This window comes from Schistocerca cancellata, chromosome 6 (assembly GCF_023864275.1).
Source record: "Schistocerca cancellata isolate TAMUIC-IGC-003103 chromosome 6, iqSchCanc2.1, whole genome shotgun sequence".
Taxonomy (NCBI): domain Eukaryota; kingdom Metazoa; phylum Arthropoda; class Insecta; order Orthoptera; family Acrididae; genus Schistocerca; species Schistocerca cancellata.
In genome coordinates, this window is record NC_064631.1 from 332,172,829 (window position 1) to 332,244,917 (window position 72,089).

Genomic DNA, 72,089 nt, shown 5'->3' on the forward strand with positions numbered 1-72,089 from the left:
TAACCCCGCGGCAAAGTGAAAATTCGTTCTGGAATGTCAAATGTTACGTTACTAGGACCGGAAGCTAATATCTATGGCAGAGAGACAGTACGAATAAAATTACTAAAATTTACGCAACGTAGACAATAAAAAAATTGCAATTCCTGTACCATTGCAAACAAAAATTAAGAAAAACAGCTACTAATACACTCCAGGAAGTGACGCAATGCCTCAAGGAGCCCAGCCTTGGGACGTTTCATGCCCATTCGCATATTTTGAACAATTTTAAACCATTTATACAAGTAGACCACCTAGCCACATGAAGTAGAACCTAGTATGTTGTCCTCGACGGCGAGTGTTCATCAGAGAGAAGGGTATCGTCAGGAGTGCCTCGGGAAGTGTGATACTATCGCTGTTGCTCTCTATAAACATAAATGATTTGGCGTACAGGGTGGGCAGCAGTCTGCGGTTGTTTGCTGATGATGCCGTGGTGTACGGTAAGGTGTCGAAGTTGAGTGACTGTGGGGAGATGCAAGACGACTTAAACAAAATTTCGAGTTGGTTTGGTGTAAATGGCAGCTAGCCCTAACTGTGGAAAAATGTAAGGTAATGCGGATGAGTGGGAAGAACAAACCTGTAACGTTCGGATACAGTATTACTAGTGACCAGTTTGACACAGTCAAGTTATTTAAAATCTGGGCGCAACGTTGCAAAGCAACATGAGGTGGAACGAGCATGTCAGAACTGTAGTAGGGAAGGCAAATCGTCGACTTCGGTTTATTGGGAGAATTTAGGAAAGAGCAGTTCACCCGTATCGGCGACCGCATATAGGACGCTGGTGTGACCTATTCTTGAGTACTGTTCGAATGTTTGGGATCCGTAGCAGGTCGTATTGAAGGAAGACATCGAAGCAATTTAGAGGAGGGCTGCTAGATTTCTTACCGGTAGGTTCGAACAAAAGTGTTACGGAGATGCTTCGGAAATTCAAATGGAAACTCCTGGAAGGAAGGCGGCGTTCTTTTCGGGAAACATTATGAGAAAATTTAGAGAACGAGCATTTGAAGCTGACTGCCGAACGATTCTGCAGCCACCAACATACACAGCCCGTAAGGGCAACTAAGATTAGATACGAGAAATTAGGGCTCATACGGAGGCGTACAGACAGTCGTTTTTCCCTCGCTCTATTTGCAAGTGGAACAGGAGGGGATATGACAAGTGGTACAGGGTGCCCTCCGTCACGCACATTACGGTGGCTTTCGGAGTATCTATGTAGATGTAGATGAAATGAATCAAGTTTTGTAACGAGTAATCAGTGGACAGACGACATTCCTTTGCCTCTCAGTGAGAAATATGTGACAGTGCGATCGCTTAACAGGCAACGACACACCACAGAAAAGCGGAAAGCGGACACTCTTCACTCTATTAATTAATTGCGGTACTTCCCAAAAATCTCTACACAATTTACCTGAAAAACAATGCTGTTTCTTATGGATCAATCAGGTATTCTTAATGCCTCGTATCTCTTTCCAAACGAGTATAACTTCGCAGTGCGGTGAGACTATCTCGATTATCGGCAAGATTAGGCTGAAAGATAAGGTCAGATAGGCTTGACTGATTACTGATAATGACGTGCTTCTGGAAGTCACTACTTTGTTGCAGGCCGAGTGCAATGTGCGCACTTCGGATCAGTTGTTCGTGCAAATTGAATTTGCTTAACGTTTAAAGCCTGTACGTGAAGCAGTTGCTCTTGACGCAGGTACTGTGGGTTCTCATGGACTCTTCTGATCTGTGCAAACTGAAATCTACGTATGTTTTCACTGTTTAGGTAACAGCTTGAATCATTTCTTTCCTGTTGTACATCTCAAATGAACTGATCATCTAAGCAGCATTCCTGCGCGACATTTTCATCAAAATAATTAAAAAACCAAGGTAAACGGATATGAGTTCATTCATCTTCTCTTTTTGAACGTAGTCTCATCTCGCTCATAATGACATCATTAGAAATGCTCATTAGTTACGTCTGAAGCAGATGGTAAGAAACTGACAATGTTATTGCTGAAGAAGCTATGGCGGCGTTTATTCTGTATAGGAATCCTGCGTACTCGGTTCGCTAGGCAAACAATCAAACAACTCCTAAGTACAAATATTTTGATAGCTGTGTCGCAAGCAAAGGGTGACATACGAAATAATCAGTCTTCTTCGGAATACACAATCACAAGTCTGTGCTACGTAGAGATTGCTAATAATAGAGACTACGATGCATCGGCTAACGAAGTGGCTGACGTTGAAGCTGCCAACAGTAGGGCGAAGACGACATAAGCGCCTCGCCCTACTGTTGGCAGCCCACTTCGGTAGCGCTTATGTCGTCTTCACCTTGGGGGCCGCTGGTGTCGCGTTGTCGTCCTGGAAGGAGGTCGGTCAGCGTGCGATTGGCTGACCTTTTCTCACAGCCGTTTGTTCTCTGTCGTTACCGACTGGCGTGCCGTCGCCGGTTTTAAGCCGTAACAGCGTAATCGGTCCCTAGACTTGCACACTACTCAAACTAACTTAAACTAACCTATACTAAGAACAACACACACACCCATGGCCGAGAGAGGGCTCGAACCTCCGGCGGGAGGGGCCGCGCAGTCAGTGACATGGCGCCTCTAACCGCGCGGCCACTTCGCGCGACATTACTTCTTGTGTTGGAGAGACAAAACCGCGAGCGCATATGAATGAACTCTCGAGCGGCCGTGGTAACGTTGATCGACTAGAGCGTTAGTTTCAAAACTAGTAGTGTGCTGTTTTGAACTGAGTGGTCATATTGTGGAGATAGATGCAGTCGTTGTGTTGTGAAGCGACCTTGGAACACCACATGTACCTTTCATTTTGCAGAGTATTATCCGCAAATTATCTCCATGACGTCAACGCGTAAATAATACGTAGCGTCATCAGTCGTCTGTTGTAGAGCTATTAAGACGATGCAGAATCCAGGAATTCTGATCAAATAATTGCTGTGACAAGATTAGGACATACAGATTCTGGTACTTTATTAGCAATACAATTTTCACTGCATACTGCAGAAGTAGGTAGCATAACAGTCAGGTTCCCAGACTCACTTATATTCTATCTGATCAAAAGTATCCGGTCACGTATTGTTGTTGTTGTGGTCTTCAGTCCTGAGACTGGTTTGATGCAGCTCTCCATGCTACTCTATCCTGTGCAAGCTTCTTAATCTCCCAGAACTTACTGCAACCTACATCCTTCTGAATCTGCTTAGTGTATTCATCTCTTGGTCTCCCTCTACGATTTTTACCCTCCACACTGCCCTCCAATGCTAAATTTGTGATCCCCTGATACCTCAGAACATGTCCTACCAACCGGTCCCTTCTTCTTGTCAAGTTGTGCCACAAACTCCTCCCCAATTCTATTCAATACCTCCTCATTAGTTATGTGATCTACCCATCTAATCTTCAGCATTCTTCTGTAGCACCACATTTCGAAAGCTTCTATTCTCTTCTTGTCCAAACTATTTATCGTCCATGTTTCACTTCCATACATGGCTACACTCCATACAAATACTTTCAGAAACGACTTCCTGACACTTAAATCTATACTCAACATTAACAAATTTCTCTTCTTCAGAAACGCTTTCCTTGCCATTGCTAGTCTACATTTTATATCCTCTCTACTTCGACCATCAGCAGTTATTTTGCTCCCCAAATAGCAAAACTCCTTTACTACTTTAAGCGTCTCATTTCCTAGTCTAATTCCCTCAGCATCACCCGACTTAATTCGACTACATTCCATTATCCTCGTTTTGCTTTTGTTGATGTTCATCTTATATCCTCCTTTCAAGACGCTGTCCATTCCGTTCAACTGCTCTTCCAGGTCCTTTGCTGTCTTTGACAGAATTACAATGTCATCGGCGAACCTCAACGTTTTTATTTCTTCTCCATGGGTTTTAATACCTACACCAAATTTTTCTTTTGTTTCCTTTACTGCTTGCTCAATATACAGATTGAATAACATTGGGGAGAGGCTACAACCCTGTCTCACACCCTTCCCAACCACTGCTTCCCTTTCATCTCCCTCGACTCTTATAACTGCCACCTGGTTTCTGTACAAATTGTAAATAGCCATTCGCTCCCTGTATTTTACCCCTGCCACCTTTAGAATGGTCACGTATTAGTGGACATTAATGAGGGGTGTGTCCACCCTTTGGCTTCATGACGGCTTGAACTCCGCTGTGGACTTATTCAGTGAGATGTTTGAACGTTTGAAAGCCCATTCTTCCTCAAGAACTGAAACCAGAAGAGGTAGTGACACAGGACGATGAGGTCTTGAGCGTAATCGACGCCGATGTCCACTTTCTAACTCACCCCAAAAAAGTGTTCCTACTAGCTAGATAGCCGATAGCACTTATGTTCTCAAACGACTCCTTTCGCTAATTTCTTGTGATTTTGTAAAACCAACCTCCAAAACGTCCGATGGTCCGTGTCCGTCAATGTATGAATTCTGCCTAGTCCTGGTTTAGTTACTGTTGCTCCCTCGCTTTTCCACTTCACAGTCACGTCAAGAACAGTCGATTTGGTTATCTTTAGAAGTGCTGAAAAATTCTCTGATGGAATTATGCACAGTAAACATTGTAGGTCACTGACCTCTCCTGACCTACTCATTCTGCTGTTATTGCTTCACTACTGACGACACAATACTCCCCGCTTCCTTTTATACTGTCCAATACAGCTCGTAACATCTAGTGGTGTTCAAATACTTTGGATCAGATATTGTAGTCTGATAGGCTCAATTAGGAGTATGCAGAGTGTTGCTTCTACTGAGTACAAATGTTGATTTCTGTGTCAAAATAACTTTCTCTGTAGATAATTGTCGGCATAGCCTATTTGAAGGAGTCAGGGAGGAGGGGGTGAGGGAGGGGGACGGGAAATGGTGCTAATCCTCAATTTAGTAAATATTAGTCTGATCACTTTATCTGTTGTATTTTTGAATGCACGACATGTAGATAGTTTCGTACGTACCTCTAGTAACCACTGTCTTGCATACAAATTGTTTTCTCTCGTATCTATGATCGTATCTTTGAATTTAACCAAAGATGTAACATGCAATAATCGAATATACTCTTGTGGGTTAGCACAACTTCATTTCTCTGTTCTCCATGCATTCTCTGCATGCTTCACGCACAGAACATATTTGCGTATGAACGCCGTTTCAGCTGATCCATTACTCTATTATCAACATCTCCAAACTGATAAGTCACGCATCAGACACTTGACTGATGAACAACTCTGCAGATCTTTGACTAATAAGCGACACGCCAGCCATCTACTGAACAATCGACTTCGCGCTTCACCAGCCATATATGCAGCTGCACTGACTTCCTAGCAAACAGAGCTCAGTATGTTGCTCTCAGTTATTTTGAGTCGCAGTCAGTAACAGAAGATAACGTCCAGCGTATCCAAGGTAGTTTTCGCGGTATATTATGTAAAATAACTGAGAAACCGGGCGTTTCCCGTGCATATAAATACAAGGGCGTAACTTCATACGCATATAATTTATTTTTGACTAATAAAGGTTCTTTGTACACAACATTTGAAGCAATACGATTGGGGACATGAATGAAGAGCTTGTTTGCTTCACTAACGTGGGAGAGAGCCACAGGGACCTGGCCGTGCAAAAAGCAACTGACTGCAGCACTCATTGTCTGGCCTTGTTTGTTTCTGATCATGGTATAACATAATCTCACTGGGAACTGTACATATTTAAAGCGCATTAGTACATTGTTAGGAATAATGGAGTGCCAAGTGGAGATATCGGAACATTCTCGACATATTCTTCTGTTTGAGTTCAATAGAGTGGTGAGAGCAACGGAGGCAGCTAGAAACGTTTTCGTGGTGAATGGGGTAAAGTCAATGGACAGAGCAACTGACGTAACGAAAAGAAAGGTATCTGTGAGCCCAGTAAAAGCAACAATTCGCCGTACAAAGACTTGCACGCATCTGCGAAAGGTAATGTTACCTTCCTGGAGGAACAGCGACGGTGTGGTGTTCCACGAATTGTTTCCTCGGGGTGTAACCATTACTGCTGACATTTATTGTCAACAACTGAGATGTGATGCAGACGCAGTTCGAGAGCAATGACCGGAAAGACTGTGTGAGATGACGCTAACTCATGATAACGCCCGTCCACGTTCTGCTAGACTGCCAGAAAACACTATACAGGAGTTGTGTCGGGAAGTCATTACGCATCCACCTCGTTCACCTGATCTTGCGTCCTGAGGTTTTCACATTTTCTGCTCTCTGCCGAGAATAACCTTCAAGGAACTTCCTAACCAGTTGAAAATGCCTTCCGAATATGGCTCGATGAGTTCTTCGCCTCAAATCCACGTGATTTCTACAGTCACAGAATCGAAAAGCTACCCCATTATTGGCACACTGTTGTAAATAGTGAAGGCGAGTATAATATTTATCAGTCTCTGTTATGTGTATGTTGCGTTTATTAAAGTTATGAAAAACCGCTACGAGTTTATCCATCATCTCAATAAATATTAACGTAGAGGGTAACTTCAAATGAAGAAATTTTATCAAAATTTCTTATGTTTGTTGACGACCATATTCTAGTTACGTGTAAAGAAGATAACTTACAGAGAGTGCTATATGAATTACATAAAGTAGCACAGCAACATAATTTAAGCGTATCGAAAATGAAAACTATGTCCATGGCGTTCCAAGGCTCACAACCTTTAAGATGTAAATTCATATTAGAAAACGAAACAACTGCGCAACTGGACACATCCAGGGTCTTGGGCCGACACGTCGCATCTTGGTGAAGTGGATATTGGGAAAAAAAAGAAATAGTGAGTCGGTTTGATGCGTGGCACCATTAAAAGAATGTTCACGGGAAAGGTACACAAGAACACAATGATAAAATTATATAAGGTTGTGGCAATTCCCTGTTGATCATATGGAGGTGAAAACTGACTGAACACTAGAATACAAGCAGCCGAGATGAGATTTTTGAGAAAAGTTCAGGGAGTAACAAGAAAAGGCAGATTAAGAAATGAGTGTCTAGAAGAATGTAGGTATTTGTAACTTAAAAGAAAAGACTAAGGAATACAGAAAAGAATAGAGAGAATATATAGATAGAAAGGTAAATGAACACATTGCAAAACAACTCTTACAGCATATCGCGAAGGGAGGAAAGAACGTTGGTAGACCCAAGAGAAGATGGATGGCTCAAGAAAATGCACCGTACCAACTGCTCTGATGCTTGAGGAGTAGGAATGAGAAGAAGATAAAAGTGTATGGTTCTAACTCGTCTGCAGGCTAGAGAGCAGACGAGCCCTCACCACGCCCCCCTCACCTGGCTGGAGACACCTCTCCCACAGCTGAACTCTTGCCGGCCTGACACAGTTGAAAGAGAGTACCGGAACAAATAAATCTTTCTGTGTGGATGGAAAGGAGATCCTTAACGGTAAATGAGAAAGAGAAATGGTTAAAAACATAAACACCAGCAAAACCGAAAACAATAAGATAACGTGAGAGAAGTAATCAGGTTAGTGAATGGGTAGTGCATTGGAGTCTTTCCCAGGGCTCAGCATGCTGCGAGAGACTTCCTTTCCACGATGGTTGAGTATCCATAAAAAACCCTATTCAACTACTGTTTCATCAGCTGCTAGTATCAAGGATAAGGAATCCTTGAGCTCTCACCTTCACCTGAGTGGTACATGAAAGAGTGTTACTAAAAAAATGTAGAACAAGGTGGGACAAAAAAGAAGGCTAGCTAATGATGCGTAAATTTAGGTTAAAATTTAAAAAAAGAAAGGACACAAGGAGCAGCACACATGACTATCGCGTGGAGGGTTCGACTGGGCAAATATGTGAGGGCAGCATCATTTATAGTTACATATAATAATTTTATATCGGGCCATGTATCAATATTTGATAAATAAGAGCACACCCTCAAAGGAAAACAATTTAGCCCCCCCTCCCCCCCCCCTGAAAAATGTAATTAAACAGTTTAAAGAATTAATCTGAAAATAATTGAAATTCAAGCTACAGGCATTGAAATTCCAAATCTGGTTAATAATCGGCAGTGCAGTAAATTAATACCACTACAACCAAGTGGCCTCCTTCGCCCAGAATGGTGACAATAATAATGACAAGAAATTCCCAAAATTGATGCAAGTGGGGACTCAACGTCTGAGGTCATCAGTCCCCTAGAACATAGAACTACTTAAACCTAACCAACCTAAGGACATCACACACATCCATGCCCGAGGCAGGATTGGAACCTGCGAGCGTAGCGGTCGCGCGGTTCCAGACTGAAGCGCCTAGAACCGCTCGGCCACAGCTGTTGCCAAGAAATTTCCACTCAAATGAATCAGATCTTATAAGCTTAAATTTTAATTCCAAATTTGACAAATTTTGACTGTAGGTATATTATGCCCAAAATGGCAACAATAGTAATAATTAGAAAACTTTACTCAAAACAATGAGATCTTAAACAGTTAAAATTTTCATCTCCAAGACAATTAAATTTTGTTATAAGTTTCTTTTGCCCAGAATGAGGATAATAATAATGGTAAGAAAATTATTTTCTTAAATCAAGCTGCTCTAAATAGTTAACTTCATATCTCTTAAGGAATTAACTGTAGGCCTGAGCGAGCACAGTGGTTAGCACACTGGACTCCCATTCTGGAGCACGACGGTTCAAACCCGCGTCCGGCCATCCTGATTTGGGTTTTCCGTGATTCTTCTAAATCGCTACAGGTAAATGCCCGGATGGTTCCTTTGAAAGGACACGGCCGACTTCCTTCCCCATTCTTTCCTAATCCGATGGGACCGATGACCTCGCTGTTTGGTCCCCTCTCTCAAATCTGATAACAGCACTACAGTAAATAGATGTAATCAAAACGGCCGTTGTAGCTGTGCGGTTCTAGGCGCTTCAGTCCGGAACCGCACTGCTGCTACGGTCGCATGTTCGAATCCTGCCTCGGGCATGGGTGTGTGTGATGTCCTTAGGTTAGTCAGGTTTAAGTAGTTCTAAGTCTATGGGACTGATGACCTCAGATGTTAAGTCTCCTGATGCTCAGAGCCATTTTTGATGTAATCTAATCAACGGTTCCAGCCGAAGGTGGAGTAAACAGCTGGGCACCAAGACGAGACACCTCACGGCCCCCTCCTAGTTGGGCTACTGGCAGTGGGAAAACACAAAAGAAGGGCCACATCTATAATGCACTATGGTTGCCAATAAGGGACCAGTAATGGCGATTGTACAACAGCAAAATACTCATAGCTACAAGGACTTTACATCAAGTGTTTTAAGGCAGACAAGGCCGAGAACGGATCGGACACAAGCATCAGTCAGTACGTCCGTGCCACAAGCAAACACACAAACAACCTGGGGCGATCCTTATGATCGAGACACAATAGTGCACACGATACCAACCTGCGTTAGACGAAAACCACTCGAAATCAATTACAGTGAACGCCAAACTAACGAATGTATCCAGCCCAGCGCAGGCCAAAAGATAAGAACTGGCGCTAAATGTAAGTCAATACACTCAACATCAAATTTAAATGCCACGACAAATACTATGGCACATGATTTATAAAAACACATAAACAGCTAAATTTAACATGTGCATGATATGTCTGAAATGAATGACGGGCAAGTGCTCTAAGCCCGCACAGAGCTATAAAATGCTAAATATAAGAAACAGACAAACGAGGTTTTAATAAAGAAATGAATAACTAATTTGAGAATCTCACTCATGTGGGCCACCTAATCGTACAGCTCAATTCGCCTTAAGTATAAGGCGTTGCGAAAGAAACAGCGAATCAAATTAGCCCAAACAGAAGTGGCCAGCGAAACATTAAAGTATTCACTCACACAAAGGGCCACTAGCCCACCGCCATACCCTCACCCCGCGCGTACGCTTTACAGTCAGATGCAGAAATAAGCAACACCCTATGCGCGCAATGTTCAAAGCCTAGCAATAACATATTTGCAACTGTCTCCTCTAAAGTCAATGTTACGCTGCAAGACCCAACAGAGAATTACAGTCCCAGAGCTAAGTACCCCGTCAGAGATCGAACAACAAATTTTGTCTCACTGTACACAACTGAGGGGTTGCAGTACTCAACATGAAGCCCTTACCATCAATCGACTGAATCAGCATCCAGCAACTCCAGGGGTAAGAAATATACGCTGCCAACGAAACACACTAGCCACCCTGTAGAAAACACTGCGCACGGCACACTCACACCGGACCTCCCTGCGGCGCTTTAGTGGTTCTCGTCGCGAACTCTGGCAGAATAAACACCAGACACCGCCCGGAAAAAGGAAGGGTCCGCTGCTCGCCGGTGTGCGTTCTCAACTCTCCTTTGGCTCCGAGACACATATCAGCTGCACCAGAGGGCCAGCAAGCAGAGCTAAAGACCCAACGAAGCACGCAATGGAAAGACAGCAAGATGCGCCGAATAGAAATATCGCACGTGAGTCACAGTCTCAGCATGCCTTGGGTGGTCCCCCAAACCCAGCCATCCAGGCTCATGTACACCTATACTATGCAAGGCACGTTATGGTATGTGGCAGAGGGTACTTCGTGTACCACTGTCACTTCCTTCTATTCTTGTTCAGCTGCGTATAGTTTACGAGGAGAGCTATTACTGGCAAGCCTCCTTATGAGTTCCAATCTCTCAAATTTTACCTTCGTGGTGTTTTAAGAAGAAGATCATCTACATGATGCTTTTGTGCTTACTAAGTGAACTTTTAATGAAATGCACTGCTTTCCTTCTTCATTTTATCTGACAATTCTATCTGGTACTGTCTACTGGTGTAGAAGTACACCTTCCTGACAATCAAGACTGAGGAAGCGATGTGAACTATTCTCTGTTTGTCTGAAGAGTTAATTACATACCTACAAAACAAGAGGAGATCGTTAACGCAGACAAGTATTATAGAGAAAGCGTGCAATGCATTTTTCTTTATTACCTAGAGGTATTCACGATTCTTCCCTTGCTATATTCCTCTATTGTGGTAGTGTAAACTGGTAAGCATACTTCCGCTTACTAATGTGCCCGAAACATAAGAATACAGAAATAATAGCTGCTGATATTTGCTAAGTCCTCTGTCCTTGAGTCGTTTTCTTAGTGATGTTAGATTAGTAGAGCATGATTTGTCAGATACTTTTTATTTGGATTCTGAATGCTGCAGTTTTCTTTCCCAGTTCCTGCCAGCTGTGAGTCATACGTATTTGGAATCGTAAAGCAACCATCCGAAGCAATCTGAAGTGGAATGATTTCATAAAACGAAATGCAAGGGAAAAAAAAGCGATATACATGGATCACAACTTGACATTACTGCTGATAAAATCACGAGAATTCCGCTGCTAGATGTGTGTAGTGGTGTAAGAGGAGTCCAGTGCTCTGCGTGCATGTGCAACACGAGTATCAATGTCCCAGCATCAATCATCCAATAATTTATAACCAACTGTGTAATAGCACATTAGTCTATTCATCTATTTATTTGCAATACGTTGCATTTACCTGCGTCAAGATTCCTGTAGCAACCACCCATCCTCTGCAATTCTTTGTTAGATACAAAATGCTGGATAATATATTTTAGAACTCCAGAGGCAACACGCACTCTTCACTAAGCTAATAGACACGCGATGTTGTTTCGGGAGCGTACTGCATGGAAAAAATATCTGATTATGTTACTAAGTAAACCAGCCATAAGATACCAATTATAATTCATTGCCTACCGCCGTATGTTATATTACTTTAGTAATATTACACGGCTTCTACAGATATAGTTAGAAAACTCATTATACCGTTGATATAATTGTAATTTGTGGCACAAGCTGCTCACTACCAACTGTGGTTTGGCTCCGGGACACAGTCACACATATGACCTACAGCATGTATTGAAGATCACCCCTCTGGTCCTCAATAGGGAGCTGTTGGAGAAGTTGGAAGCAACTGGAATGCGTGTAAACAATGTTGGAATGGAGTCTCCGTAAGAAGACGTCCACAGTGTGCATACCAGCAGGAGCCACTTGATAATGTTGAGCTGTTGCCTCGATTAAATGTAGTATTACTTCAGCAATAACACAGTTTTTATTGGTACATTTAGAAAAAGTATTACGCAGTGGACGTAATTATAATTTGCTGCGGAAGCTGCGGTGTTTTAATGTAAGCATTAGATATACGACAAGGATGATGCCACATATTTCTACTTTCATAGGTGGAGTACTAGACATTTTAGACACATGGTGTCATGACGAATCATGTCACGGACTGCGCGGCCCCTCCCGCCGGAGGTTCGATTCCTCCCTCGGGCATGGGTGTGAGTGTTGTTCTTAGCATAAGTTAGTTTAAGTAGTGTACGAGTCCAGGGACTGATGACCTAAGCAGTTTGGTCCCTTAGGAATTCACACACATTTGAACATTTGTCATGACGAAACTGCCATTTCTCACATACGCGAGCAAGACTGTGGCATCGTGGGGAAATTGACAAGGAAGCGCTGGAAACCATTTCAAGGAAATATAACAAATCCCTACACTGAGGTGACAAAAGTCATGGGATAGCGATATGTACATATACATGTGGCGGTAGTATCGTTCACGCAAGGAATCAAAGGGCACTGAATTGACAGAGCTGTCATTTGCACTCTGGTGAATCACGTGTAAAGATTTCCCATGAGATTATGGCCGCACGACGGCAATTAAAAGATTTTGATCGCGGAATGCTATTTGGAGCTAGACGCATGGGACATTCCATTACGGAAATCGTTAGGGAATTCAGTATTCCGAGATGCACAGCGTCAAGAGTGTGCCGCGAATACCAAATGCGGACAACGCAGTGGTCGACGGTTTTCACTTAACAGCCGAGAACAGCGGAGATTGCTTAGAGTTGTCAGTCATCAAGAGACAAATACGTTTGCGTGAAATAACCGCAGAAATCAATCTGCAAGTTACGACGAACATATTCTTTAGGGCAGTGCAGCGAAATATGGCGTTAATGGGCTATGGCAGCAGACGACCGACCCGCGCGAGTGCCTTTGTTAAGAGCACATCGCCTGCAGCGTCTCTCGTGGGCTCGTGACGACATCGGTTGCACCCTAGACGACTGGAGAACCCTGGCGTGATCAGATGAGTCTCGATTTCAATTGGTAAGAGCTGGTAGTAGGATTAGAGCGTGGCGCAGACCCAAGTTGTCAACAAGGTTCTTTGCAAGCCAGTGGTAGCTCCATTCTTTCATAGCCCGGGTCCTCCGATTCAAGTGAAAGGGTCATTGACTGGAAATTGTTATGTTCGGCTACTTCGAGACCATTTGCAGCCATTCACGGACTTCACGTTCCCAAACGAAGATGGAAATTTTGTGGATGACAATGCGCCATGGCCGGCCGGAGTGGCCGAGCGGTTCTAGGCGCTACAGTCTGGAACCGCTGACAGCTACCGTCGCAGGTTCGAATCCTGCCTCGGGCATGGATGTGTGTGGTGTCCTTAGTTAGGTTTAAATAGATCTACGTTCTAGGGGACTGATGACCACTGCAGTTAAGTCCAATAGTGCTCAGAGCCAACCAGTGCGCCATGTCACTGGACCACAATTGTTCGCGATTGATTTGAAAAATATTCTGGAGAAGCGAATGATTTGTCCACGCGTATCACGTGCATGAATCCCATCGAACATTTATGAGAAATAATCGAAAGGTCAGTTCGTGCACAAAATCCTAAAGCGGCAACACTTTCGTAAATATGGACGGCTGTAGAGGCACTACGCCCGACAAAAGGAGGTCCGACACATTATTGGGAGGTATCCCATGACTTTTGTTTACTGTGAAATAAACAAGCTGTCTGGACATTGTAACAGCTTCACACAGACGACAAGTAGCTTACAAATTTGGATATAAAGAAAGATTTTGGTAAGGATTTTTAACAAAATGGATACGTATGACTACCTGACACCCAACCGAGACTTCTATTTGCAAAGTTTCAAGATTTGACAATACCTTGTAGGAACCAAAGTGAGGATGCTCATTGCACAAGATCGTGCAATACACGATCAGCGGCACTGTCACTGGACAGCTCATTACATACAGCGACCATTATTTACCAATATAAATGTAAACAAATGCAAATTTAACGATTCCTTCATAGTTGTTAGCTATTCCTCATTGTCATGTGAAAATCACAGGAAGCCACCAATTTCGCAGTTATGGAAAGGGTTTAATAGTGAAGGAAAATAACAACGGAATAGTACACAATTGTAAAATTACCTCCTTGTGATATCTCTGCATTATTAATGTGCGACGTCATAGTGTGTTTTGGAAAAATTGCATTTTGAGTAATCACTCTAACATATGAGCACCTCACATTCCTACTTACAACTTGATGGTAATTTTTTACCGGTTTCCTGCTTTCAAGACTGTCATCCTAACACACAGGTGAATACAGGACTTCAAATGTTAAAACATTTCCACAATGTGTTATTTTAACAAGTAAGCTCTTCTTGCCTTCCAAATGTATGTTTCACCGTAAGGAATTCCATCATAGCGTGTTAAAAAAAAACAATGGCGTCATTATAAGACTGCTTGAGATGATTCTGACACTGTAGCGTTATAGTAAACTTGCAAATAACGGCGCTAAATCTAAGTATGCACCAATTTACACACACACACACACAGACACACACGGGTAACCACCACCAAAGGCATAAAAACGACTTCATAGTGAGTTAAAAAACAATGACGTCGCTGTAAGACTGCCTTCGACCGCCTGACACTGTAACATTATGACAGATCTGAAAATAACAGCGCAAAAAATGCAAGTATATATACATACACACTACATTGCTAAACTTACGTTGTAAACATTTGCCATCACCACTGGCGCATGTTGGGTGAGACGTCTGCAGCGTTATCGGCGGTGTGGCCGTGCGGTTCTAGGCGCTTCAGTCTGGAACCACGTGACCGCTACGGTCGCAGGTTCGAATCCTGCCTCGGGATGGATGTGTGTGATGTCCTAAGGTTAGTTAGGTTTAAGTAGTTCTAAGTTCTAGGGGAATGATGAACTCAGATGTTAAGTCCCATAGTGCTCAGAGCCAGCCAGCGTTATCGGAACAATCTCGGCAGCATGCGGGCAGGCACTTTGTTGGTAGCTTGTTCCTAATACGATGCAGAATAAATTACGCTGGGAAGTCCTTACACGTCTACCATACAGTCCCGATCTCTCTTTCTGCAATATCCAGTTTTTTGGAGCCCTGAGAAAAGAGATTAGTGGCCGTCGATTGGCATCGGATGAAGAGGTGCGCGCCTGAGTACAATTATGGTTCTGTAGGCAACTGCATTGACCATCTTGTCTCACAGTGGGATAAAGGCATTAACAGTTACCGTGATTGATTTTGAAATAATAAACAGTTTACTTACTTTTATTCCATCCGTCTCGTTTATATTTGGCTGCACCTTATATATCAGACAGCTGCTTCTGCTGCTGCTGGAGTGGACGGATTTAAACTTACGTTCGGATGTGGCAGTCTTCTTATTCTTTTTAGTTTGTCTCGAGGCAGGGGCTGATTTCTGCTCGCGCTTCATGATGATGATCCCTCCACTACTGTGTTCAGACATACAGTAACGTGGATCACACAACTGGAATATTGAGAGGAGGGGGAAAGAGGAAGGGGAAAGAGGAGGGGGAAAGAGGAGGGGATGGACTTAATTTTTTTTCCCGCTATCCTATTGGACTAGACAGAGAAGGGGAAGGAGGCACTTTCTTTCCCCGCCATTTTTAAGGCATTCTATTATCCTAGATCAAGGGGGAGAGGGTAACCTTTATTTTGGTGCCAGAAACGGCATAGAGGAAGGGTGACCATTTTAGCATCATTATTATGTCGTACTATTTAGCTACAGGCGTGGGCAGCGAAAGGGGGAGGGGAGAGGGGCGTTATTTGACACGCTATTGATATGACGTTGCATAGCGACCTTGAATATAGGACACGCAGTTACCTGAGAGGCCTGGGCGGGTTGCAGGGTTACACCTTGACGTTAAGATTAGGTTATTATCTGTCACAGAAAGTGTCCTTTTCCACTGCTGTAGCACTAGCTGGATCAGAGAAATGGTATCTGCCGAGCGCTCGCTTAGGAACCATCCCGGTATTTCCATAAGTGATTTAGAGAAACCACAAAAAACCTAGGTCTGGAAAGCCGAACAGCAATCTGAACCACCGTCCCCCCGAATGCTGGCCCCATGTCTTACTACTGCGCCACACTGCACTTTAATTACTTTTGTAAGGTCCTTCTTTATAACGTATGTTAATTACTATATTCGCATATTCTTGGTGCCTTCAAAATGTATGTTTCACCGTAGGGAATTACAAAAAAAAAAAAAAAAAAATGGCTCTGCGCACTATGGGACTTAACATCTTAGGTCATCAGTCCCCTATAACTTAGAACTAATTAAACCTAACTAACCTAAGGACAGCACACACATCCATGCCCGAGGCAGGATTCGAACCTGCGACCGTAGCAGTCCCGCGGTTCCAGACTGCAGCGCCAGAACCGCACGGCCACCACGGCCGGCAGGGAATTACATCATAGCGTGTTAAAAAAACAATGGCGTCATTATAAGACTGCTTGAGATGATTCTGATACTGTAGCATTATAGTAAACTTGCAAATAACGGCGCAAAATCTAAGTATGTACCTATTTTTACACACACACGGGTAAGTCGTTGAATGAAGCTCTTGTGAAACGGTTTGAGTTCACGAAATCTAGGGATATATTGCACTGTATGGCATTGTCGTTAATTCGGAGAGATGCATATGAGGCCTGAAAATAATGGAATGACGAAACTGGTTGTCGTTAAAATTAAAGAAAACATCTTAGTTACACGACTATTGGGGAATTTAATTGATATTGACAATCATTTTACCTTTGTAGGCGTTCATCCTACAATCTCTTTTAAAGAGATTATCCATCCATTCAACGATTTTCCTTTGCCATCTTTTACAAAATTAAAATGCTATCGGCAAGCTTCAAAGTTGTCATTTCTTCTCCTTGAACCTGTATTGCGTTTCCAGACTTCTCCTTCGTTTTCCTACTGTTTGTTGAATGTACAGATAACACGAGGATCAGGCTGCAACACTGTCTCGATTCCCTCTCAACTACTGCTTCCCTTTCATGTCCTTCGACTCTTATAACTGCTGTCCGGTTTCCGCAGAAAGTTTTGACACAGTAGAAAGTTATGTCGCATTATAGAAAAATTTACTTCAGATCTGTTATTTTAAAAAATCATTCACGCAACTTATAACCACTTTCTCAAGTGTTGTTTGACTTACACGTGTACTTAACTCGAGAAGTCTTTCGAAGGAGAGACGTTTCGAAGAAACTTGATAAGGCGTAAACACATTCAGAGAAGGAAAGATAAGGCGTTCTGGTTTCTTGCTTGTGTTCCACGAAAGGATTGTGACCACGAGATTAAGTAGGTACTTAAAGATACCGTGGGGCTGCTATCTCTTAGAAGCTGCTTTACAGTTCTTTCAGGAAGGAAACGAACGTTTCTAAGTAGATTTTTAAATTCGTAATTAGCTTAATGTAAAAGTCGTGTACCATTTGATTATCGGTCTCGTGCGGCGGACAAACAGAAAGAAACACTTACTCGATAAACAAACACCGCAGAAAAGTGTAAGACACGTAAAGGTACGGACAATGTACGTGAGAAATCATGAACGGAACTACCGAAGTAAATTATGTACATACAGTGTACATATCAGCTGCCACACTAAAGACCATAAAGAGTAAATTTCTCTGAAAGGACCAGAATCGTATTTTCATAAACACACACTAACATACTAGACACCACGAAGAGGAAGCAGAAAGGCAACGCTGTATATATGCAAACTGAGGCGAAGAATGAAAATTTGTACCACGATCGAGACCCTAACCTGGGCCTCTTGCCCTCTAGGTAGAGGGTGGCATGACAAAACTGAACGGATTACCCTAGGACGCCACCCTTCTCAATCCAAATTCCCATACATGCCTCAGCCCACTTCGTATTCCCCGTAAATTCAAACAGCATTGCAGATGCTCTCCAACTGTATTGTGTATTGGAATAGCACCTCAAAATCGAATGAAACGGGGGATCCTGGCTGAATTCCAGGCATAGATGCTTTAATTAAGTTAACACAGTTGGAGAGTCTGTACAGTGCTGTTTGAGGTGGGGGAGTACCAAGTGGGCTGAGGCGTGGAAGAGAATTTGGACCGAGTGATGTGTCGTAGGGTAGTCTGTGTAGTTGTGCAAAGCCACTGTGCTAGAGTGTGTAGTGGCCTGGTGAGCAGGAGAGCTGGTTTCGAATCCCAGTGGAACGTTACGCCACTCTTCCATCAGAACCTCTTCTATCTCTTGTAGTGACGAGGGAGGCGGAAGTCTGCTCTGGAGTCTGTGCTCCAATAGCGCCCACACGGGGTTCGATAATGTCCAAGTCTGGGGACTCTGTTGGCCAGGGAAGACTCTGCAGTTTGGTTGCATGATCATCGTACCACGATTGTACTGTCCTGGCTGTGTGAATGGGTGTATTATCGTCCTGAAATATGGCATAATTGTTGGGGAAGAACAGTTGAATCATGGGGTGCACCTGATCACCTAAAATGTTCACATAATCGTTGGCTGTAACGCGGTCTTTGAGAGTAATATGGGACCAGCAGAATACCATGATATGACTGCCCACACCGTCACACTTCCACCACCGTGCTTAGTCGTTGGAATCAAGCAATCAGGATTCTAGGCTTCTTTTGACGTTCTCCAGACGTAAACCAGGACCGATGTTGGAAATAACGAAAACGTTGATCGTAGGACCATATGACGTGTTTACACTGATCAGCCGTCCAGGATTTTTGATCCTGACACCTTGTTTTACGTTTCTTTGCGTTGGTTGTCGCAACTGATGGTTTCAGTATAGCATCTCGTCCATGAATCGTCGCTTTATGGAGTTCTCGGCGGACGGTGTCGATAGATATTTTTGGGTGTAATTGGAACGTCTTTATAAGCAATGCCTTTTACGAATCCATACAAGAGAAAATCCAGAGGCGTCAAGTGTGGCGAAAGAGCCATCTCTTCCACGTCCAATCCAACGATCTGGAATTGTCTCTGCAACTCATTTCTAGCCATCAGCGAAAAATGTGCCGGACACGCGTCGTGTTGATACCACATTCTGTTCCTTGTTCCTAAAGGTATTTCTTCCAATAACAGACCTAATGTTTCTTGCAGGAATGTGGTGTACTTCCTACCATTAAAATTTCCTTCGGTGAAATAAGGGCCTATAATTCTGTCTTACAGAATCCCACACCATACATTCACCGATCTCGGTTTTTGGTGTGCAACTTGCAGCAGCCAACATGGACTTTCAGTTGGCCAATAATACATGTTACGTAAATTAACATTTGCATGGTTCGTGAATGTAGCCTCGTCAGTAAATAAAATCAAATTAATAAATGTGTCATCCCTCAAAATCGTAGAGGGAGACCAAGAGATCAATACACTAAGCAGATTCAGAAGGATGTAGGTTGCAGTAGGTACTGGGAGATGAAGAGGCTTGCACAGGATAGAGTAGCATGGAGAGCTGCATCAAACCAGTCTCAGGACTGAAGACCACAACAAACAAACAACCCTCTGAATCTGAAGTTGAGCCCATCGGCAGAATTCAATGCGACGCATAAATACCTACCAGTTAATTCTTGGTGGAAAATGTGGTAAGGATGATATTTATGGCGATCAAGAACACGAACAACACTACTCTGGTTCATGCCTGATTCCCTTGCGATTTGACGAGAACTAACTCAAGGATTTCGTACCACAGAGGCAAGAGCACCAATTTCCGTTTCCTCGTTAGTAACTTTCCTTTGCCGGATAGGTTTCCGATGCGTTAAAGATAAAGTTGTTCCCGATTTATCATACACATATTTAAATGTACGACGTGTAGGATGAGTACGTTGAGATATCATTCAGCGTATAAGTCTCTAGCTCTCACTGAATTTCGTTGGCATTCTCCGTAAATGAGAAGCATATCGACTTTTTCTTCGAAGGAATACATCAGTCACATTCGCTTTATTCGACGATACTAGTCTTACCGTTCCTATTAGTGTTGTATTGCGAAACCGTCGAATGGTGTTTACATGTCAATGTCACGTTAGATGGATACGCAGTATTCGCCGAATATTTCCTATTTGCACGATATACAAGAGATAATTGTCAGAGCATGTGCTTCGAAAAGTGCCGAAGTGATAAGGAATACCACTCAATCCATGATAAGAAGATTGCAGCACTGAATTGATACCAATGGTTATCACTTCGAACACCTTCTGTAAATGGACGTTCATGCCTCCTTTTTGACTTTCGTTGACCTTCAAAGACCTTACTGTAACACATCATTGGATTCGTCTCGACAGCCGCTATCAGAAAATAAGTACCAAATATAGCATTCCATATAAACAAAAAAAAAAAAACAAAGTTGACCTTCATATCTCTTATGCGACCCCACCTAGCAACAAAAAAGCAACGTCATATTATGGCCCCCGTTTCCCCATGCAACTTTTGTCCCACAAACTCTTCAGCTACTAACATACTTTCGGAGTTATTCTAGGTGGTAATGGTCAGTGACACCCTGTAGAATACTGGGGAAATGCAATCAGTTTACAAAAGAGAGTGGTTACGAATCATGAGTGCGACCCATTCTAGAAAACTATTGTTCATGTGAGCGAGTCCCATATAAATGGAACTAACAGGTAATATTGAACGTATACTGAGAAGGGCAGTAAGAATGATCACAGATTTGTTTGGCCAGTGGGAAAGTGTAGCACAGATGATGAAGAAACTGAACTGGAAAATTTGAAGCCCGCATCTCGTGGTCGTGCGGTAGCGTTCTCGCTTCCCACGCCCGGGTTCCCGGGTTCGATTCCCGGCGGAGTCAGGGATTTTCTCTGCCTCGTGATGGCTGGGTGTTGTGTGCTGTCCTTAGGTTAGTTAGGTTTAAGTAGTTCTAAGTTCTAGGGGACTGATGACCATAGATGTTAAGTCCCATAGTGCTCAGAGCCATTTGAACCATTTTTTTTTTTTTTTGAAAATTTGAAGGTAGACGGAAACTATCCCGAAAAAGCCTATTTACAAAGTTTCAGACATCATCAGTAATTGATGACTCTACAAATATACTACAGCCCATATGTATCGCTCACATAGCGATCGTGAGGACAAGACCACGTTAATTACAGCACACTTTATGTATTTTCTTTAATGTATGTAACCCTCTAATTAAAGCTTTGTATACGACTTGAAGGTCTGAAGATGACCACAGTAGTGGTCGGAACCGGTCACCGTAATAAATAAATTGTGATCAAGACTGTTTTTGGTAATAAATATTTGTAACACATTGATCACTGTTCACTCCCAGAATGTATTCAAAAGTAATTTTCTTATTCTGTTGGAATTTTGAATTATAACGAATCTACTTACGAGTTGTTATATTTATGAATTCTCGTCTCTGTGTTATTTGGCAGAAACTGTGGGCACGATTATTCAGAGCAGGCGGCCGCTGTGGCCGAGCGGTTCTAGGCGCTTCATTCTGGAACCGCGCGACCGCTACGGTTGCAGGTTCGAATCCTACCTCGGGCATGGATGTGTGTGATGTCCTTAGGTTAGTTAGGTTTAAGTAGTTCTACGTTCTAGGGGACTGATGACCTCAGATGTCCCATAGTGCTCAGAGCCAGGGGCATTCAGAGCAGGCTTGCATATACACTGAAGCGCTAAAAAACTGATACAGGCCTGCGTATTCAAATACAAAGACATGTAAACAGACAGAATATGGGGCTACAGTCGGCAACACCTATATAAGACAAGAAGTGTCTGGCGCAGTTGTTACTGCTGCTACAATGGCAGGTTATCATGATTCAAGTGAGTTTGAATGTGGTATTACAGTCGGCGGACCAGTGATGGGACACAGCATCTCCGAGTAGAGATGGAGTGGAGATTTTCCCGTACGACCATTTCACGAGTGTACCGCAGATATCAGGAATCAGGTAAAACATCAAATCTCCGACATCGCTGCGGCCGGTAAAAGATCCTGCAAGAACAGAACCGACGACGACTGAAGAGAGTTGTTCAACGTGACAGAAGTACAACCCTTCCGTGAATTGTTGGAGATTTCAGTGCTAGGCCATCAACAAGTGTCGGCGTGCGAACCATTCAACGAAACATGATGGATATGTGCTTTTGGAGCTGAAGGCCCACTCGTGTACATTTGATGACTGCACGACACAAAGCTTTACGCTCCACCTGTCCGTCAACACCGACATCCGACTGTTGATGACTAGAAACATGTTGCCTGGTCGGACGAGTCTCGTTTCAAATTGTATCGAGCGGATGGGCGTGTACGAGTATGGAGACAATCTCATGAATCCAAGCACCCTGCATGTCAGCAGGGGACTGTTCAAGCTGATGGAGGCTCTGTAATGGGGGCGCGTGCAGTTGGAGTGATACGGGACCCCTGATACGTCGAGATACGACTCTGACAGGTGTCAACTGCGTAAGCATCCCGTCTGATGACCTGCATCATTTCATGTCCATTGTGCTTTCCGACGGTCTAGGGCAATTCCAGCAGGCCAATGCGACACACCACGCGTTTAAAATTGGTACAGAGTGGCTCCAGGATCACTCTTCTGAGATTTTTCCGCTGGGCACCAAACTCCCCAGACATGAATATTATTGAGCATGTCTGGGATGCCTTGCAACGTGCTGTTCAGAAGAGATATCTACTCCTTGTACTCTCACGGATTTATGGACAACCCTGCAGAATTAATTGTGTCAATTCCGTCCAGCACTACATCAGACATTAGTCTAGTCCATGCCACGTCATGTTGCGGCACTCTTGCGTACTCTCGAGGACCCTGCACGATGTTAGGCAGATGTACCAGTTTCTTGGGTCTTCAGTGTATAAGATAGCACTGTAAGTTTGTATTCAGTGCTGCGCAGTCAATTCATATCTGAATCTGGTACGTGTTTATAAATTGTTCTCATACCGTGGGTTATTGTTTTTGATATTATGGTCGGTGTATTTGGAGCCTGTTACCTGGTTTTTGGATTTTAATTAACTATAATCGTCCTTGCATTTTGCCTTGATTGAGAGTGCATTTTCTTATTACTGGATATTTTCTGTTATTCAGCTACCTTATGCTGGATTTTAACCCATTACTCTATTTTATTTTAAAAAAAAAGACCTGTTGTAGTATAAAATTTCACCATGAAACTAAGTAAAATACACTCCTGGAAATGGAAAAAAGAACACATTGACACCGGTGTGTCAGACCCACCATACTTTCTCCGGACACTGCGAGAGAGCTGTACAAGCAATGATCACACGCACGGCACAGCGGACACACCAGGAACCGCGGTGTTGGCCGTCGAATGGCGCTAGCTGCGCAGCATTTGTGCACCGCCGCCGTCAGTGTCAGCCAGTTTGCTGTGGCATACGGAGCTCCATCGCAGTCTTTAACACTGGTAGCATGCCGCGACAGCGTGGACGTGAACCGTATGTGCAGTTGACGGACTTTGAGCGAGGGCGTATAGTGGGCATGCGGGAGGCCGGGTGGACGTACCGCCGAATTGCTCAACACGTGGGGCGTGAGGTCTCCACAGTACATCGATGTTGTCGCCAGTGGTCGGCGGAAGGTGCACGTGCCCGTCGACCTGGGACCGGACCGCAGCGACGCACGGATGCACGCCAAGACCGTAGGATCCTACGCAGTGCCGTAGGGGACCGCACCGCCACTTCCCAGCAAATTAGGGACACTGTTGCTCCTGGGTTATCGGCGAGGACCATTCGCAACCGTCTCCATGAAGCTGGGCTACGGTCCCGCACACCGTTAGGCCGTCTTCCGCTCACGCCCCAACATCGTGCAGCCCGCCTCCAGTGGTGTCGCGACAGGCGTGAATGGAGGGACGAATGGAGACGTGTCGTCTTCAGCGATGAGAGTCGCTTCTGCCTTGGTGCCAATGATGGTCGTATGCGTGTTTGGCGCCGTGCAGGTGAGCGCCACAATCAGGACTGCATACGACCGAGGCACACAGGGCCAACACCTGGCATCATGGTGTGGGGAGCGATCTCCTACACTGGCCGTACACCACTGGTGATCGTCGAGGGGACACTGAATAGTGCACGGTACATCCAAACCGTCATCGAACCCATCGTTCTACCATTCCTAGACCGGCAAGGGAACTTGCTGTTCCAACAGGACAATGCACGTCCGCATGTATCCCGTGCCACCCAACGTGCTCTAGAAGGTGTAAGTCAACTACCCTGGCCAGCAAGATCTCCGGATCTGTCCCCCGTTGAGCATGTTTGGGACTGGATGAAGCGTCGTCTCACGCGGTCTGCACGTCCAGCACGAACGCTGGTCCAACTGAGGCGCCAGGTGGAAATGGCATGGCAAGCCGTTCCACAGGACTACATCCAGCATCTCTACGATCGTCTCCATGGGAGAATAGCAGCCTGCATTGCTGCGAAAGGTGGATATACACTGTACTAGTGCCGACATTGTGCATGCTCTGTTGTCTGTGTCTATGTGCCTGTGGTTCTGTCAGTGTGATCATGTGATGTATCTGACCCCAGGAATGTGTCAATAAAGTTTCCCCTTCCTGGGACAATGAATTCACGGTGTTCTTATTTCAATTTCCAGGAGTGTATTTAAAATTATGAGCAATCACCGATCTATGAGGGCTGATCACTCCCTGTTATGTCTCATGTATTATTACTCTTGGACAGCTTTCAGCTTGATGAATGAAATACTTCTCCTCTGCGTAGACTCCAGCATTGACGTGCCACTAAAGAGTTAGAAGTACTCACAATCGAGCTACTGTAGCCCGTTGCAAATAGTATTACGAAGTGTTCACAAATGTTATTAGGAAGGCAAAGATTATGTAGTACGCAAATAAAATAGCTTACTCACACGCTAAAATTAAGAAACCACGTGGTCACTCGTGAAGTAAGTGTCTGGTCAGCAGCACAAGGCCGAGGATATAAAGTCAGAACGTAGTAAAAATGTTTCTGTTACTGTTAAATGAGATATATGTACAATATTTAACAGTCACTTTGAACATAGCTGGTAAATTAAATAAAACCTTAGTTTCTACAGGGAATCATATAACGGGAAATGCCTTTCCGAGACTTATATGTGAAATATTCTTCCGTAATACTGACAAGAGGAGATTGAATCAATAATTAGATCACTGAAGACTAAGGACTCTCATGAATATGATGGAGTGTCTAGCAGAATAATAAACTACTGTGCTGCACATGTAAGCCCCGTTCTTAGCCATATCAGTAATTTTTCCTTTAGGAACGGTCAGTTTCGTGAACGACTAAAGTGCTCAGTAGTGAAGCTACTTTATAAAAAGGGAGAAAGGGATAATGTAGACAATTTTAGATCTATTTCTATCAGTATTTGTTAAAGTTATTGAAAGGGCTGAGTATTTAAGGATAACTGGTCATTTCATTTCACATAATTTGCTGTCAAATGTACAGTTTGGTTTTAGAAAATTTTATATTCTCTTTTCTCTCTGAGGTACTGGATGGACTGAATAAAAGGTTTAGAACGCTAGGCAGTTTTTGATTGAATTAACGTGTTTGATAGTTTTGATACAAAATATTGTTCCAGTAGTAGGACCGTTACGGAATACAGGGAATAGCTCAAGTCTTTGCGGTAAAAACTGATGACCAAGGCTTGAACACAGTAAGACGGTTCAAATAGCTGTGGGGTGCATTATTGTGTTAAAATGAAGCTATACTGAAAATATGTACTAGGTATTCTGGGCCCCCAGTTCCCAGCGGGAAAGCTAAGGATTTGTTTATAATCTTTTGAGATCTAACATCTGCTCATAAAGCTACAGTATAAGGGAACAAAAGTCGAAGTTTCGCCCGATATTCAATTACTCTGCCGCAAAAAAGGCTCTTATTTCATTTCATTTTCACAGTGATTAAATTAACACGGACTGATGATCTAAATCACTACGGGCAGCTGATTAAATGCATATTAGTCCGCATTTAGAACTCCACATAGCGGCGAATCTGGGTGACATGGATTCGCCAAGTCCTTGCTATGTTTCTGTAGGCATGTGACACCAGGTGTCTACGCACTGGCCACTTAACTCCAGTAAATTTACAGGGTGGATGTTTGTAGACGCGGAGCTGGCCCCCAGTAGCGTCGCAGATGTGTTCCACTGGGTTCGCATCAGGTGGACACATCAACGTGAATTTACAACCACGCTACTCAGATCACTGCAGCTACACTCTTGTCTCGTGACATGGACAGTTATCGTACTGGAAAAGGTTGGTCGCAGTAATGTACAGGTAATCCGCAGGTGTCATGGTGTCGATTACTACCACAGGACCGGTGGAATTTCAGGATAGTGTTCTACAAAGCATTATAGTCCCCCAATCCACTGGCCTTTGTCAGGGGTGTGCTTTTTGTTTCGAACAAACGTTCTCCTAGATGACGGCGTGTTCGGACTCTACCTGGTGAAGCAAAAAAAGTGATTCATCCACGACTTAATCTCGATGATCATGTACAGCAATCGTAACTGACGATTCCGTTGGGTCAACAATGTAGTCGTCTGCTGTTGAGCCCCTTGTTCAACAATGTGCGCTGGGCTGTGTGCTCATAAACAAAGGAATTGTTAGAGTGGGGCAGGAATCGGTAGATATGACGCACAAACAAACAGATGCTTATAATTTCAGAAAAATTGGATGGTTTATTTTACAGAACAAGCTTTACAACTTGAACAAGTAATTAAAGCATTAATCGACCTCTAGAACCTTTTATTCGGCTTAGCATTTGCTGACAGACTTCTTGGATGTTCTCATGTGGGATGTTGTTCCAAATTCTGTGCAACTGGTTCGTAAGACCGTCAAAATCCCCAACTGGTTGCAGGGCCATGCCATAATGCTCCAAATGTTCTCAATTTCATAGGAATCAGACGACTTTGTTGGCCAAGGTGGCGTTTGGCAAGCACGAATACAAGCAGTAGAAATTATCTCCGCGTGCGGGTGAGCAGTATCTAGCTGACATGTAAACCCAGGATGACTTGTCGTGAAGAGTAGCAAAACAGGATTTAGAATATCGTCTACGTAGCGCTGTGCTGTAAGGGTACCGCGTGCGGGGAAAGACAATCAAACAGGCCCTGTTATGTAAGGAAATGACAGCCCAGATCATCACTCCTGGCTGTCGGCCCTTATGGCGGCCAACATGCAGTTTGGTATCCCAACGACGTCCGGGGCATCTCAAGATGTATCTTTTCTGGTCATTTGGGCTCTATTCGAACGGAACTCATCACTGAAGACAATTGTATCCCATTCAATGACATTCCAGCCGAAAATGTACCTGGAGACGCCCAGAACAGCACGAGGATAACAACCCAAATGTCGCCCGCCATGCGGCCCTACAACCACGGGTAATGGTCTGAGATGCGATTTCCTTTGACAGCAGGACCCCTTTGGTTTTCATCCGCGTTACCCTTACAGCGCAGCGCTACGTCGACGATATTCTGCACCGCGTTTTGTTGCCCTCCATGGCAAGCCATGCTGGGCTTACATTTCAGCAAGATAACGCCCGCCCGCAGATGGCGAGAGTTTCTACTAATTCTCTTGCCAAACCCTCCCTTGGCTAGCAAGTTACCCGGATCTGTCCTAAATTGAGAACCTTTGGAGCATTAGGGCCAGGCCCCTCTAACCAGCTCTGGATCGAACGCGCCAGTTGTACAAAATTTGGCACGATATCCCTCAGGAGGACATCCTGTTACTTTACCAATGAATGCTAAGCCGAATAACTGCTTGCGTAATGGTCAGAGGTGGACCAACGCGTTATTGGCTCGCTCAATTCGTAAAACTCTTTCGCTTGATAAATCATCCAAATTTTCCTGAAATTGTAACAATTTGTATGTCTGTACATGTATATCCCATTTACCTATTTCCGTCCCATTGACGAATTATTCCTTCGTGGTGCATCATCCCTTTTTTGAGTGTACACTTGTTATTGCGTCACGTCGATGCAACGCCACCAGACGGCATTCAACCTCTCGTTAGGCAGTGGTCCTTAAATTTTTGGCTTATCGGCGTATGTGCATGAAAATGTGTCGGTAAGACGTGGTCGGGCCTGTGAAGCTGGTACGTAACAGTGCGGAGAGGCGGGGGACAGCTGCAGAGAAGTGAGCGCCCGCATGAGGCCCTGGTAGGCCGGCGTTGGCGGCTTCCGCCCGATAGTTATCTGGACGTCAGGCGACGACCTAATTCCAGTCGCCGAGCTCCGTAATTAAAAAACCAAACGGCTGGGCATGGCGGGCTGTGAGTCGCTCCGGCAGACCGCCCGTGACCCTACTCTGGCAGCACTGAGCGGTCTTCAGCCACCTCTTGTACGGATGAAGTAATTGAAGGAAACCTCCAGCAAATGTGGCGAAATAGGGCAGTGTGCAATCAGCAAGGCAGCTTGTGCGAATTATGTACTCTCTAAGAATAGATATGTAAACAGGCAGAATACGGCACTGCGCCAGGCAACGACTATATAAGACAACAAGTATCTGGCGCAGTTGTTAGATCGGTTACTACTGCTACATAGCAGGTTATCAACATTTAAGTGGGTTTGAACGTGGTGTTACAGTCAGCACACGAGCGATGAGACACAGCATCTTCGAGGTACCGATGAGGTGGGCATTTTCCTGTACGGTAATTTCACGAGTGTACCTTGAATGTGTACCGTGAATATCAGGAATTCGGTAAAACATCAAATCTCCGACATCACTGTGGCCGGAAAAGTATCCTGCAATAACGGGACCAACGGTGACTGAAGAGAATCATTCAGTGTGACAGAAGTGCATCCCTTCCGCAAATTGGTGCAGACTTCAATGCTGGGCCATCAACAAGTGCCAGCGTGCGAACCATTCAACGAAACATCATCGATATGGGCTTTCGGAGTCGAAGGACGACTCGTGTTCCCTTGATGACTGCACAGCACAAAGCTGTACTTCTCTCCTGGACTCGTCAACACCGAAATTGGACTGTTGATGACTGGAAACATATTGGCTGATCGGACTAGTCTCGCTTCAGATTGTATCCAGCGGATGGACGTGTACGGGTATGGAAACAACCTCATGAATACATGGACCCTGCAAGTCAGCAGAGACTGTTCACGCTGGTGGAGGGTCTGTAATGGAGTGGGGCGTGTGCAGTTGGAGTGATATTGGACCTCTGGTTCGTCTAGATACGACTCTGACAGGTGACACCTACGTAAGCATCCTGTTTCATGACCTGCATCCATTAATGTCCAATGTGCACTCCTACGGACTTGGGAAATTCCAGCAGGACAGTGCGACTCACCACGCGTCCAGAATTGCTACAGAGTTGCTTCAGGAACAATCTCCTGAATTTAAACACTTCCGCTGGCCGCCAAACTCCCCAGACATGAACATTATTGAGCATATCTGGGATGCCTTGCAACGTGCTGTTCAGAAGAGATATCCACCCCTCGTACTCTCACGGATTTCTGGACAGCCGTGCAGAATTAATGGTGTCAATTCCGTCCAGCACTACTCCAGACTTTTTTCGAGTCCATACCATGTCGTGTTGCGGCAGTACTGCGTGCTCGCGGGGAGCCTACACGATATTAGGCAGGTGTACCAGTTTCTTTGGCTCTTAGGTGTAATTCAACCTGGGAAAAGTGATGGACAGCTTGTTTAGTGGTAACTCGTAGTGTTTCTTTTCATGAAGCGGAATACCAATTGTTTTCCATATTTGTTGGTCCACTACCCTCAGATAAGTGACAAATGCGTCAGGGATGCACTGAGAGTGTCTTATTTGAATAAAATTTCATATCATTTGTCACTGTTGCCTAATTTCGTCTTCGTTTAGTAATTGTTAATATACTCTTTCAACTGTTTTTATATGCTTCGATAAATTGACAGCACTGCATTTTTATATGCACATTCCACCTGAACCACAATTTGTTCATTTTTATGATATTTTATTTTTCCGCTGCTAGTTTCGAGCGGAAAAATAAAAAAAAGTTATTTATATTGACTTGATTTTTTGCGAGTACTGTACAACCTATTGGTCTAATGGTGAAGTGCGTGCCTGGAAACCGAGAGATTCTGGGGTCGAATCCCGGTCGAAACACGGAAATTTTCAGTGTGCCCTTAATCTAAGCTTCACCTCTCAATGATGTGAAGAGTTGCAAGGAACGACACGTAATTCGAATTCCACGTTGAACTGTAGGCGGCCTTTAGCCGACTGGGTGACTGACATTCTTTACAAACACATACATTACAGACACACAAGACGCCGAAGTGGCGTCGTTGAGCCATTGAGTCCCTGGGTCACACAACAGTACAGGTACCGTCTGAAAATAAGCTATGGCGTAAACTAATACTGCAGAACTAAATTAATATAATAAAAAATACAAAATGTAGCTCTGATGGAGTACTAATGAAAACAGACTGTTTCTTACAATTGGTATATGATGCATTGTGATAGTAAACGCTTTTCGGAACGCAGACGATTATAATCATCAACAATTGAGTTCTTCTCATCAAGTAGTATGTTTGGCCGACACCCAGTATGCTCCCGCCATCCAACGCGCGACCGCGCGAGCAGCACGCGGTGCATAGAGAGGGTAAAGTGTTAGAAATCGAGAACCATTCTGATTTTAACAAAAATTTAGCTAATCAATATTTATAATAGAATGTATGCTTTTAACTTTCATGTGAAGAACATGTCACGAGATAACGACGCTGGCTCGATAAAAATTCCAGTGTCATCTGAATAACTGTTGCACCATAGAGCACAAGATTTCAGGGTGCTACTTGCGTCCTTGTTAAATTTTATTTTATAGGCATTACGTCCTGGTCCAAGATCCGATGTAAAATGGAGCAAGACGTACGAAATTCTCTGAAATAAACTGTTGGAAAAATCGGATAATATACAATACGAACAAAAGCCAGGAGAGAAAAATAAGAATACAAGACCAAGAACGGTGTCCTGATTAGTAATTTTGTAAGACACGGATGTAGTTTTTCTCTCCTACTGTTCAATCTAGACATCTAAGAAGCAGTGACGGAAATAAAAGGAAGGTTCAGGAGTGGTTCTCAATACAATTTGCTGAAGACATTTCTGTCCGCAGTGAAAATGGAGAAGAATTTCAGTGCAGATTGGATGGAATGAATTCTAAAGAGTACACTGGACCTTGGTACTACTCAGTTCTTTAGAAAATCGAAAATTACAATCTCACCACTGTTATTTAAAGGAAATAGGAAGCCCTGGATCACTGGTGTTGGACAAGCTTGCGATTGTTTTACGATTTTGACTCAAAACAGACTTTATTATAAACTTCAATTCGGAGATTTGCAATCTTACTGATGCAATATACAAATCTTCACTTTAATTCAATTACATAAACACGAATAAGAATCATATTTTGCGTCCGTAACCAAAATCATAGATAATAGGCACGGTAAAAAATCAATCATAAAGAATCGTTCTTGTTTAACCGTATCTCAATGACTAGTAACACTATACACTTCCACCCCAAAGTTACGGAGCCTCATAATACCACAACTTGATTAAAAAACAAAGATCTTAAAGGTTAATAAAACTGAACTGCCCACATAAAGGTCCACAGTGAAACATGCTTATACTAAATATGCAAAGTAGGCCAACCAAGGTCGCAAAACTGGCACACAGGAAAACAAGTTGCACATTCATTAAAAATACACAAATGGTTAACGTAAGTGTTAAATAAGAATGGCTAGTAATAACCCAACCACTAAAATAACTTACAGAAATGCTGATATTAACAAATGGCCTCATTTAACTTTAGAGAACAGCGTTAAGGCCCACAGCAGTATTTGGAAGCCATGACGCTACGGCCGGCAGGCAATACGAGCGTTCACTCCCCACGGCTCGTGCACAGGGTCACATAGCAGGCGGTATATATTTATATATAGTCCGACCGGCCTCACAATGAGCGGTCCTGACAAGAATCCATAACCGCACCGACGCCAGGAAACGAGCAGACTTAACAAATGGCCTGCAGCACAAATAGATTACAATGAAAACAAGGTCAAATCACAGCCAGCTGGAATATATAATAAGCATGCCCCCAAATTCTTCTGGTGCAATACTCTAACGTTACCCGTCTCCCAGTAAATTAGCATGAAACTTAGAGATCACTTCCAGTTGCCTTCAGGCACTTTCAACATTAAATAAACAATGCTGCCGTGACAAATGATTAAACCATTAACTCTACGGCTGCCGGGCGCGTACACAACGGCAACCAGTCTCCAAGCGGTCAATATGTCCTAAACCAAGTCAAAACGTGCGTGAAAACTACTTAAAACACAAACTCCACAGATGATGATAAACGAAATGAACATCAGCCTCCTGTGGAACCAAGTTCAGAACCATCTCCGGCAGCTACCCATGCCACAATAAGTTTCAACAATCTTCTTAGTTAAACACAGAATAAAAGTAATACATAACTTTGAGCTTGCAAATTACGAGCTGGGAAGCTGTTCGGCGTGAGATGATGAACCCACCACAATTTTGCACGTCAAGGCGCCCAATGATCGGCAGCGTACATCCGGTGCAACAAAAGACAAGGGCGGCGAGCACGGCGAGGCCCATGCACCACGGTTAGGGACGCCGGCTTGTTTTCAATACAAGTTGGCTCGCTGAACGCCGACCGGAGACTCTTCCGTCACACGTTCACCCGGAAAACCGCCTCGAGGAGCAGTCAAAGATAGCAAGACAGCCGAATATCGATATAAGATGCAAGTAGAACACCCTAGCGCCAGCCGCCACGGCTCGCACACACTATACTGAGAGTAAACCGAAGAAAGGAAGACATAAAAAGCATACTAGCAGAGGCAAATATCACATTCCTGACAGAAAGTAAATCTGCTGGTATCAAACATAGGCCTTAACTTGAGGAAGAAATTTCTGAGAGTGTGTGGTGTATTGTATGATAGTGAATAATGGATTACGGGAAAGAAGAGAATCGAAGAGACTGAGATTTGATGGTGTAGAATGGTGCTGAAAATTAGTTGAACTGATAAGGAATTAGGAGGTTCTGCTCAGAATCGACGAAGAGAGGAACATATGGAAAACATGGAAAATAAGATGGGATAGGATAATACGACTTGTGTTAATACATCAAGGAATAACATCCATAGTACTTGGGAGAACTGTAGAGGGTAACAAAAACAGGGGAGGACAAAAATTGGGATACGCCTAACGAAATGACGCAGGATGCTGGGTGCAAGTGCCACTCTCGGATGAGAAGGCTGGTAGAGGAGAGGAATGTCAGATTACGATGGACATTTCGTGATCTGTTAATGTTAAGTTGAATGTTCAATACACTCATGGTAAAGGTGAATACTGCACCCTTGAAACTAACATACCTGCTTACTCGCCTTTCGATCGGTCCGTGTTCTCAGTGCAATACAGTCCTGACGGTAATTGCGTCAACAAACTGTGGACTATAAATTTATTACATAAAAACAGAAAACAGCCCTAATCTACTTGTGGAAGCCTACAAGTAGACTTCGAATCCTTTTTTGTTCAGTTTTCGTACACGTAGTTTTTACAGAATCATCTGATTTCGGCAAAAGAGAAACTAATATCCGACGTAGGCTACTCTCGATGCGTTTAATGGTTGCACGTAACGACGCGCTGGAAATGCCACGGCAACGATTTGTGTTTATCTCCTCGTCGAGGAGTTAACGTCCTCTTATGAATCTCACAACTCTGGGACGGACTCTGCATGTGAACAAACAAGGCGTGTATTCTCAGGCAGCGTGCTGTGTTTTCATTCGCTTCTTGCTGTTCGTGCATTCTCGTTGCCGTATCGCTTCTTCTGCGTTCTCTGTTCCGCAAGAACACATCTTCCGACACAACAAAAATAATTCTCCTGTGGCTTCGCCTCGGAAGACTCCATAGCGCGGAGCGTAAATATACAGTCTCTCATTTTACTTAAAAATAGCCGCAGCTCTATTTACGCTGTTTACTCTGGAGACCGCGCCTATAGATAAAGCGACAGTCTTAGTCCTGCGAGCTGAAACGCACAGCAAGCGCACCAGATACGGTGCCACTACTACAGCACACGAGATAATTTTGATGCTAGGAAGTTCCATCGGGGCACTGAGGCTTTCCTTTCAAGAAGAGGCTAAGGAAGTAGGATTAGAGGGCAACGTCCCGTCGACGTCGAGGTCATTATGAGGTGGACTACTTGTTCTGCTGGGCAACTATAGCGAAGAACTTCGGCAGCGACTTAACGAAGGAAGATTAGGGACAAAATTGTTACAGAAGTTCGAATAGGACGAAGAGGGGAGAGAAAGTCAGCAGTGGCACATTACACTGAGGTGACAAAAGTCATGGGCTACCTCCCAACGTACCGTCGAATCTCTTTTTGCCTGGCGTAGTGCAGCAATTCGACGTGGCATGGACTCAACAAGGCACTGGAAGTATCCAGCAGAAGTATTGAGCCATGCTGCCTCTATAGCCGTCCATAACTGCGAAAGTTTGCCGATGCAGGGTTTTGTGAACGAGCTGACCTCTCTAATATGTCGCACAATTGTTTGATGTGATTCATGTCCGGCGATACGGGTGGCCGAATCATTTGGTCGAAATGTCCAGTCGCAAACAATTGTTGCCCGGTGACATGGCACATTGTCATCCTTAAAAATTCCATAGTCGTTTGGGAACATGAAGCTGATGAATGGTTGAAAGTGGTCTTCGATTAGCTGAACATAAGCATTTCCAGTCAATGATCCGTCCACTTGGACAAAAGGATTCACTCCATTCCATGTAAACACAGCCCACACCATGATGAGTCCGCCACCAGCTTGCACAGTGTCCTGATAACTTCGTGGGATCAGCGTCACACACGAACCATGCCATCAGCTCTTACCTAGTGAATTTGAGACTCATCTGAGCAGGTCACGGTTTTTCAGTCGTCTAGAGTCCATCCGATATAGTCACGAGCCGAAGAGAGGCGCTGCGGGCGATGTCGTGCTGTTAGCATTCCCTAGAGATTTCCGAAACCGAATGCCCCCTGCATCTACTCCAACTCCTATTCAGCTTTCATTCTGTTAATTCGCGTCGTGCGTCAATAACCACGTCGGAAAGCTTTTCACATGAATCACCTGAGTACAGATGACAGCTCAGCCAGCGCACTAGTCTTTTATACCCTGTGTACGCGCTACTACCGCCATCTGTGTATGCGCATACCGCTATCCTACGACCTTTGTCACCTCAGATTAAATTTAGTCGTATTGAAGTGCGCCTTAAGTGATGCACGGAATTTTGTAACGCACGACATTAGCAAAATGAGTAGCTTCGCGACGATCATTATCACTACTATTATCACGTCAGCCCGCCCGGTTAGCCGTGCGGTCTAAAGCTCTGCTTCCCGAGCTGGAAGGGGTGCCGGTTCCCGGCACGAATCGGGCCAACGGATTAACGTCTGCCTCAGTTAGACTATGTCGGCGATTGCTGCGCAAACACTGTCTCCACGTACGCGTACACTATAATTACTCTACCACGCAAACATAGGGGTTACTCTTGTGTGGAATGAGACGTTCCTGGGCGGGGGGAAGAGGGGGGGGGGGTCCACTGGGGGCCGAAACGCACAATAACCCTGGGCTGGGGGTGGGGCTGCACTTACCGGCCGCTGTGGCCGAGCTGTTCTAGGCGCTACAGTCCATGCCTGGGGCATGGATGAGTGTGATGTCATTAGGTTAGTTAGGTTTATGTAGTTCTAAGTTCTAGGGGACTGATGACCTCAGATGTTAAGTCCCATAGTGCTCAGAGCCATTTGAACCTTTTTTTTTGGGGGGGGGGGGGGGCTGCGGGGGCTTCGGTGAGGTGAGTGGACTGGTGTAGCCTGTTGCGGGGTTCTGTACCACTGAGGGCTACAGCGGGGACGAAGACTCTCCGTCGTTTTCCAGGTCCCCAGTTCAATACATACATACATTATCACATCAGTCCTCGCGATAAGTAACTGATGACTGGAAATACATGTGTGTTCTTAAATAATATTTATGCTGATTTCAGAACTGTTCGAATGTGTAGTTTTTTCATACTGAAGCAACATTTATTTTCTTTTTAGTTACAGGAATTTTATTATGAAATTGAAATTACTCATAATTAGAGATGAGAAGGAGCGTTTAGTAATTGCCTCGAAGCAAATTTAATGGGCTAGATTGCGTTTAACAATTAAGACTCTCATCTTTTGATCTTTAAAAAAGCTATTTGTTATACGTTCTGTGCTACATACTATCCAGTATAACGTCAAAATGATATGTGTGATACAGTCATAAGTAACAGAACGTATAACAACATGTTTTTCAAAGAACAGAAGAGGACAGTCTTAACTGTTGAAAATTTTAAATGTAATTTGTTTATTTGTGTGTGTGTGTGTGTGTGTGTGTGTGTGTGTGTGTGTGTTTGAGTGAGTGTATGTTTCTGCAAAATTCTAATGTGCCATATATTTCAGTTATTGCTGAATTTTACTGCTTTACTTCTCGTAACCAAACTCTTCCCGTAATAGTTTTTAGTATGGCCGCTGAGGATTCGGATTTACTTACCCAAGGACCAAAAATATTAATATGCGTTTTTATAGCACCATGCCATCTGTTGCTAATAAGGTCTTCACACCAGCAGTTGGTTGTTGACACTGACCAGCGGATGTCCCGGCCACTGCAAGAGGTGTGCGTCACGAACGGTAGTCATAAATTTTTAAATATCACCTAAAAAATTAGAACTTAATTCTTCGGTCATTTACAAGTACAAACGTGCAGCTCTTGTACGCTTTGAAACCTCGTTGCCACATTACAGTTACATATCGCTAGAAGATCCAAAAGAAAATACGTGTAATTCGTTTTCAGCAACAATCCATGATACGTTGGTGGGAGTATATGGCAGCGATGCACCATTGTATGACAGTGATTAAACAAGTCTGAATTACGAAGACCGAAATGTCACCCCGTCTCTTTGTAAAGTACCGCGGAACGCGAGAGATGTGAAGGTCTGATGTTCTAAGACCGGCGTACCGCTACCCAAATGAATGGCGAAAGAGTGAAAATCAGTCGCGAACAGTTTACAACGTCTTGCACAAGACTTTCAACATGGCAACAATTCACCCGCTGTTTTCTGCGCCGGCTCACAACCACTGGAAAAGCGCACTGAACTGAAGAAGCAGAGGACGTGTTGCAGTTACGTCAGGCAAATCCAGATGACTTCCTTAGCTGCTTAATCACCATGGACGATTTCTGGATATGTTACTGTGACAACGAGACAAAAAACGGAGCAAGAGGAAGAAATATGTGGTTTGACCACTACCGGAAAAGATGTGGACATGAATCATCATGGGGCATAGCGACTGAGTTTTCTTTTGAGACTGCGTTAGTAGTGTGCTAATAGACTGTGCTCTTACAAGGCAAACCGTCAAAGCAGTAAACTGCCAGAATCTCCAACGAGGTTTAAGAATGCCGCCAAGATGAAGTGTCGAGCGAAGTTGTCGAAGGAGGTGCTTTCGCTCTATGACATCACCCACCATCACACTTATTGCTTCTTTGGGCTGCCACATTTTACATCTTCCCCGTAGTGCCCTGATATCGCACCAGCGCTTTTTTCCTCTTTCTGCGGACGAAGAAATCGCTGCGCGACAGGCACTGTCCGTATGAGGAAGGACTAGGTAGTTTTTCAGGTAGAATGTTCCCTGAACGTCAGAATGCAAACCCATACTACCTAGGTCTCCGCCAAGTTGTTCATAGTTCAGAAAATGGGTCGCATTTAAGGGTGAGTACCGAGAGACGCACTAACATCATCAGCAATCCATATGGTCGCAGTTCGATATTAAAAACCTACACAATGGAAGAAAGAAAACGGTTGATACTAGATGGACAACAAAAGTCAGTCATGAAATGGAAAAGCTGAGTACTACCTAAGCACTTGGCTGGTCATGTTTCTCGAGGAAAAGATGGGAGATGGTCAAAATAAGTGCTAGATTGGAGCCCAGTTTACCAAAAAAGACCAATGGGAAGGCCGCCAGATAGATGGGATCAAGCCTTAAGAAAGACAGCAGCCGTATTGACAACAGGAAGCCTAAGACCGGCAGAAATGCAAGAACCTGTTGGGAGCCTATTTCGCACGCGGAAACAAAAGATCAAATCATCAGGTGTTCAAATGGTTGATGACGACGATGATGATGATAAAGTGAAACCCTTTGTGAATAGACCTCGTGTATGCCATTTTGCGAGAGATAAACAAACCTCAGATAAAATAGGAACATTGCTTAAGGGGAATATGTTATGTAAGGTCTCTGCCTTGAAGGCTGCTTCTTAAATAAGGTCCCGACTTCCTCCGAGAAATGGCACACCAGCCGGCTCCTATTTCTTTCCGCTACGCAGTAAAAGTGTCGCCCGCGGTTTAGTATCTGCCGCTGTTAAACCGGCAAGGCGTCTAATTACTGCCGCACATGTCAAGGTGGCGACCATTTCCTTTGTCCTTGTGGGGTCTGGTCTCATACCACCTGCGGCTGTCTCTTCTGTCTAGTTGCAAATTATATTACGGCTGTCTGTTTGTTGCGCGGGACTTGATATAATTGCAGCAACCGGTACTCAGTCACTAGTGTTTGTGTTTTGCACTTCCGTTATACCACCTATAATTTTCATTTGTATTTCCATCTAAATCTCTCCTCGACAAACCATCTTATGGTGTGTGCACGACTGTCACTTGCCTCCCTCCCCTGTTTCAGTAGCGAATGTTGGGCGGGAAGAATGATTTTTGTTGCACCTCCGTGTGACCTCTAATTTTAAAAAAATGGTTGAAATGGCTCTGAGCGCTATGGGACTTAACTTCTGAGGTCATCAGTCCCGTCCGCAGCTCGTGGTCGTGCGGTAGCGTTCTCGCTTCCCGCGCCCGGGTTCCCGGGTTCGATTCCCGGCGGGGTCAGGGATTTTCTCTACCTCGTGATGACTGGGTGTTGTGTGATGTCCTTAGGTTAGTTAGGTTTAAGTAGTTCTAAGTTCTAGGGGACTGATGATCATAGCTGTTAAGTCCCATAGTGCTCAGAGCCATTTGAACCATTTCATCAGTCCCCTAGAACTTAGAACTACTTAAACCAGACTAACCTAAGGACATCACACACATCCGTGCCCGACGCAGGATTCGAACCTGCGACCGTAGCGGTCGCATGGTTGCAGACTGCAGTGCCTAGAACCGCTCGGTCACCACGGCCGGCCCTCTAATTTTACTTCATGTTCCAGGAAAGTTGAGTATACTGGTTAACTCTTCTAGGAAACTAAGCTCACAGAATTTTAGCTGCAGACCATCACGTAATGTACATCGCTTTTCTTGTTACGCCTGCCGCTGGAACTAGCTGATCGTCTCCATAGTGCTTTCGCGCTTTCTAGGCGAAACTATGTCGACATTCACTGCTCTTCTTTGGAGCTTCTCTGTTCCCTCCGTCAGTCTTCCGTTACAGGTCCCAGATTAACGAGCAATATGCAAGTAAGCTACCTCCTTCGTAGTTAGGCAATACTTGCTGAGATTTCTCCTTTTGGTATATACCTTTTCTACGATTACTTTTATGTGGTCGTTTCACTTTAACATGGCCTGTATGAATATTCCCGCGTATTTAATGGATGTCGCTGCTACCAGTGCTTGTCCAGCAATCGTGTAGTCATGTCACAATTGGTCTCCCTGTCTGCTGATGGGCATTGCGTAACATTATGTTGAAGGCTAGCTACCGATTCCTGCTCTAAGCATCAGTCCTCAAGTCCTCAACAGGTCTTCCTGCATTTCGCTACAGTTTTACAATCTTCTAGCGTGCGAGCTTTCGGCAAACAACAGCATCATCTATGAACAGACTCAAGAAACTTCCGACGTTATCCACTAGGTAATATCAATGGCCATATAACACTCCCTTAGCATACGTATCAAGTCATTTTTACGCCTGAAATTTCTCTCCATTAAGTATGAAGTGACATCTTCTGTGCCGGCCGGAGTGGCCGAGTGGTTAAAGGCGCTACAGTCTGGAACCGCACGACCGCTACGGTCGCAGGTTCGAGTCCTGCCTCGGGCATGGATGTGTGTGATGTCCTTAGGTTAGTTAGGTTTAAGTAGTTCTAAGTTCTAGGGGACTTATGACCACAGCAGTTGAGTCCCATAGTGCTCAGAGCCATTTGACCATCAGTGCTGTTTCTAACGTGAAAGAACAGGATCTGCTGTGTGAAACAAAATAGTATACTGATAAATATGCATGTACTTCAGTCCACTAATGATGCCTTTCAAATATTAAAGCGGAACGTGTTGGTTTTATTCGGTTTCCTTTCCGATCCTTCCCTCATCTAACACTGCGCTTCGTCTCTAATGACATCTTCGTCGACTTGACATTCAGCCACAGTCTTCCTTTCCTGCTTTACTGGTCGCAAGAATTACCACATGTTCTCAATCAAGGACAGTACGCATGCCATGACAACGGCCAGTTCTGTTGGTCATTAGATCAGCCGCATTTGGACGCAGGTAAGACAGTGGAGCGTAGGATACGATATTCTACGCAACACAGCGTATATTGAGACGTGGTTTCTTAGTCAATATCGGTTAGTATTTCATCGTGAAGCAATGGGTGAACTCAGGGATCTTATTTCAGCGTCGCGGATGAGGAAATGTACAGGCTGATATTATTACATCACACTTTAAAACGGAAGAAATCACAATGGATAAGCAGATACAGGGGCTGGACGAAAATACGGAAACACCAAAAAACAACACATTGCCATGCGTAACTTGGTGTAGGAAACCTGTTAGCATTCAAGCTTCCAATCGTCCGGCATGGAATAAAACAGGTCCCGTGAGGTTTTCGAGGGAATCTCGTGTGGTTTTCCTACACAATAGTGTGCAGGCAAAGATAATGGAGGTGGACAGTGATCACGCACGCTACTTACTCTCCAAAGTAGGCCACTATGGCTCAACAGTATTCAGATCTGGTCAGAGTGGTGCCCAGAGGAGATATGAAAATTTATCCACGTGCTCGCGAAACCACTTGTGGAAGATCCGAGCTGTGTGAAAAGGGGCTCTGTCGGCTTGGAGTACAGCATCACCGTTGGGGAACATACATTTTACCTGGGAAGGACCTGATCAGCCAAAATGTCACATAATCCTCGAAGAGTAAGATGGGGGTCCGAGGAACACCACAACGCGGGTGCCCAAATCATCACCGAACCCTCCCCTATGATTCACTCTTTGGACCTAAATTCGGCAAGAAGTTGAAAACGGTTGAAACTAACTTATATCAGCGTGAAACAAGACTCATACGCCCAAATGATTTCTTCCATTGCTTCATACTGTAGGTCTTATGGGTTCGGCATCATGTTTCACTGTTATTGGCATTTGCATCACTGAAGAGTGGTTCGGGACTCCTGCTTGTCACGTAGTTCCCCCTTCGTGTCGTTTTGGTGCTGACAGGATTCGCGAGTGAGACATTCAGTTCTACAATAACTTTTGCACCTGACGTCCTCTTTCTTTTCGTTACAACCGTCTTCAATGACCGTCCGTCACAATCACTCAACATACAATTAGCTTTACCAGCAGATGATGTTTTTCCATTTTTCCCTGTGTTCGGCGTAAATACACACATCACAAAAGGTATTGCATCACCCCGCTTCCCAGAACTCCTGAAGATAGACGTTGACTGTGGATACTGTATCACGCACTCCCTGTGACTGTTCAGAGATGTCACTACACCCGCCCAAAGATGAAAACAACTACACTCCTGGAAATGGAAAAAAGAACACATTGACACCGGTGTGTCAGACCCACCATACTTGCTCCGGACACTGCGAAAGGGCTGTACAAGCAATGATCACACGCACGGCACAGCGGACACATCAGGAACCACGGTGTTGGCCGTCGAATGGCGCTAGCTGCGCAGCATTTGTGCACCGCCGCCGTCAGTGTCAGCCAGTTTGCCGTGGCATACGGAGCTCCATCGCAGTCTTTAACACTGGTAGCATGCCGCGACAGCGTGGACGTGAACCGTATGTGCAGTTGACGGACTTTGAGCGAGGGCGTATAGTGGGGATGCGGGAGGCCGGGTCGACGTACCGCCGAATTGCTCAACACGTGGGGCGTGAGGTCTCCACAGTACATCGATGTTGTCGCCAGTGGTCGGCGGAAGGTGCACGTGCCCGTCGACCTAGGACCGGACCGCAGCGACGCACGGATGCACGCCAATACCGTAGGATCCTACGCAGTGCCGTAGGGGACCGCACCGCCACTTCCCAGCAAATTAGGGACACTGTTGCTCCTGGGGTATCGGCGAGGACCATTCGCAACCGTCTCCATGAAGCTGGGCTACGGTCCCGCACACCGTTAGGCCGTCTTCCGCTCACGCCCCAACATCGTGCAGCCGCCTCCAGTGGTGTCGCGACAGGCGTGAATGGAGGGACGAATGGAGACGTGTCGTCTTCAGCGATGAGAGTCGCTTCTGCCTTGGTGCCAATGATGGTCGTATGCGTGTTTGGCGCCGTGCAGGTGAGCGCCACAATCAGGACTGCATACGACCGAGGCACACAGGGCCAACACCCGGCATCATGGTGTGGGGAGCGATCTACTACACTGGCCGTACACCACTGGAGATCGTCGAGGGGACACTGAATAGTGCAAGGTACATCCAAACCGTCATCGAACCCATCGTCCTACCATTCCTAGACCGGCAAGGGAACTTGCTGTTCCAACAGGACAATGCACGTCCGCATGTATCCCGTGCCACCCTACGTGCTCTAGAAGGTGTAAGTCAACTACCCTGGCCAGCAAGATCTCCGGATCTGTCCCCCATTGAGAATGTTTGGGACTGGATGAAGCGTCGTCTCACGCGGTCTGCACGTCCAGCACGAACGCTGGTCCAACTGAGGCGCCAGGTGGAAATGGCATGGCAAGCCGTTCCACAGGACTACATCCAGCATCTCTACGATCGTCTCCATGGGAGAATAGCAGCCTGCATTGCTGCGAAAGGTGGATATACACTGTACTAGTGCCGACATTGTGCATGCTCTGTTGCCTGTGTCTATGTGCCTGTGGTTCTGTCAGTGTGATCATGTGATGTATCTGACCCCAGGAATGTGTCAATAAAGTTTCCCCTTCCTGGGACAATGAATTCACGGTGTTCTTATTTAAATTTCCAGGAGTGTATGCATGAGCACTGCCTGTTAGACGGAGGGGGTTCAACAGCCGATAGCCGGTCAGTTCGTCATTCCACCAGGATGGAGGTACACGGCTCGTGTTTTCTGTAGTTCAACGATGCCTGGGCGGTCAGTACCGCGGTTCGATCGCGTCCGCATTGTTACTTTGCGCCAGTGTTCAGGCGTCTCAGAATGAACAAAAGCGATGTTGATCGTATATGGAGGAGATACAGAAAGACAGAAACTGACGATGACATGCCTCGCTCATGCCGCCCAAGGGCTACTACTACTGCATGGATGATCGCTACCTACGGATTATGACTAGGAGGAATCCTGACAGCAACGCCACCATGTTGAATAATGCTTTTCGTGCAGTCATAGGACGTCATGTTACAACTCAAACTGTGCGCAATAGGCTGCATGATGCGCAACTTCACTCCCGACGTCCATGGCGAGGTCCATCTTTGCAACCACGATGCGTATGGGCCCAACAACATGCCCAATGGACCGCTCAGGAATGGCATCACGTTCTCTTCACCGATGTGTCGCATATGCCTTCAACCAAACAATAGTCGGAGACGTGTTAGTAGGCAACCCGGACAGACTGAAAGACTTAGACACACTGTCCAGCGAGTGCAGCAAGGTGGAGGTTCCTTGATGTTTTGGGGTGGCATTATATGGGGCAGACGTACGCCGGCGGAGGTCATGGAAGGCGCCGTAACGGCTGTACGATTCGTGAATGCCATCCTGCGACCGATAGTGTAACCATATCGGCAGCGTATTGGCGAGTCATTAGCGCCCCCATTGTGCACATCTTGTGAATGACTTCCTTCAGGATAACGACATCGGTCGACTAGAGTGGCCATCACGTTCTCCGGACATGAACCCTATCGAACATGCCTGGGTTGGATTGAAAAGGGCTGTTAAAGGACAATGTCACCTACCAACGCCGAATCACCGTTGAGGAGTGGGCCAATCTGGACCAAAAGTGCCTTGATGAACTTGTGGATAGTATGCCACGACGATTAAAGGGCATGTATCAATGCAAGAGGACGTGCTACTGGGTATTAGAGGTACCGGTGTGTCAGCAATCTGGACCACCACCTCTGAAGGTCTCGGTGTGTGGTGTTACAACATGCAATGTGTGGTTTTCATGAGGAATAAAAAGGGCGGAAATGATGTTTATGTTGATCTCTATTCCAGTTTTTTGTACAGGTCCCGGAACTCTCGGAACCGAGGTGATGCAAAAAATTTTTTGATGTATGTATTTGGTATGGTGCCTCTTGAAACACAAACCACTTCGCCTACCTTGGTTACGCAAACATTCCCCATACGAACACCAACAATTTGCCCACCTTCGAATTCACTTAGCTCCTACATAATTCACTCGAAACTGCATAGAACACTGTTATGAACACCACTGACACTTGCGCCGTATTGAGGGCACTGCACAAGTTCCGTTCGTAGTCAGGCAGCATCTGAATTCACATTGAAGCTTGCATTTCTCGCAATATTCCGATATATTTGTCCAACAACTGACATCAACAAGAGAAACGGTTGTGAAAACACACTTGACGTCTTAGCAACAAATAATCCTGAGTTAATAACGAGCATCAAAACGGAAAAAAGGTTTCAATGAACAAAGGGTTGTCGTAGCGAGATTTAATACTGTAGCCCCCAAATCCTCCAAGAATGAACGAAAAAAAATACCTATTCTAAAAAGAAGATAAAAATTCACTTGACGCCTTCCAGAGAGAGGCAATCTCCACTCCTTCCAAATTAACAATATGAGTGTAGACCAGATGCAGCTTGAACTCAAAGAAATAGTATCGGCAGCAATTGAGAGATTTATACCAAAGAAGTTAACAAACAACGGAGTTGATCCTCCTTGCTACACAGAACAGGTCAGACACGGTTGCAGAAACAACGAAACAAACATGAGAAATTTAAACAGATGCAAAATATTCAAGATTCGCGAACTTTTACAGAAGCTCGAAATGTAGCGCGGACTTCAATGAGAGATGCTTATAAAAGTTTCCAAAACGAAACTTTGTCTCGAAACTTGGCAGAAAATCCAAAGCGATTCTGGTCGTATGTGAAGTATGCTAGTGGCCAGACACAATCAATGCCTTCTCTGCGAGATAGCAATGGAGATACTATCGAAGATAGTGTTGCGAAAGCAGAATTAGTAAACACAGCCCTTTTGAACTGCCTTCATAAAAGAAGACGAAGTAAATATTACAGAATTCGAATCAAGAACATTTGCAACATGAGTAACATAGAAGTAAATATCCTCGGAGTAGTGAAGCAACTTAAATTACATAATAAAAGCAAGTCTTCTGGTCCAGACTGTATATCAATTAGGTTCCTTTCAGAGTAAGCTGACGCAATAGCTCCGTACTTATCAATCATATAGAATCGTTCGCTAGACGAAAGACCCGTACCCAAGGACTGGAAAGTTGCACAGGTCACACCAACAATGAAGGAAGGTAGTAAGAGTAATCCACTAAATTGCAGGCCCATATCATTGACGTCGATATGCAGCAGGATTTTGGAACATATATTGTGTTCGAACATTATGAATTACCTCGTAGAAAACAATCTATTTACACGCAGTCGACACCGATTTAGAAAACATCGTTCTTGTGAAACACAACTAGCTCTTTACTCGCATGAAGTGTTGAGCGCTATCGACAAGGGATGTCAGATTGATTCCATATTTCTGGATTTCCGGAAAGCTTTTGACACTATACCACACAAGCGGCTTGTAGTGAAATTGCGTGCTTATGGAATATCGTCGCAGTTATGTGACTGGATTCGTGATTTCCTGTCAGAGAGGTCACAGTTCGTAGTAGTTGACGGAAATTCATCGAGTAAAACAGAAGCTTTGGCTATCTATTTCTTCGATTTTCAATGTAATACACGTGACGCGCTGGCAGTACACTATACCTCGATCAGAATAACGAAGCAATTGATAGTCAAACATGGGAAGGGGAGATGTTAACGGTTCACGGCAAAAACAGCTGTCCTTTTTCCGTATGGACACATTCACACGTGCAGTGTTGGGTTTACTTAACGTGATGGTAATAATAATAATATCACTTTTATACTCTGTTGCGTAACTATATGAACTTGTTTAGCATATTCTGAGGCGTAGAATAAACGCGCTGCATAGATAACCAATCCAAAAAACGAAAACCAATCACGATTTTTAAGTTACTGATCTTAAACATCGTCTGACGCAACTGTGACAACTGCTAGGGTGAGCAGAACAGAAGACAAACAGAAGCTAAAGGGTGTCAAAGTTAGCGTAAGGAGGACTATGCGTGAAGCGTTCAGTGAATTCGAAAGTAAAATTCTATGTACCGACTTGACAGAAAATCCTAGGAAGTTCTGGTCTTACGTTAAATCAGTAAGTGGATCGGAACAGCATATCCAGACACTTTGGGATGATAATGGCATTGAAACAGAGGATGACACGTGTAAAGCTGAAGTACTAAACACCTTTTTCCAAAGCTGTTTCACAGAGGAAGACCGCACTGCAGTTCCTTCTCTAAATCATCGCACGAACGAAAAAATGGCTGACATCAAAATAAGTGTCCAAGGAATAGAAAAGCAGCTGAACTCACTCATTTCTGGAAACCCAGAATCTACTCTGTAGGAATCAACATGGATTCTGGAAACAGCGATCGTGTGAGACCCAACTCGCTTTATCTGTTCATGAGACCCAGAAAATATTAGATACAGGCTCCCAGGTAGATGCCATTTTTCTTGACTTCCGGAACGCGTTCGATACAGTTCCGCACTGTCGCCTGATAAACAAAGTGAGAGGCTACAGAATATCAGATCAGCTGTGTGACTGGATTGAAGAGTTTTTAGCAAACAGAACACAGCATGTTGTTCTCAATGGAAAGACGTCTACAGACGTTAAAGTAACCTCTTGCTTGCCGCAGGGGAATGTTATGGGACCATTGCTTTTCAGAATATATATAAATGTCCTAGTAGATAGTGTCGGAAGTTCCAATGGCTTACAAAACACTCGTTCGACCTATACTTGAGTATTGCTCATCAGTGTGTGATTCGTACCAGGTCGGGTTGGCAGAGGAGATAGAGAAGATCCAAAGAAGAGCGGCGCGTTTCGTCACAGGGTTATTTGGTGAGCGTGATAGCGTTACGGAGATGTTTAGCCAACTCAAGTGGCAGACTCTGCAAGAGAGGCGCTCTGCATCGCGGTGTAGCTTGCTGTCCAGGTTTCGAGAGGGTGCGTTTCTGGATGAGGTATTGAATATATTGCTTCCCCCTACTTATACCTCCCGAGGAGATCACGAATGTAAAATTAGAGTCATTCGAGCGCGCACGGAGGCTTTCCGGCAGTCGTTCTTCCCGAGAGCCACACGCGACTGGAACAGGAAAGGGAGGTAATGACAGTGGCACGTAAAGTGCCCTCCGCCACACACCGTTGGGTGGCTTGCAGAGTATAAATGTAGATGTAGATGTAGATGAACAGAAAGCGTGACAAAGTTCATTCTCCGAGTGGTTGTTGGCGTGGTAGCTGTAATCAAGTAGGGTGAGCGCTGGATTGAGCAGGCGCAGTAATGTTCTGCGCTGCGTCGCCAGCCTCTCGCTGTGCGCTTACCGGGAGAACGTCACATCGTAAGGAAGATGTAAGGGCGTTCGTCCTCAATCGCGAGGTGGAAGGCGTACCCGGCGGAATGTGGTGTGACCGCGAGATCACCTGGCGGGGCACTCATCTACAATGGTGATGGCCCCTGTGAGGCTGCGGCGTCCGCCCCGTAGCTGATGTCTCCATCAGAGCGCACTTTACAAGTATAATTAACGACCGGCCGACGGCCACCCTCGCACGTCGCCATTTACTTCTGGTGGCCGCGGGCATTTCCTCGTGGCTCGGCGCGACATTCAGCTCGCGCGGGCTGCAAGGCGCGGGAGGTCGCAGCCTGTGACCGCCGTTCCGACGCCGCCGGAAATTCCATTACGCCCAATTCCCATTGTTTCTGTGCCGTTCCGCTGCCATCTTCTCGCGGAGCTCGCTCATGCATAAGCAGTTAAGGCCGCAGTCGTCGCGTGTTAGCTGCAGCTGACTTCACACGAAACGTGATTGATCGCCGGTCTTCCTCTCCGTGTACTGGCTTTCAGAACAGATTGCTGGCTTCGGCGTCTCGTCACGGAATCCTTGCACGCTTAGCTCACAGGTTCTTTGTTTCTTACATTGTTTACCAGCTGTTCCACTCACTGGGTTAAACTTTGTTATTAAAAAATAAATCGTACCAATCAAAAGAAGTTTCAGAACTTCCTTCGTCAAGCGGTTGACGAATTAAATTGAATCTTAATTTTGTGATAACGTGAAGCACGAGGGAACCTAACACAGAACTTGTAAATATAACTTACAATGATTAGCTTCATCCAGTTGAAACATCCCCTTAGAAAAACTAAGGAAGACTGTGCTGGTAAACCTCTTATTTATTTGATTTTCAAACAGCTGAGCAAAACTGAACGAATTCCGACTTTTTTCTCTTTACTTATTCTGATCATCACTAAACTGAAACACTTTTTTTTTTTTTTTTAGCAACGCAATCTGACTTTCAATAATCCCTACAAAAGTATGGCCCTGACTAGCGACTAAGAATAACCTATACCTTTAATGAGTCACTTACCTCACAAAAATCTTCGTTACTCAGAGTACTGCAATAAAGCGTGCGCCAATACTGCCAGCTAAATAAAACATTCTAATTACTGAAGGCTCTAACTACTGATAGGCATAGCTAGCAAAGGAAAGAGTTTGATAGAGAAAAAACAATGTATTTACCTTAATAGTGTTCAAAAGTCATTATATATATCAGTTCATGATATCCAGTATTACAAATTTCTTTTTTCTGGCGGACACACGTACTGATCGTCTGCTCTCAAAACTCTGGCATGTCTCTCTCCACATCCACCACTGCTGGCCGCTCACCTCCAACTGCACAACGTAAACTTTAAGCAAGCTAAATGTTTTTTTTTCTCGTGTAATTCGTGACTCAACTGCCGAAACGCATCTTGCTATGTTTTAACTACTAGTATTTAATTTGTATGTCATTTATGAATGTAATCTCTCAGGTTTTCTCGGTGTGATTAACAGAGAGCTTCCGGGTGTTCAGCCAAGTTGATGTTTCGACTCTCTGCACGATATTTCGAGGAGCGAACAAGTCGTCTTCTTCGCGTGCTGCGAGTTTTGTTGTTATATCTACTCGCTGCCGGGACTCCAACGAGACTGTGAGCTATTGTTGATCTCACGCCGCTGTTTACAGCTGAGTTCGATTCGTTGCACCCTTGGATGCTCTTTTGTTTTACAGAGCCTTCAGCGTTTTGCAACTGTCATGGACATGATGGTCGGCGAGAATTTAAGAAATTGTGCACCGGAACACAAGAGTTACTTAAATTTATACATCTGTCCCAAGTTTCTCCGACAGCATAATTAAGGAGTCTGTCGAAATCAAGATGTCAGAAAATATAGTAAACAGGGATGAAGGTTTCAGTTTAAAAAACGCTCGAGGTCCGTCACTCATTTTATTAGACTGTCACCCACCAACAAATCGATCATAGTTGGAAAACGCGGAGGGAATTTGCATTTCACGGAGTATCAGTGCGTGCTTTGTAAAACAAAAGAGCACCAAAGGGTGCAGCGGACGTCGGTAATCGAGCTCGGCTATAAATAGCTGCATGAGAACAAGAGTAGCTCAAGGTCTAGTTAAAGTGCTCGCAACACCTGGAGAAGTACTGTGCAGGAAATGGAAACAACAACTCGGCAGTATGTCTAGAAGTACGCTGTTAATTGTTTATGGATGTTATGAAAGTACAATGTACGTATTTTTTTACTTTACACATACAGACAAAATGAAGCTCACATAGAGAGACGCCCGCGTTAGTACCTACCTTCGGGGATTTTTGGAAGGCGCGCCGGTCTAGTATCGATTACCGACGAGCGCCGGCGAGCCGGCCAGTGTGGATGTGATTGTCAGGCGGTTTCCAACGTTCAACTAGGTAAAAGCACAGTCGTATGGGATTGTTGGCTGGGATACCCCCTCGAAAAGGTTATTTTCTACGATTCGCGCACAATGGTACCTTTCCCTCTTAAAGTGTGAGTGTTTATTTAAGTGCCTACGGTAAGTGCGGGTGACTGTAAGGGGTGTACCTGTACCGTATATGAAGATCAGAGAAAGGTGAAACCTGGTACCGACACATGGCCTACTGCTTTCGAATAGCACCAAGGAGTTCGGCAATCTTAACGCTCCATCCGACGAACAGGTCACCCTCGAAAGTGACGCATGCCCTCAATTCATGAGACCCACTTGAGAGGTTGGGAACAAAATCCAGGGCATCGTCGCAAAAGACTGGTGATCTGGGACTTCACGCCACCACCTGTTCTTCCCCCTGAAGCAAAGGCAAAAGGAAAGCCTTCGTGGCTGAGTGCTTCTAGGCGCTTCAGCCCAGAACCGCGCTGCTGCTACGGTCGCAGGTTCGAATCCTGCCTCGGGCATGGTTGTGTGTGATGTCCTTAGGTTAGTTAGGTTTAAGTAGTTCTTAGTCTATGGGACTGATGATCTCTGATGTCAAGTCCCATAGTGCTTACAGCCATTTGAACAAAGCAGAAATTAGGCAGGCGTTTACCCATCAAAGTACCGGCCGAACCCGGCCTGTCGAGAGCCCATGTATTCAATCGGACAAGGCCGGTGTCACATGGGATAACATATACGCAGACAGATGGGTACACAAATTCCGTCCCGGGCGACGGGGGAGGAGGGAGAAGGTGGGGGGGGGGGAGGGTGTAAGGAGGGGCAGGATTTGAGAGGCGGGAGGGTGAGAAAGGGACTGGAAAGGAAGGGAGTGTAACCACAAACATTTGCAAATTCAAAAATTAACATGCCGACTGCGTGAAGGTACGGATTAAAGGGAGATAAAGACAAAATCAATTATAATACTGTGGATGATTGACAAACTGTGTGAGGTGAGACAGTGGTAATGTGAGGAGTGAAATAAATCGGGGGGGGGGGGGGCGGAATTGAAATATATTTTAGGCAAACCTTTAAGAAATAACTGAAAACTTAATGTCATGTAATAACTAGATTTAGAGTCTGCGAAGTCTACGAAGTTGCTTCTTATGGGAAGATGATGTAAAATTGGTATATTTGAGCAGAGCTGAACAAATCAACTGAAAAGCTTTGTGACATAATACATCGATTGAGTGGTAATATCAACAAATCTCTTTGACCCTGGCGAATCTCTCGGCGGGACTACTCAAGGGGATGTCGTCAGAAGAATGGAAAGATATTGTAGAAGAAAGCTAAGCTCGACTACAGTAAGCAGTCTCAACTGGATGCAGACTGCAGTAATTATGTCGAGAAGAGGAGAATGCATAGGATTAACTAGTGTAGAGTACTGCATCAAAACAGTCTCAAGACCGAAGCAACAAACACTGATATGATTCTAAATATATAAAACTGAGAGCAGTCACTTTTTGAAACATTTGTTTATTCTCTTAAAACAGATTTCGGGCCTTTTGAGTCTCATCTTCAGATGGGGCACACATGAAATACATCTTCAGACGTATAGTGTGTTGGAGGGTACTGGCTCTGTGACGGGAAAACAGGAGAAAATTTATAGTATTACCATGAATGATAGTTAATTGCGAGTTGTGGAAAGAAACGAATTATTTTACTTTCTGCGGCAGTATTGGCGGGTCTATAGTTAGTATCCACCTAGCAGCTTCCATTTTAATTATCTGTTGGCAACACATTATTTTTCGCTAGAAATATAAATACTGATTGTTACCACAAATCGCCAGTAAATAACGTGTGCAGTAGAACTAATATTTATTACAAAGATCTTCACTCAAAGGTAAAACATACTTCGGTTTTTGTGCATATAGTACAATCGACATATAATCAAATGGATTGATCCATGCAAATGTTAACATGAACGTCGAAAAATAGTGTTATATCAATTACAGGTTCAGAAAATTACGGCGTTATTATGGATTGAAGAAAAGGTGAAAAGGCAGTCACATTGACCGAAACTGAACTGGCAAACTAATGTGCTCCACATTCATTCATTCATTCATTCATTCATTCTTCCCCTCGTCTGTGTTACCGCAGATAACATATAACAGTTCTCATTTGTACTGGAAATGCAAGACATGGGAAGGGTCTATGTGTATTCTGCGATATCAGGATAGAGCAACGAGACTCTGTAATGGTTCATCAAATTCTCGTCTTCTCTAGATGTCCTTGTCCCAGCACAGGTCGCAGGTTGTGAATCAGTTGTTCTTGGGCTGAGGCAGTAAGAAACTATTGCCATTACTAAGGCCCTCAATGCTACGAAATAATCTATCAGACTCTAATTTAGGATGCCAGATGCTTTTTTTTTCTTTAATTGTCATACGAATCAAATTGTACGAAACCATCAAGCTGCCGACAATGTACGAGGGCGTGTTCAAAGGTAATGCCTCCGAATTTTTATGTGAAAATTCTTAAGGATTTTTAATTAAAGTAAACGTCATTAATATCCTACATCTCTAGTCTTAATGTCAACATATTTATTTCTCAACATAGTCACCCTGCCGACGAATTCATTTCTCCAAACGAGAGACCAGTTTGTTGATATTGTCATTGTAGAACATTTGTTTGACTTTGTTGACGGAGCCAAAACCTCACCTTTGTTTGCATCATTACATCGGTATCAGAGAGGAGTCCTCAAAGGTATTCTTTAAGTTTTGGAAACAGATAAAAATCGGATAAGTTCAAGACGGGACTGTATGGAGGACAATCTATGACAGTGAATCCAAGGTGTCGGATAGTTGCAAATTTCGCAGCGCTCGTGTGCAGTCTGGCATTATAATACTGAAGAAGCAGGTGGTCCATGTATGGACGCACTCTTAGAATTCGAAACTCAATTACAGCACGCTGTCTCTCAAGCACTGACGTAGTACGTTAGGCACAGCCATGTTGCAAGCTACAATTCGGGGCCCTTGAGCGGCAGAGGGTTTCAAATATGTAAACACGAAGAATGAACACGCAGAATGTTAATAACGTCTGTATCATTCAAAAAGCCTTAAGAGTTTTAAGATTTTGAGTATAGTAGCGCTTCAGCAACTGTGCACGCGAGAGCTTCAATTCATTGTAAATAACAGCCAACCAGTTGTAAAATGCGGGTTTACTAACCCTTGACCCCACAGTTTTAAAACTGTCTTTCTCAGAAAGTATTGTAGCTAGTATCACATCTATAGCCAGAGTGGGAGTCATTGACTGTCTAGTACATGTGCGTGTCATCCACTTAATCACTATTTAAAATACATGATTTAAAAGTAGCAGCTCTCTACTGCAGAGCTTGGTCTTAATTTTTTTTTTTTTAAACAAAACTTCTTCAGAGTCTAGAAGACCGACATGACTTTACCGGCTGAGGGTGCGGCTTTGAACTTTTTCGTCGGAGGCGAGGTCATGTTGCGCCACTCCATGGATTGCCGTTTTGTTTCCGGTTTGAAGTGATCAACCAATTTTCACTATCGACAAAATGTTGTCACGATCAGCGTCGTAACGCGGATGCAGTTCCGCGCAGATAGACCTTTGTTGCTCTTTATGGTCTTCTGTTAGGCGGCGAGCAACCCAGCGGGCACAAACCTTCGAGTATCCCTGACGAGAGTGCCACACACTGCCGACAGAAACGTCTAGTCGTGCAGCGAGATGTTTGTTTATGATCCGTCGATCATCTCAGAGTGTCCGCACGCTCCAAGATTGCGGGTGACAGAGCAATGTGCGGTCGTTGGCACGCGGGAGATCGCACAAATTTGCGCAACTTCGTTGCGATGATGCCAGGCGCCTCTCCCAACGACTCACTGTGCTTTTGTTCACTGCCAGGTCTCCGTAGACATTCTGAAAGCGCCCTTGAATCTCCGCGATACTCTAGTTTTCCGCCAAGAGAAACTCAATGACAGTTCTCTGCTTGGAACGGACCTCCGCTGCAGACGCCATTTTGAAGGCTACGTATGGCACCGCCACTTATTAGAACTTCATGAAATTGTGGAGACTGAAGCGGGAATATTCCTCGAAGTCGCACTTTTATCAACTGAAATTCGCCGATTAAAAAAAAAAAAGTTTCATTACTTATTGAACGCGCCTCGAATATTCAGCAAGTTTCGGGTTCTGGACTATCCATAAAGGATAACCTTAATCTGCTACGATCGTTTTCAAAAACATTTTTAGGTAAAACAATGGAAGTACGTAGGGTCTTCATAAAGCAAGTTACTCACTACTCACTACGTTCCACGCTAAGACCATTACGCAACAAGAGTGGCGCACAGTCGAGTACATGTTCTGGGTTTCCTACAGAGAAAGTCCGTTGCGGTACTGATAACGGTTGTATCACAGTGTGCGAATGACATGTCAGAACCGTACTCCAAAATAAGGGGTGAGTACGATTCTTGTCGTTAAAACGTCTAAATTACACGCAGTTTCACTGTGAAAAGCTGGCGACATGTGGACCAAGTGCAGTGTAGGTCATCGGTCTCATCGGATTAGGGAAGGACGGGGAAGGACGGGGAAGGAAGTCGGCCGTGCCCTTTCAAAGGAACCATCCCGGCATTTGCCTGAAGCGATTTAGGGAAATCACGGAAAACATAAATCAGGATGGCCGGACGCGGGATTGAACCGTCGTCCTCCCGAATGCGAGTCCAGTGTGCTAGCCACTGCGCCACCTCACTCGGTGTATCCAGATATTGTACCACGCGATTTCCATCTTTTTTGGTATTCTGAAAGAACGTCTGGGAGGGAAAGAGATTATCCGGCACCGAGGACGTTCACACAGCGGCTCTCGTATGGCTCCGTGATCGAGAAATCGATTTCTATTGTCGAGGAATTGAACGATTGGTAGAAACGTCCGACTGTTGTTTACAGAAACATGGTGGTCACGTTAAAAAATAGTTTATTGTATCTGTCTCACTTTCAAGTGCTACATTCAATAAAATTTACTTGGGTTGCCATGTTGATGTGCAAGTTACTTTTTGAAGTCCCCTACTATTAACCACAAAATGGCACTGGCTATCCAAACGTGAACGAGAAGAATGGAGAATGGTAGAGGCAAGCAATACCAGTGGGTAGCATTCAGAGTGGTAAGATGAAAAGAAGCGCAGAGATATAATAACAGATGGCAACGGTTTCGCACGAAGAGCACGTCTGAGATAATTAAAAAACGTTTAGTCCACGTAAATAGATCGTTTCATGGGGTGAAGAATATACTTTGTTTCTCTTTTTAGTTTCGGTGTTTTTTAATTTGATTCGATTGTCTTTTGCTGTGCTGTTATGAGAATTTTATTTACAGTAACTAGAATGATACGTATACAAAAGAGAAGCAAGATTGGAATATGATATTTCTTCGACTATAAGGTTATTAGAGGCCTTGATTTGTCTCGGAAGCATAGACGTGAGACTCGCTGTGGCGTTATCAATGAAACCATTCCAGCATTCACCTTGCGTGTTTTAGGGAAAGCACAGGGGAACTAAATATGAACGGCGGGACGGGGATTTGAACCGCACACCTTACGAATGCATGTCCATTTAGCCCCGTACTGATGTATTTCTTTGGGTACGAATCTCTGATACGTGTAGCCCCCTTTAGCATATGGTGACAGGTCATGAAATAAGAAAGATAAATAAAACAAATGAATTAGTTTTTTATTTATTTCCTCTGATTTGCAAAAAACATCTGTTGCCAACACTGATACTAACCCGATTTTGGATTACACGTCTTTGCTGAGAAAGGCTCTATAAAACATCCACTACGTCAGTAAATAAGTAATCTTAATGTGTCTTTGATTTTCGAGATAAAGAACAAACGGCGATAAGAAGATCACACACAACCAGGTGCGCTGAGATCAGATCTGCATTCGGATACTCAGTCTTACAGTCTGAACAACAAAATAGTAATTTACATGTCATTGATAACTCGTTGTTAGGCCACGGTTGCCGATCATCAGATGAGCTATTACTGGTAGGAGACTGACTTCCATCGTGTACAGTATAAAAACAAAGTGACCAATCAAAGTGACGTAGGGTGACTTTCACTTGCTGGACAGTCGTGGGCAGGCGACATAGGAGATAGGACGGTCAGGCGACGTGACGTCACGTCCTTTTATCAGCGGACGCTAAGTACTGCGGCAGCTCCATGAAGGCGATAAGATAGCATTTCAATGGCACTGTCGCTCCAATAAGGGACATGCGTGCCGACAAACAAACGCACAAAGTGTGATAAAAGGTGGCGTTCTTACCTTCACCTTTTCATAGAAAACAATTAGTTAATATATAAATTAGCCATTTGCTTGCAGAGCATAAGCGATTGTTAGCAGTTATAAAACAACTTTACTTTCTGTCACAGTTGCTCTTTTTCTGGCAGCACACTATAGCAGATCGCACGAGGAACGAAGCATTCCAGGCGACTGAAGAAATGCGCTAGTCATTCCTGTTTTCTAGAAGCGTAAAAAAATGGTTCAAATGGCTCTGAGCACTATGGGACATAACTTCTGAGGTCATCAGTCCCCTAGAACCTAGAACTACTTAAACCTAACTAACCTAAGGAAATCACAACATCCATGTCCGAGGCAGGATTCGAACCTGCGATCGCAGCGGTCGCGCGGCCTAGAAGCGTCATCGAGCAACTGCACACATCTATAGGTCATTACTTGTGTTTCTATCACATTGCTATTTCTCTCTCTCTCTCTCTCTCTCCCTCCCCGCCTCCCCTTTCTCACACATCCATTGCTGTTAATGCCTTCAGCCTTAATTTACCTCTACATCTACATGACGACTCTCCAGTTCACACGTGTCTAAGGGAGAATGCCTTTGTTTTAATGATTGCCACCCCATCTCGCATATCATATCCGTGATATTCTCTCCTCTACTTTGCGGTAATACTGTGCCGAGTCTTGAATCGACTGGGGTTTTGCTATCGATTGCTGACTAGCGTCTTTTTGTTCAGGGATGGAGCCGCGAGGCGGCTTGGCAATTGGGAAAGGAGTCGCAGAACGCCGCGCTTTGGCGAGGAACCACGATCTGGAGGAAGGTGTTCAGTTCGCTAAGTGAAATCATGTTGATGTGCTGCCGTTAGCCGTTGAGCGTAGGCACGTGTACTTATATTACAGAACCGAAATTCTATGAAATTATATGTTATGTGGATTTCAGAAAAGTGATATGAAGATGAATCGGCACTAGCATGGATACCTCTAGTTGTGGCCCGCGGTTGGTATGAGTTATGTTGTTGTGCACCTGTTGCCACATATTTTTAGAACTCTGTCCTGAGGGATAGTGCCGGGCAGTTTCACAGCTTCTGAAGCTCTGCTAATGACAATGCAAGAGAAGTGCTACAATACAGTGCTGTACTCAGCACAAGTCGTTTGAGTTCTTGTGTACGAATCTTCTATCTGCCCTATTGGAACAGCGAACTGGGAGGACGAAGATCTCAGTACGACGAGTGACGGACTATTGGTTCTTGATCAGATGGATGCAAGGCACGTTTGGAAATCTTCTCACGATTTGAAAATGTTCACACGATTATGAAATTCTACCGGACGCACAGTCTCATTAGTTAAAAATACGTTCAGTAAATCACACTCTGTTATATTGTTATCTTATGTTTGTAGTTGTTAATTGCATTCGTTAATAGATGTTTTAGTAATATGAAATAAGGTAATTGTTCCTTATTTTACGGCAGAACCACCTCTCACAGTATAGTAATTTTAACTTAGCGGAGGGGGGGATGTGTTTTCGGAATATATGGTCTGGAGAATTTCACGTTTCCATTTCTAATATATTGGGTCAGCTATACTCAGAAACGCTTGTGTAACTTTCTTTTGGCCCTTTTTGCCCCTTTATGGGCTGCTGGTTACCACGGAGGAACAAATTATCCAAAGAGTCAGCGTTTTATAATATTTGCAAGTTATGAATCCAGTTTGTGGTTTTAATTAATGAGATAAATGTCACTATGAGCCTTTTTCCTGGTTAATTCAAGAATACTTTAAATTTCCACAGCACAATACAAAACAACCTGCCCTTCTTTGATCTTTTCATTGTCCACCGTCAGTCCTATACTGCACAGCATTACTCATGGAAAGAATGGAGAAGCATATTGTAGGCAAACACTTTAGTAAATCTGTTGTATCTTCTAAATGTTCTGCCAGTGAAACACAGTCTTTCGTTTGTATTCCCCACAGCATTATCTGTGTCCTCGTCCCAGTTATCCCCAGGTATTTAATTTAATTGACAGCCTTAGATGTGTGTGATTTATCGTGTAATGGATTCCTCTTAGCATTCTTGTGGATGAGCTCGCACTTTTTATTATTTAAGATCAATAACACCATGCAGATATCTCATCTGAATCATTTTGCAATTAGTTTTGATGTTCGGCTAGCTTTACTAGACAGTAAACGACAGCATCGTCTGGAAAGTATCCAGTGGGGCTGTTAACATTTTCTCATAAATCGTTTATACAGATTAGGAGCAGCAGAGGGTCTGTAACACTTCCCTGGGAAACGCAAAATGTCACTTCTGATTTACTTAATGACTTTCCGTCTGTTACTACGAAGTATGACATTTCTGACAGGAAATCATGAAACCAGTCCCACAACTGAGACGATACCCCATAGGCAAGCAGTTTGATTGAAAGTCTATTGCGAGGAACGGTGTTATAAGTCTTTTGGAAATCTAGATACATGGTATCAATTTGAGATCCCCTGCCGATAGCACTCATTACTTCATGTGAATAAAGAGCTAGTTGCACTTCACAACAATGGTATTTTCTGAATCTGTGCTACGTTTCTTCGAGGTAATTCATAATGGTCGAATATACAATTTGTACCAGCATCCTTCCATATATGGAAGTCAGTGATATGGGTTTGTAAGTCAGCAGATTACAAGATGCGACAATAAACTAGTGAGACTGATTTTCTTTGGAAGATGTGGCAACTCTGCAGGCTTTTGTAGGCACAATACCTTTGACCTTGGTCTATAAGCTGCTTCTAGTCCAAGCGGCACATCAATGCAACTGCTCAGTCGTCAGTTGTGATGTAATAATTTAACACGTGTTTGTGTCTCTCGTCACGGAAATGCAACCGCATAATATTGCGCAACGGTATGTCATTTCTTTTTGCGTTAAATTGGGTGATAACGCGACGACAACTTACGGTAAGCTTCAGAAGGCTTTTGGAGAGGAGGTCATGTCAAGAGCTCAAGTTTTTCGTTGGCATAAAATGTTTAGTGAAGTCAGAGCGAATGTTAAGACCGCAGTGGACGACCATCAACCTCACGGACGGATGTCAACTTGGCCAGGGTGCGTGACCTCGTACGATCTGATCGAAGATCATCCGTGAAAGTGATTGCAGAAGAACTGAACATCAATCGAGAAACGGTTCGTCTAATAATAACTGAAGATCTTGGTATGAGAAAGATTTGTGCAAAAATGGTCCCCAAAAATCTCACACCAGAACAGCGAGAAACACGGAAAAAAACCTCAGAACGAATTTCAGTACTACCACAGGCACCTTATTCATCAGATACCGCTCCGTGTGACTTTTTTCTATTTCCAAGAGTCAAAACGGCGGTCTGGGGACACCATTTTCAAACAACACAAGATGTCCAAAAAGCTGTGACGAGGGACTTGGAGGATATTACAGAAGATGAGTTCCAGAAATGTTACCATCAACGGCAGAAGCGCTGGAAAAAGTGTGTGCAATCAGAAGGCAACTACTTTGAAGGAGACAATACCAAACTTGACTAAAACGGTAAGCAACATTTTTTTTCACGTCAGTCTCATTACTTTATTATCGCACCTCGTATTCCTATTTCCACTCTTGAATATTCGTGTGACTTCTGCAACTGGCCGGCCGGAGTGGCCGTGCGGCTCTAGGCGCTACAGTCTGGAACCGGGCGACCGCTACGCTCGCAGGTTCGAATCCTGCCTCGGGCATGGATGTGTGTGATGTCCTTAGTTTAGTTAGGTTTAATTAGTTCTAAGTTCTAGGCGACTTTTAACCTCAGAAGTTAAGTCGCATAGTGCTCAGAGCCATTTGAAACATTTTTTTCTGCAACTTTACAGTCTTCAGGCATGGATTTTTTTTCGAACGAACGCTTATGTATGGAGCTATTATATCATCATACTCCGAAAGGAACGTAATTACAATCTAGACTGAAAGTCTTGCTTTCAGTATCTGATTTAAGTTGCTTGCTACACAGAGCGTATCTGCTTCTAATTTACTTATGCTGGCACCTGTTCTTGATTCGAATTCTTTCTTGTGAGATAAAGGAATGTCCGAAAACCGTGTTTAGTAAACCCGGTCATCAGAAGCATTATCATTGCTGTCGCAAAGTGAAAGTATTGATTGCGCCTTAGCGCTTTACTTTCACTGCGGAAAGTGTTAAAAGTAAGTCGTCTTGATGTGCACACTAAATTTTCGTGCTTCTGGGGAACTTCCTTGATTTTGATGAGTATGCGTTCATTTAAATTTGGTATGCTTTATAGCTGCTTCTGCAACAGTTTCTCTCAGCAAAGCGCCAAGAGAATTCTTATCTGCTGCTTTTAGATATATTTTGCGTTTATGTTTGGTGGATTTGGATTTCAGTCTCGTTACATCAGTCTTGTCACCAGTAATCGCATTATCCGTCATGATGCTCCCTATTTGTTCAGGATAATTTGCTGTTAAGAGGTCAAATACTTTTTCGCAACCCTTTACTCTTCAAGTAATCTCCTAAACTAATTGCTCAAAATAATTTATGGAGAAAGCATTTAGTACAATTTTGGACTTTTTTTCGTTAGTGATCCAAATTATGAAATGGATCACTAATGAAGATTCTTAAAGAAATCGAAATATATTCACACACACAAAATTACACTTAAGAAATTATAAATGAACAGATCGATTTCAAACACGGACATTACATACGAAATTACCCTCCTAAACACGTTATGAGTAGAAAGACAAAATCTATAACCATATCAAAAACAATGTTACCATGAAATTAAAAAGAACCACTAGAAAGCATACGTTTAAGAATAAACAACATCTGGTAATTGAGATCAACCTGGCGCAGTACAACGCTATCTGGCATAACCAGTTCCAATATAACAATAGAATTAAATTACAAATGAGCCTAGAACCACATAAACATGAACTCTACAAGTAATATAATACTGCTGGTAAAAACAAAGATATGGGCAATAGAATACCATAGAAGCAAACAGCCTGTAACCCATAACATCGCTGACTCAACTGTCAATGCAGCTGTTAAATAACATCATTATGAAATAATGTTTCATAACTGGACAACTTCACAAATAACTGTTCCAGCAAAAGTTTGACGCGTGCCATAGCTCTACGAACAGCAAAGGAGCAAACTTGTACAGTTAGCGTGACAGCAACCGACACATCAATGTCATATGGATATCAAGATCACCTGATGTACGTGGCAAACAATAATTCTATAATACGTTAAATTATCGACTTCAAAATATGAAATATTGTACCAAACTTTGTCCTTCCCACAGAGAACTTGAAGATGGCAATCACGCCGAAAGAGGCCTATTGCAATAAACAATACAATCGAACACAGCAGCGTCTTGATCTCATAAAATAATATTTAATAATTTTTGGTACAAAATTAAATAAATGAACTTTGTCTATTAATGATAATAAAAATCAAGGAAACATATCCTACTATTTGTTGCTTGAAAATATAAGTATTCGGTATTAACCACCACCAGGCATATCTCTGTAAAATGTTAACTGCGTCCACTACCTTTTTTTTTTAACAAAGATGACAACTCGACTCCAGTAGGTGGCAAAACAAGTCTTCTTTTTAAATTCGCAAAAGAAATGTCGGTAGTTTCTTTCTTTAAAATTTATTTTCAAAAAATATTCAAATGTGTGTGAAATCTTATGGGACTTAACTGCTAAGATCATCAGTCCCTTAGCTTACACATTACTTAACCTAAAGTATCCTAAGGCCAATCACACACACCCATGCCCGAAGGAGGACTCGAACCTCCGCCGGGACCAGCCGCACAGTCTATGACTGCAGCGCCTAAGACCGCTCGGCTAATCCCGCGCGGCGAAATTTATTTTAATAAAATAAAAATTGTGATACGTAAAACTGCAAACCCAGCAAAAGTGTAAGTTTTTGCGAATTCGTTTTTTTTCAGGTTTCAATTATTAAAATATTGAAAATTATTTACTAGCGTTGTAGCACAGCTCTTTGCGAAGAAAACAATCCTGAAATTGTTACTGTAGGGCAATCCGATAAGAAGATTTTACCCAATTATTGAGAGCACCTTCATTCAAACAATCGGTATAGCTCAAAAAAATCAATATATATTTTTTAAGCCCTGCAAATTCCTGATTTAACATTTTTATCGTGCTATAGTTTTACGCTCGTAAACGAAAGTTGGGAGGCATGTTCCTACATCTGAGAGATGATGTCTATTCAAAATTCGCGCATCGCATATTAGTGGCGCTAGTAGCGCCAATATGAGGAAGAAAATCAGGTTTGCTTTAAATACACTCTGTGATGGTCGTGGGCTTTAGTTACCTTCGAAATTGGACATGGTGCGTTCGTTAGTCAAGAATGCCTTTGAACTGACTAAGCCGAGTCTGAAAGAGGTCATATAATAGGGATACGAGAAGCTGGGTGTTTCTCCTGCGATATTGCAGGACTTGGTACGAAAGTACCCACCGTACATGACTGCTGGCAGCGGTGGTCACGAGAACGTACGGTCGCAAGAAGACCGGACTTCAAACGATCACAAAGTACTACCAAGAGGGAAGACCGTTGTGTTGGGCGTAATGCTCTGGCGCATCGTATTGCTTCTGCAGCAACAATCTGAGCAGCAGTTAGCACCGCATTGACAAAACGAACTGTTAAAAAACCGGTTACTTCAAGGGCAGCTCCGAGTTAGACGCTCTGTAACGTGCATTCCATTGATCCCAAACAACCGCCGTTTGGGACTACAGTGGTATCAAGTGAGAGCTCACTAGCGCGCAGATTGAAGTTCTGCTGTGTTTTCCGATGAAAGCTGATCCGGACTCGGTGCTAGTGATGGCCATGTTTTGGTTAGAAGAGGGCCAATTGAGGTCCAACGAACTACCTGTCTGTGTGTTACACACATTGGATCTACACCTGGAGCTGTGGTCTGGGGTGTGAGTTCCTATGACAACAGGAGCACTCTCATGGTTATCTCAAGCATCCTGACTACAAGTTTGGGCGTCAGTCTGGTGATTCGACCTGTTGCGCTCCCATTTAAGTACAGAATTTCAGGGTTTTTTTTTCCAACAGGATAACGCTAGCTCATATACTGATGTTGTACACTCTACAGGGTGTCGACATGCAGCTTTGGCCTGCTCTGTCATCAGACCTGTCTCCATCTGAGCACATATGGGACATCCGTGGACGACAACTCGAGCGTCAAGCACAAGCAGCATTAACTGTCCCTGCATTGACCGACTAAGTGCAACAGGCATGGAACTGCAGCCCACAAACTGACATCCGGCACCTGTACAACACAATTCATGCACGCTTGCATGCTTACAGTAAGCATTCTGACGGTTATATCGGTTATTAATGTACCAGCAACTAACCATTGCGATGCCTTATCTCGTGTTTACATTAACCTGTGATCCTGCAATGTTATTCACTTGAATATTTTACCTAGACAAATATATTTCCGAAATTTCATTGGGAAATACTGTTCCCCCGAATCAAACAAAATACTTTTCCTAACAAACTACGAGGTGCATTTAAGTTCTAAGGCCTCCGACTTTTTTTCTCCAGACTGGAAAGAGTTTTAAAATGAGACCGCGTTCATTGTCAATACGTCCCAGAGATGGCAGCACCGTATGGCAGATGGAATTTTACCACCAGCGGCGAGAATGAGAACTGTTTTAAATACTTAAAATGGCGACGTTTTCCTTACTTGAACAGTGTGCAATCATTCGTTTTCTGAATTTGCGAGGTGTGAAACCAATTGAAATTCATCGACAGTTGAAGGAGATATGTGGTGATGGAGTTATGGATGTGTCGAAAGTGCGTTCGTGGGTATGACAGTTTAATGAAGGCAGAACATCATGTGACAACAAACCGAAACAACCTCGGGCTCGCACAAGCCGGTCTGACGATATGATCGAGGAAGTGGAAAGAATTGTTTTGGGGGATCGCCGAATGACTGTTGAACAGATCGCCTCCAGAGTTGGCATTTCTGTGGGTTCTGTGCACACAATCCTGCATGACGACCTGAAAATGCGAAAAATGTCATCCAGGTGGGTGCCACAAAAGATGACGGACGACCACATGGCTGCCCGTGTGGCATGTTGCCAAGCAATGTTCACGCGCAACGACAGCATGAATGGGACTTTCTTTTCGTCGGTTGTGACAATGGATGAGACGTGGATGCCATTTTTCAATCCAGAAACAAAGCGCCAGTCAGCTCAATGGAAGTACACAGATTCACTGCCACCAAAAAAATTTCAGGTAACCGCCAGTGCTGAAAAAATGATGGTGTCCATGTTCTGGGACAGCGAGGGCGTAATCCTTACCCATTGCGTTCCAAAGGCCACTACGGTAACAGGTGCATCCTACGAAAATGTTTTGAAGAACAAATTCCTTCCTGCACTGCAACAAAAACGTCCAGGAAGGGCTGCGCGTGTGCTGTTTCACCAAGACAACGCACCCGCACATCGAGCTAACATTATGCAACAGTTTCTTCGTGATAACAAGTTTGAAGTGGTTCCTCATGCTCCCTACTCACCTGACCTGGCTCCTAGTGACTTTTGGCTTTTTCCAACAATGAAAGACACTCTCCGTAGCCGCACATTCACCAGCCGTGCTGCTATTGCCTCAGCAATTTTCCAGTGGTCAAAACAGACTCCTAAAGAAGCCTTCGCCGCTGCCATGGAATCATGGCGTCAGCGTTGTGAAAAATGTGTACGTCTGCAGGACGATTACGTCGAGAAGTAACGCCAGTTTCATCGATTTCGGGTGAGTAGTTAATTAGAAAAAAAAATCGGAGGCCTTAGAACTTGAATGCACCTCGTACTACACGTATTGAAACAATGCGCACAGAAATACTGCAGAGGGTTGTTATAACAGGCATCGAATTTCTCAGAATTTTATTATGCGGGAAATGTATGGCAAGTTAAGGCCAAAACTTCATCAGAGTTTACTTTCGTGTCTACTGTTAGGCACATATAACACGGCGGAAAGATTTTATCTTCATATTGAGGACTTATCTGACCCAAATCTTTTTTTACATTTTTAAATACTTACTCAAGTGGAGTAACAGCCTACTCAAATTTATTCTGGTGTTGTACAAAAAATCAATGGTGTACATAAAATAAATGCTTCCAGTGTGCTTTTAGACTGTCATTCCGTATTATTGACAACGTATGCACAAAATATACCGTTGAGCTTGGCAGTCATTTCCTCGGAAATTACTATGACTCCGTTCTTTGTAATGTGGTTTGTCTTTTGCAAAAAATGGTTCAAATGGCTCTAAGCACTATGGGACTTAACATCTGAGGTCATCAGTCGCCTATAACTTAGAACTACTTAAACCTAACTAACCTAAGAATATCACACACATCCATGCTCGAGGCAAGATTCGAACCTGTGGCCATAGCGGTCGCGCGGTTCCAGAGTGAAGCTCCTAGAACCGCTCGGCCACAAAGGCCGGCTGTCTTTTGCACTGTGTGAGTAATCGTAACCTCTTCCGAGTACCTCTAGATCCTAAATCCATTTCACACCGACAAGTGGGAATATAACAAGTTACTAGTGAGATGTCAGGATAAAGAATAGCTTATTGTTCTTCCTGTTTTAAATTATCGTGGTTATTAGCGTATATCTAATCGCTGTAGGGGCATTAGCTGATGTATTGTGTACTACAGTGGATAATTCTCCATCGATCAGAATTATCTAACATATGATATTTACAAATTCAAATACATTATTTCACATTAATTATGAACGCATTAACAGCTAATAGCAAGTAGGATAAACATTGGCTGACAAATTCCGAACAATACCAGCTGTTGTCAGCACACTGAACTCGCATTCGAGAGGACGACGGTCCAAATACTCGTCCGGCTATCCAGATTTAGGTTTTCCGTGATTTCCCTAAATCGCTCCAGGTAAATGACGGGATGTTCCTTAGAAACTGGCACGGCCCATTTCCCTACCCCACTCTTTCCTAATCTGAGATTATGCTCTGTCTCTAATGACCGCGCTGTAGAGGGGTCGCTAAACTCTAATTTTATTTTTTGAAAAATCTGAATATTCTTAATGGAGTGGGAGCATGTCACACACAAAACGTTATCTGTGTTGCTTTATTAAAAATTAATTCCCGCTCCACAAAAATCACTAAATAATCTTTTAACACAGTTGCAAAATTGGGAACGAACACTAATTTCGAATTTATTAAAACGTAAGCAGCTGGGAAGTGAAAAACCGAAGAGGAAACGCTTATCGACTTGTGTATCGGAGTGGTCCTCACACATTTCACATGATAGGGTTTCCCACCGTTTCTCTACGTAGCTTATTTCAATGGAAGCAGTTGATAACAGCCTTCCAGGGTATCAGAACAGCTTTAGTTTTCGCTGATAATACAATGTCTCCACCAGCTCCGCTAATCGGGTACCGTCTTGCATCACGCTCTGGCATATTTATCCACTCAGACAAGCGCACGAATTTCAAATCGGTTGCCAATGATGAAGAAAATATGGGCGCGTGGTGGATCGGCGGTTACTACACTTTAATCTTCTGCGGGAGAAATGCAGTTCAGGTACCCACCAGATAATGCCGGCTGAAGTTTGCAAGGTGTCTCTAAACCACATAGCGGGAATCCGGAGTAATTCTCCATAAAAGACGACAGCCGATTTGTTTTTCTATCTTTGTCCAATACGACGAAACATGTCCAGTCCGACGAAGCAAAATAGTATGGTCGTACGCCAAATTTGATACAGGGTCTCCAGAAATTTCGTGGAGATCGAGGGTTGTAAATCGTGATTGGTAATAAGTGAAATATTATACTTTAAAAGCTAGGAAACTACTCCATTTCCTTAAAAAATTGGGACAGCGTGAGAATATTTACATCCGGTGTTTAAGAAGATCAGGAAAGACGCACTATCCCCGGTGTTATTGGGCGTTTAGAGCTCTGTGGCTGGGCACATTACCTGCTAGTAACTGTCCAGTGCATCCTCGAACATATCGCACGTTCTGGTGGTAAATGGAGTATCTTCGTCCAGAAAATATCACTGCACTCCACAAAATTTCGATTGAGCTCCTGTTGGGCGAAGCTAGACAGTGGCTAAGGCAATTGACTCGCATTAGGAGGACTGGGGTTCAATTCCACGGTTAGCCTTCCACATTCAGATATTCCAAAGTTTCCCAAAATCGGCTAGGTCGTATTAAGAGATTTCTGTTTCGAAAAGGACGAGACCGGTTTGCTTCTCCGCTCTTGCCCTACTTAGCTTAGCAACGCACTGTAGAGACTACATTGTCACCAGAAGGTTAGACTCTAATTTCGCTTCCTTTATTTTGTTCGATCAAGTGTCTATCGAACGCGAGCGATGGTAAGCTCTCGGCGATAATTCACAGAAAATTTCATTTATCATTGTCAGTAAATTCCTTACCTACAGAGCCTTCACACTCACTAGTAGTCGTAACACAATGGAAGAATAGGAATGTCATCAAGCACACCAGTGAAAACTCACATTGGGCGTAATACACAGCTCGAGTAAATAGATGCTAAAGTATTGCGCCATTAGAAAAACACATTCAAGCGCGTCGTCTATTACTTGTAGAACTGATTTTTTGCCTCCTCCTCGTTTTATTAGTATAGAGATACTCAGCACTGCACATCGTATAATTGGAGAATAACTCACAGTTCGTGAAATTCGCATCAAAATATTGCCACAATACAGACGCTCTGTTGGTTTCTTCTCCTCCATGTGCAGTTGGAGAATGAGAACGCTGCTCCACCTAGCGGATGTATATCTGCCAACTTCTGATGTGACATTAGCCAGTATGGTATGTGTAACACCGCCGATAACATTTACTTCTCCATATTCTTAATACATAGAATTCGTCCTCAGTGAAGGTATCGTCCTGTGCACCTCAAGTGATATTTATTAGGACCTTTACTGCACGCAGTGTATATAAACGATATGGTAGGCAATGGTTTGGCTCTGAGGCGATTGAGTTATATGTAGAGTCGCCAGGTCTTTAGAAAATTGCCCTCAGCCTCTTCTTCCCCACCGTTACCATCACCTGTGCCACCATTTATGTCCGCCCTCGCACCCCCATCCCGTACGATTTCCTGGCCCACATTGACTGCACCTTCTCCACCTACGTGATTGCCACCGACCTCAATATCCACAGCCGAGATCCTGCCGACCTCCAGCGGTGGCATCAGTTTCTCACCACTCTCCAGGGAGACCTGGTTCCCCTGCCTCAGCACACCCGACCCGAATCCAACACCACTCCTGATGTGGTCCTTGCCTCTCCCAACCTCTTTGGCAGTGACCATGCTCCTGTTCTCCTCACTATCTCTAATGGTCGCCATCCCCGCAACGCTCCTCGCCCTGACGTCCCTCCTAAACTTGTCCATGATTACTCCTGTGCCAACTGGGATGCCTACCAGGACTCCATTCACACCCAGGTTGACGGCCACGACCTTGCCCTCCAATCTCCTGATGACATCTCTCGCACTGCTGCCTTCCTGCACCAGACCTTGTCTGACGCCGTCGCCGCCCATATCCCCACCAAAGCCATCCACCCTCACCGCCCCGCCCTGCCTCCACAGGCCGTCCTTCTCCTTCGAGAATCCCGCCGCCTCTACCGCTCTTTTCTCCGCACTCGTGACCGGGATACACTTACCCGCCACCGGCAATTACAACGACACATCCGCAACCTGCTTACTGCGAAGAAACGCCGTGCCTGGCGCCAGACATGTACACAACTCAACACCACGCTCCCCATCAACTCTTCCAAGAATTGGTCTGCTTTCCACCGCCTTACTGGGAACCGCCCCACCCTCTCCTCCTTAATGACCATCCCTTTCCTGACAACCTCAGTAAGGCCAACCACTTTGCCTCCCACCTCTCTGATGTTTTTTCCATCCCAGATGATCCCCACTTTGATTATTCCCTCTTCCCTGATGTCATGGACCGTACGAATACCTCTGTTCCTCCCCTTGCTCCTAGCTTCCAGTACTTGGGCCACACCCCACCATCTGCACTTAACACTCCCATCACTACACAGGACATCAGCCTCACACTCCGCACTAAACGCAACACTGCTCCCGGCCACGACTTCGTTACCTACCACCACCTCAAACACTGCCCTCCCTCCTTCCTTTCAATCCTTGCCACCCTCTGCAATGTCATCCTTGCCACTGGCTTCTATCCCGACCTGTGGAAAACCTCCCGTATCCTGATGTTCTCCAAACCCAACAAGACTCCATCTGATGCCTCTTCCTATCATCCTATCTGTCTCACATCGGTGTTCGGCAAGCTCTTGGAATCCATCCTTTCCGGCGCATCCATCACCACCTCCACCAAAACCACATCCTCCGAAACACCCAATGTGGCTTTCGACCTTCCTTCTCTGCTGATGACCAACTCCTCCGCCTCACTCATCTTCTCTCCTTCCAGCTTAACTCCCGTCGCTCCGCCATTTTTGTCTCCCTTGACCTCGAAAAGGCCTACAACCATGTCTGGCATCCCAGTCTCCTGTTTAAACTCCAAACCTACGCCCTTCCTATCAACTACATCCGTCTGGTGGCCTCCTTCCTCTCCCACCGCCCCTCCTATGTTACCATCCATAATGCCAATTCCCACACCTTCTGCCCCTCTGTAGGTGTGCCGCAGGGCTCTGTCCTCTCCCCTCTCCTCTACCTCCTGTACACGGCAGATATGCCCCAACCCCCCCCCCCCCCTTCCAGTACACCTCTTGCAATATGCCGATGACACTGCATTCCTCGCCCTCGCTCCCCAGTGGCTCCTGAAACTCAACCTTTCCAAGACCCACGCCATCATCGTAGGTCGTACCACTCGCTCCTTCTGGCTCCTGGATTTCTCCCTTACTGTCTGCGCCTGTCCTGTCCGCCTCACCCCCACCCTCACCTACCTTGGCCTCACCATTGACCGTCACCTCACCTGGATCCCTCATCTCTGCTCCATCCAATCCAAAGCCCACAACCACCTCCGACTCCTCAAACTCCTCTCTGGCCGGACATGGGGGTTGCACCCCTCTACCATCCTCCACACCTACACATCCTTAATCCGTCCCATCCTCTGTTATGCCAGTCCTGCCTGGATATCTGCCCCCCCCCCCAAATTCTATAAGTCCCTCCAGATCCTTGAGCGTCATGCACTCTGCCTCGCCTTCCATATATGCCTCCCGTCCCCCATGCGGATCCTCTATGATCTCATTCCTTTCCCCCATCTGCTCCTATTCCTCGAACATATCCACATCCTCTACACCTCCCGCCGTCTTGAACCCCCTCACCCCCTGGTTGCTCCTCTCCTCTCCCATCCCCACCCCCTGCCATGTCTTCACCGTTGTGTCCCCCCTACCCTCCATCTCTACACCCTACATCTCCTTTCCCAATTTGGCTTCCATCAACTCCCCCTCCCGGCTGATGCCCTCTCTCCCTCCATTTATCCTTCCTATCAACTCTGATCCTCACCCCCCTCCTTTCCTCCGTCCTTTCCATGGGCTCCCTCTTCCTCCCCCCTTCCATCCTGTGTTTTCTCCCCGCCTATCCTCTCCCTATCTTCTTTCTCCCCGCCCCCGAGTCCTTTTGTACTCCCCTCCTCTGCCTTCCCCACTCCCTGGCACGTCTGCTCAGCACCCCCCACCCCTCTTATGGATCCTCCTCTTCCATTGGCCCCTTTCCCCCCTCCCCCTTCACTTTTCCTCTCCCCCCCCCTTTTTCCCGTCATCTGACCAGTTTCCCCCCACCTGCTCTCGGGTGTGGTATGTCATATTTGTGCCAACTTTTAGTGCAGTGTTTAAGTGAGTGTTCAGTGTTGTGCGTCCTTCCACAGTGTTGCGAACAGAAATCATGCTGTCACTGGGTGTGCTTTTTATATCTCTTGCGAACAGAACTCACACTGTCGCCGTGTTTTTTAATTGTCTGTCTATTATTTTTCTGCTTCCTGTGTATCTTATTAGCATCATCCACCCTGTGTTTTATGTTTTAAGCTCCAGAATTTTCTGCCATTTTACCTTTAAGTCACCGATTTTATCGCCAACTGTTATTATTTTTTTATTATCTTCATCTTTTAAAACAAATTCTGTAGGCCGAAGAGCGGCGTAATAAGCTGCTGCCAGCCCGCCCCCTTTAGGGGGAATCAAAACTCAATAAAGGAAAAAAAAATTAGAAAATTGTTACGAAACGCAGGAAGATTTGTCGTAGGATAGCACTTTGTGGAAATATTGCCATCTGAGTCTGAGCATGAATAAACATAACTAGCCAGTTACAGTCAATATCGTTTGACTGCACCATCAGCAATCAATCATTGATGTTATCTTGGGGTATCTTCTCGGAGTGATTTTAGGTGATATACAAGTTCCCAGCGGAACACATACGCGAGATCGATGTTATTTGGAAGCATCATCAGAAAGGATAATTCACAATGACGGTTGTCGCATGTAATTCCGTCATTCGACCAATTCTCTTTGTCAGTTTGGGAGCTTAATTGGCTGGATTCAAATGGCTCTGAGCACTATGCGACTTAACTTATGAGGTCATAAGTCGCTT